The sequence below is a fragment of the Anabrus simplex genome, chromosome 11 (genome assembly GCF_040414725.1).
Source record: "Anabrus simplex isolate iqAnaSimp1 chromosome 11, ASM4041472v1, whole genome shotgun sequence".
NCBI lineage: Eukaryota > Metazoa > Arthropoda > Insecta > Orthoptera > Tettigoniidae > Anabrus > Anabrus simplex.
In genome coordinates, this window is record NC_090275.1 from 57,387,153 (window position 1) to 57,440,350 (window position 53,198).

The 53,198-nt window shown below is 40.0% G+C and overlaps 1 protein-coding gene across 1 annotated transcript; it reads right to left on the reverse strand.

Moving 5' to 3' along the window:
- Window positions 1-1,126: 1,126 nt before the first annotated feature.
- Window positions 1,127-24,541, reverse strand: LOC136883138 (cytochrome P450 4C1-like). Its single transcript, XM_068229739.1, has 2 exons — window positions 23,426-24,541; window positions 1,127-2,923 (listed from the first exon to the last, which is right to left on the reverse strand). Exons 1-2 carry the CDS (start codon window positions 24,533-24,535, stop codon window positions 2,513-2,515), a joined length of 1,521 nt encoding a protein of 506 aa, XP_068085840.1. The 5' UTR covers window positions 24,536-24,541; the 3' UTR covers window positions 1,127-2,512.
- Window positions 24,542-53,198: the final 28,657 nt, after the last annotated feature.

The following is a 53,198-nucleotide window of genomic DNA, read 5'->3' on the forward strand; positions in this document are numbered from 1 at the left end:
TAGATCTGAGGAATATATACGATCCAACACAAAACGCAGAGGCTGGAAGACGGGAAGGAAAACAGACAAAAAATCGATGTCTTTGGGCGGCCGAATATTAAAAATACGATAGGAGAGAAAGTCTTGGGTGATCACGGTAGGTCCGAAGACCAGAGGGAATTCTCCCAAACCGCGTGCTTCTTCTGAAAAAAAAATAAAATAAAATAAAACACATGTGCTCTCAGTATAAAAGAGTGCCTCAGTTAAGGAAATTGCAAAAGTTGATGTCATGATGTAACTGCAGCAGTCCATTCCTTCAGTATATCTCGACTTCTACAAGAATCTAATACCGAATAAGACCACATGTGTGTGAGAAAAGGACCAAGAGGACGTCCAAATACGAGGCGTAAGAATCGTGTAATGGCGAAATTGCAAAAGGCAAAAGGCCGATGAAGACGGGCCAATACCTGTGATCTTACTTGTGATTGTGACTGTCAATGCCTGTAAACGTTATCTTCTCCTACGTGCCTCATGGTTCTGTTTAGGATAATAAATGATGATGATGATGAAATGAAATGTCTTATGGCTTCTAGTGCCGGGATATCCCCAGGCAGGTTTCGGCTCGCCAGGTGCAGGTCTTTCTATTTGACGCTCGTAGGTGAACTGCGCGTCGTGATGAGGATGAAATGATGATGAAGACAACACATACACCCGGCTTCCGTGCCATTGGAATTAACCAGTTAAGGTTAAAATCCCCGACCCGGCCGGAAATCGAACCCGGAACCCTCTGAACCGAAGGCCAGTACGCTGACCGTTCAGCCAACGAGTCGGACATGATGATGATGGTGATGATGAACTTTGGAGTGACTATTTAGAGGTCGGTCGTAAATTGAAGATAACCACTGCCGCATTGAGGTAGTTTTATTTGTTGCCGGGCTGAGTGGCTCAGACGGTTAAGGCGCTGGCCTTCTAACCCCAACTTGGCAGGTTCGATCCTGGCTCAGTCCGGTGGTATTTGAAGGTGCTCAAATACGACAGCCCCGTGTCGGTAGATTTACTGGCACGTAAAAGAACTCCTGCGGGACTAAATTCCGGCACCTCGGCGTCTCCGAAGACCGTAAAAGTAGTTAGTGGGACGTAAAGCAAATAGCATTATTATTATTAGTTTTATTTCTTGAGATATAGTCATACTCACGTCAGTACATAGTAAATGATAGTTACTTCATAGATCCAAATGATTTTTAATGTAAATATCATAAGATCAAAAAACTACTCTACCGTGTTTCTTAGACGTTTCACCAATTCTCTTCAACCTGTAATACATCGGCATATTTTTGCTTCAATTACAGATATTTCACCTCAAATTTTTCATACTGAAGTACTTTTCCCCTCCTGGTCAGTTTATAACGTAAACGTTTCTCCCTGAAATCATCTCATGTGTTTCACCCAACGATTTATTAATTACGAGTTATATGTACATTTAATTCTTTGACCTTTGAAATTGTTCCTGCTGTCCACAAAAGAACTCCTGCGGGACTAAATTCCGGCACCTCGGCGTCTCCGAAGACCCTGAACCTTTTCTTACGTTAAAGTAAGAGTATTTTCTGCAGTGTTCCTCTTTGAATATCCTGCATCAGATTCAGCAAACGTGTCGTCATCGTCATGTTGCTTGATACGATATGGTAGAATGTGGAATGTTTCTTCCTTACTTTGCACTAGGATCTGTTACGCCAGCACACCACTACGTTGTACTTTCTCTGTATACCGTGCTGTGCAGGGTGGATAAGTGAGTACTGTAGAGAAGTTATGCTTCAATTTTACGTGTCCGCTCGTATGTGTGCCTAATAGTGCACGGTAGTGAAGTTATGGTTCAATTTTACGTGTCCGCTCTGCGCGTATGTGTGCCTAATAGTGCACGGTAGTGAAGTTATGCTTCAATTTTACGTGTCCGCTCTGCGCGTATGTGTGCCTAAATAGTGCACGGTAGAGAAGTTATGCTTCAATTTTACGTGTCCGCTCTGCGCGTATGTGTGCCTAAATAGTGCACGGTAGAGAAGTTATGCTTCAATTTTACGTGTCCGCTCTGCGCGTATGTGTGCCTAAATAGTGCACGGTAGAGAAGTTATGCTTCAATTTTACGTGTCCGCTCTGCGCGTATGTGTGCCTAAATAGTGCACGGTAGAGAAGTTATGCTTCAATATTACGTATCCACTCTGCGCGCATGTGTGCCAAAATAGTGCACGGTTTTATGTGCACTCAAAGTACTCTCCAAAGCCGTTCACGCCATCTGGTATCTCTTCGTGCTTATCGTCCAAAACACCTCCTGTCTTTCGGAGGGATGAACATGGTGAAAGGTTGAAATAAAAGAGTGTGAAAAGTCAGGTGTGAAGATCCCAGGGAGAAGGTGACTCCTTAAAAATTATTCCTAGGTTGGAAAGGATGGAATGAAACGTCCGGAAACCACTCCAATTTCCATAAAGTAAAATTACAGGCACTACATTTGTCCTGCTGTGTCAGTTGTTTGAAGTTGTGTCTATTCCCGTGGCAACATTTTAATCATAAATTCTGTTTCTGGCCTCAGAAATATTCCAAGCTCTAGTTTCTGAAGATCTTCGTAGGAGACAACAGGTAGCACCCGGTACTTCCTCAACACTGTTGCCAACACAATAGGCATGACCATCTCGGCGTACTTGAAACCAACACATATTCTAGGTCCAGCTCCAAACGGCATGTAGCTGTATGGATGTTGATCAATCGATCGTTCAGGCAGGAACCGATCTGGGTCAAATCGTTCAGGATCTGGAAAGTAGCGAGGATCTCGGTGGATGAAGTAGTTAATCACCGCGCATGAACAACCTGCAGGGAGCGTGCAGGTCTTGAGTTTGATTTCCTCGTCGACGTCTCGAGGCAATACCGGCACTGCAGGAAATAAACGCATGGTTTCCTGAAACAGTAACAAAAAGAGACATGAATATCCCAGTTATTTCTTCTGTGACTTAACGAGTTTTATTCTGATGGTACTTTGAAATACCGTCTCAAATATAGCTCTATATAAAACCATAGATTGTTAGAACAGAATGTTGAGTTCTGACGGTACTTTGAAGTAACCTAATGAAGATATTGGAAATATTTAGCTGGCGTGATTCATGTAGGCCCTATATGACACTCCTGACTCCTCATGTGCGACGCACACAAGGGTCTGCTTCACAGGCAAATAAGATTTATTTCATTTCGTCTAAAACTTCAGAAATCACTTAATCTGCTTACACATGTAGCCCACAACCTCCCTAGAAGATATCATAGAAGACTTTCAACTGCTTTCCAACGTTCCTCAGATGAAGGGAATGTTATAGTCGCAAGGTTATCAATTGATAATGAGCCAAATCGCAGTGAAATTAAGAGGACAAAATCGACACCGAGAACCTACGACATTAAAAGAAAATTGATGGAAGTCGACACAGAAAAAAGAGGATAAGATCGAAGTAGAGGAGCCAACATAGAGCTAGGCTAGAAGTATAAAAATTAAAAGAAGAAACAAGAAATGAACCTCTTCAAAATGCTAGAGAAGGAGAACACGAAAAGCAACGTAAATTCCGATTACAAAATGGGAGATATACTTCAGCATTTTACATAACGAAGAAAATAATCGACCTACGCCTGCAATGCGACCGCCATTGACACCGAAGGATGAATACCCTCGATGCAAACAACACAAGAGGAAATAAATAAATAATAAATAAATAAATAACACAATAAGAAAAGCGAAGAATAAGATAGCACCCGGACCACATCAAATACATGTGTTGTTGATTCATCAGGCCATTGACTGGTTTGATGTAGCTCTCCATACCACCCTATCTTCTCCTAAACATTTCATTTCTAATCGAAACAGACTTTCAACGTATTAGGTCGTGTTACTTACATGTAGTACGTGTTGAAGAGATGTTAAGTACAGAACAAAAATGGCCAGCCGGACACCAGTGGGGTCCGAACCCACAACCTCCCACTGGTGTCCGGCTAGCCATTTTTGTACTGTACTTAACATCTCTTCAACACGTACTACATGTAAGTAACACGACCTAATACGTTGAAAGTCTGTTTCGATTACAATGCGGTCGTGAAAATTCAATATTCATTTCATTTCTAGTTAACTACATTATTTTTGTGTTAGACTTTCTCCAAGTCTCTGTCCATCCTACATCTGCTCTAATCTGCTTTTCATACAATCTTGGTCTACCCCTGGCCTACACTTCCCTCAAACAACGACTGAAGAAGTCCTGGTTGTCTTAAAGTGTGTTCTATAATTCTACCTCTTCTTCTCGTCAAATTTAGCCAAATCGGTCTTCTCTCACCAATTAGATTCCGTATCTGTCCATTCGTGAATGGATACATCCATCTCACTTTCGGCATTCCTCTGTAACACCACGCTTCAAAAGTTTTATTCTCTTTCTTTCAGAGCTAGTTATCATCCATGTTTCACTTCCATACAACGCCACGCTCCGTGCCAAAGTCTTCATATATCAATGTTCAAAGTGAGCAAATATATTTCTTGAGAAAGACATTACAGACGAGTGCTAATCTGTATTTCACGTCTTACTTCTGCCATTGTTAGTTATTTCGCTACCCAAGTAACAATATTAATCTACTTCCTTTAAGAATTCACTTCCTAATATATTTCCGGCGTCACCTGGCTGCATTCGACTATACTCCATTATTTTTTTCCGGACATTTTTATTTTCATCTTGTACGCCTTCTCCAAGACCCAGTCCATACCACTCAGCAATTTCTCCAGATCTTCTGCATTCTCAGGTAAAATAATAATAATAATACAATTCTTCGGGCATCTCTCACAATCATTTGAAATCAAGACAGGCGTGAGGCAAGGGGATGGACTATCCCCACTCCTATTCAACTGTGTCCTAGAAAAGATAGTGAGAATATGGAACTCAGAACTTGAACATCAAGGGATAATCCCGATCTGTCTAGGAAGAAAATCAGGTGGGATTAAAGTCAACTGCTTGGGTTTTGCTGACGACTTTGCTATACTATCAGAAAGTCCAGAGGTCGCAACCATCCAGATTAACCTCTTGGAAAGAATCGCCAGCCAAACAGGACTGAGGATCTCAGCAGAAAAGACCAAATTCATGACGGACATCAAAGATGGACCAAAATTCCTGGAAACAGAGATAGGACGGATAGAAAGGGTCAAGAAATTAAAGTACCTTGGTGAGACGATACAGGAGAATGGACTAGAAAAAGCTGCAGTGGAAGATCGGATCTCAAAAATGGAGAGAGCATATGGCTTGACAAAAAACATCTACAATAAGAAGTGCTTATCTTAGAATTCCACATTAAAACATTACAACACCGTGGTCAAAACAGAATGCCTGTATGCCAGTGAATGCCTGTCCATGAACTACAAGCTGGAGAAGCTAGAGGTCCTGGAAAGAAGAATCCTCAGAAAAATTATGGGAGCTGTCCAAACTGAAAGCGGATGGAAACTTCGGAGTAACAAAGAAGTTTACCAGAAGGTGGAAAGAATCTCAGAGAGCATGAAGAAAAGGAGGCTGGCGTTTCTTGGACATCTATAACGAATGAACGCAAACAGACTTACCGAACAGATATTTGATTACTTCTGGAGAAAAAAGGCCACTGCAGCATAGATTAAGGAAACGAAGAAGGATATGGAAAGGTTAAGCATCATGGAAGACCAGCTGTTAGAAAGGAATACGTTTAGGAACACACTCAAGAATTTGGAAGGTGTTCAAGCCGCAGAAAGAACTAGGAAGCCCGGAGGAGCCTGGACAGATGAACAACGGAAGCAGGCCAGCGAACGCATGAAGGAGTATTGGACACAGGGAAAACTTCGCACGAAGAGAAAGAAATGAAGTTGTAGCATGATCCTTAGTGGTCCATTCGCTTGTAAAATAATAATAATAATAATAATAATAATCCCGTGTGGGGATTTACCAGTTACCTCCATCGGGCGCGTCCCATTGGAATTGGGGAAGCTCGCTGGCTCTGCCGCCAGCAGAGTCAGAGGGTAGTAGGGAAATATAATTTCACCGTAAAAAAAAACTGGTCCCTTGCCTGGGTTACGGCGAAGACTGGTAAATGACCGGAAGCCAGAAAACATCTTGAGGCAACCTCTAGGGCTAACAACCCTAGTTGTAAAAGGATGGGTACCCGTCCAAAGCAAAGTCAAGTCAAGAAGCATGATGGCACAATGTTTCAAGAAACATGCCCCAGGGGGTAAATCTTCGGATAAATCCCTCGTCGTGAACGCCACTGCGTACGAATCTTGTTCGGATTCTGGGGGAGACTCGACATCATGCAAGAGACGAGTCGGAGCGTCTCGGTGTACTCCGAAGAGTCAAAAACTCAGGCCAAAATCCAAAACCTTTCTAGCAACTTTCAATATAAATTCACTTACACAAACTGGCAAGCCGAAAACCCTCACCAAAGCTCTTCACGAAAATCAGATATCCATAATGGGCCTACAGGAAACAAGGTACCCAGATGAAGAGATTTTTGAATCCGAAGGCTACCGATTTTTCAAGAGCAAAGCGCAAAGAGGAATCCTCAATGGAGCTGTGATGCTCGGAACCGCATTTGCTGTTAGAACCAAGATCCTTAAATCGGTTGCAAATTTCGAACCTGTGAATGACAGATTGTCTATACTCACAATTAAATGCACGAACAAAACCTACGCCCTAGTTAACGCACATGCTCCTACAAACGATAAGAACAAGTCTGATCCGGACGAAGTTGATAATTTCTGGGACCTACTGGATGAAAAATTAAACAAAATCTCCAAACACCATGTCAGGCTTCTTTTGGGTGACTTCAATGCCCAACTAGGTCGTGAACAGAAGTACAAGAAAGTTATAGGAAATTACCCTGCTCACAAAAGAACCAATCCCAACGACAAAAGACTGGTGTCCATTTGCGAAAATCACAACCTGCAGGTCATGTCGACCCACTTTCGCCATCTACCCAGAAAGCAAATGACTTGGCGTTCTCCCGTCCAAGCTCTCGGAGAGTTCCAAATTGATCATGTTGCAATCTCCAGGAGAAACAGCCCTGAGATTATGAATGTCAAGGTAAAGAAAGGCATCAATGTGGCCTCAGATCATTATATGTCTCTTATCAAATTCAAACCAATTCCCGCAAACACAAGGAAGACAACCAAACAGATCACACGCTTCGACAATGATAAACTTCGGCAAAGGGTCGAGGAATTCCAGGAAAAGGCTAAACCAAATGACTGTGACTTTACCAACGCCAAATGTCTCCTTGTTGAGGCCGCCAAAGACGTTGCAGAAATCAAGAGAAGCAAAAAGCATGCCTGGTGGAATAGTACCTGCGAATCAGTCCTCCAAGAAAGACTTAATGCGTGGAAACAGTACTACTCTACGAAATCAGAAAATGATTGGGAAACCTACAAAACCCAACGTGCTCAAGCAGCTAGGATGTTCAGAACTGAGAAACGTAAATACGAAACACCTCTCATTGAAAGGATAGAACAAAACTTTAGGAAGAATAAAAGCAGAGACTACTACAGAGCCTTCAAACGCAAACTCACTGGCTATAAACCACCATCCCTATGCTTTGAGCGAAAGGACGGCACACTGGCGACGTCAAATGAAGAAAATCGCAGCATTTTGGCAGACTACTTCAAGAATTTACTTAATTGCTCTAAACCGCAAAGCCCCATTGAGACCAAGGAACCCTTACTCAGGTACCCAGATTCCAGATCACCCGACAGAGATGAAATCAAGTGGCACATTGCCCGTTTAAAAATAACAAAGCACCGGGGGAAGACTCAGTAATAGCAGAACTATGGAAATATGCCCCAGAGGAATCGCTTGATATCTTGCAAAAGCAAATAGAAGAAATTTGGAACAAGGAGACCCTACCCGAAGATTGGAAGATAGTTTTGATTCATCCGTTACACAAAAAAGGCAGCAGGAAGAACATCAACAACTACAGAGGAATATCTTTGCTACCCGTGACTTACAAAATTCTATCACTTGCCATCCTGGAGCGTTTGGAAGCACAAGTCGAACATCAAGTAAGTGAATACAAAGGAGGGTTCAGAAAAGGTCGCTCAACAGCTGAACAGATCCAAAATCTTAAAACGATCATCAGATATTGTACACTAAGGTCCAAGCAGTATGTGTCCGTCTTTGTGGACTTCAAGAAAGCATACGACTCCATTGACCGGGAAGTCCTGCTAAACATCTTAAATGAATTTGGAGTTGATTTGAAACTGCTGGCATTAATTAGAGCCACCCTGACCGATACAAAATCCAAGGTGAAGTTCCACGGATGTCTCTCGCATTCCTTTGACATCAAAACAGGAGTCTGACAAGGTGATGGGCTATCCCCGATACTCTTCGACTGTGTTCTTGAAAAGATCATCTGAACCTGCATCAGAACCTGGCGGGTGAGATTACAGGAAACCAACTACAGTCCGTTAAGAATAGGAACCAAATCCAAGGGGATCGCAACAGATTGCTTAGCATTTACCGATGATATTGCTGTTCTCTCAAACGACATAGAAACCGCTAGAGCTCAAGTTGAGATTTTAAAGGAAATTGCCGAACAAACTGGTCTGCAGATATCGTTTGAGAAAACAGAAGTAATGACTAACATCAAAGAGGCTCCACCAAAACTCCATACAAAATACAGGGACATCACCCGAGTAGACAAATTCAAATACCTGGGTGAGATCATCATGAAAAATGGACTGGACAAAGAAGCACTTCAGGAGCGAGTACGCAAACTGGAAATAACCTACCAAACATCCCGCACAATCTACAACAAAAATGCCTTTCCCAAAACACCAAGATACGTCACTATGAAATAATTCTGAAGCCAGTAGTTCTATATGTAGCCGAAACCCTGTCTCTAAATGCCAACAAAGGACTCTTTGAAGAACTGGAGAAAAGAGAACGCAAAATTGTGAGAGGAATCTTGGGATCAAAGTACAGAAATGGAATCCATCAAACGAGTTCCAACGAGGAAGTCTACAGCAAAATAGAGAAAATTACCGACACAATCAGAAAAAGACGGGCACGATTTTATGGTCATCTGAAAAGAATGGACGGAAGAAAGTTAACTAAAGAAATCTTTCACTTTTTTATACAAACCCCAAAACCACAATTCCCTGGTTTAGAAATACCAAAGAAGACCTGCAAATGCTACATATCTCAGCTGAAGACGCCCTTAACAGAGATATCTTCCGCAAGAAAATATTGACGAACGGGCTAAACCGAGACGAGCAACCGAAGAGAAGACTTGGTGCCCCTTGGACAGAGGAGCGGAAGCAGGCCCACTCACAAAGAATGAGAGAAGTTTGGGATCTAAAGAATGCCAAGTGCAGTGTCAAATGCAACAAGTCTTAACGTGGTCCTTGATGGCCCAGCGAATTGTATATATATAATAATAATAATAATATCAACTGCAAATCTCAGCATTTTCATTTCCTCTGCTTGGATTACGATTCTCTTTCCAAATTGCTCTTCGATTTTCTTTACCGCCTGTTTCATATGAAAGCATTTCTGGATTGCTGTTTCTTTTACAAAGACCTCTATTCTTATCATTGAAGATTGATTTTTATACACGTTGTAGATAATTCTTCGTTCTCTGTATCTGACCCCGTTCACCTTTAGAATCTCATATACAGTGGTGGAAATATTTATTGCATCACCATGCATTACTTTGTCCTTTTCTTTTACAGCTCTTTGCTTCAGCTTAGACCAGTCCCATTGTTGTTAATCATTGTTGACATATTCTTGCTTTTAAAGTTTGACTTCTTCTCATATTTATCCCAACAATACACAACTCTTTGTTCCTGTTGTTTGTTTTTACGGTGAAGCCAGTGTTTATACAGTCATTTTGAGTGCATGTTAGTAAGTGTGTTAGAATAATTAATTTTGTCAGATAAGGATTGCACGTTAGATCCATAACTCACAGATTGCGGGTTCGTTCCTGGCCGATATCGGTGATGTTAGCGTGGTAGCAAAATCATAACGCACCATGTTGTGCCAGGTAAAACAACAGTAGAGTGTTCGCGCGCCTCAAACTTTAAATCGGCTTTGCATTAACACCCACGCTGCAGTTCTCTATATTAAAAATGTCGTCTGGAAACCCGAACACGAGGAAGACCGTCTGAATATTTTCTTTGAGTTACTATGAGTTAAACACTTCCTATAACTGCCAATGCAAAACCGGAAATATGTCATTGAGAATTCTTATCTCAATAATCAGAGCTGTAGCCGACGTTACGCGTGAGAATACGCGATATACCCTCTGCTCATTAGAGTATGCCTTGTGATTTGTGGCGCATACTGTACCCTCTGTTTTGGTTTCTTTTTAATTTCGTCATTCTGTCAGTGCGTTTTATCTTTCCGGCTACGCTCGTAATCGTGAACATCGAAGGTTCCACTTGTAGAACAACATTCATATCAGGCACCGGTTACGTTGTTTATGTCTCCAGCCGTATGTCCATACATTCAAATACCTCACTTATTGATAGTTTTAAGTCTGAGAAATATATAAAAACGTGACTGCAAACCCACGGTACTGCAACATACACTAAAATGTCAAGAGTTTGTTCCACTATAAGGTGTGATCGCAAATCAAAAGAGACAGCTGGGATTGTTTATTAATAAATAACTGGAAGGAGGCCCAGTAGAAAACTACTGTGTAAGCAATTTTTTTCAATGTAATGCATTATAGGCCCCTAATATGTTATTAGCTTTACGTCCCACTATCTACTTTTACGGATTTTGGAGACGCCAAGGTGTCAGAATTTAGTCCCGTAGGAGTTCTTTCACGTGTCACTAAATATACCGACACAAGGCGGACGTATCTGAGCACCTTCAAATACCACCGACCTGACCCTGGTTCGAACCTGCCAACTTGAGGTCACAAGTGGCTGTCCTAAGTACTCATCCTGACATTATTATTATTATTATTATTATTATTATTATTATTATTATCATCAACATCATCCTCTGGATCGTTTAACTTTACAACAGTGTTATGACTACACAGAAAAGTGAATTGTAATACACAGAAGAGAGTACGTTGTATAGTAAATAATGAATGCTACAGTAAATTAAAGAGAGTAACATCATTCAAATTATCTCCATCCTTCCGAAGAAACGACTAAATTAATATAACGATTAGGCTGTTGTATTTATAAATGTTATACACCGCACTCGCACTTGCTTTCTCAAGTACAACACACTGACTAAAAAAGCAAGTTTGTAACCTTCGAACAGCCCTCCAATGTGAAAATATAGTACCGTCCGAAACATCCAATCCGCCGTTCTCACAGTGCCAGCAGTGAGCACCGAACCAAGATCATCTTCAATAATATCAGACTTTCATACAAAATCAACTTGGCCGATGCATCGGTTGAATGTAAATTAGCCTGTGATATATGAATGTAACCTTCTGATTATCATATTGAATTGCTAAGCTGCCAAAAGTAACGTACAAATTTAAATGTTTTATATTAAGTTAAAATAATAAAATAAGGAGATCCGTCTGAAAATATACATCATTTGCAACTAAATCGTTGCACTAGACACATGTAAGGTAGAGGTCTATTTGCAAGAAACATATTTGTGCATTAATGACATTGATGCGTCATCGGTATTAAACACTAATTGTATCACTAGAATCCTTTCAACCCTTGTTTAATGGATATGACATTGAAGAAATAAAAACTGACATCAACTGTATTTTCTGCCATACGCAATACATTTCATCCTCTGTACGTCATATCACACTACATTCCTATAAACTACTATTTTCATTGAAGAATACTTTACCTTGAGTAATAGCCTGTGTTTGTATGTATGTTCAGTCCGTCAGCGATAACGCTGGCGGGATCCTTAACAGCTCTGCCATCAGCTGTCATAGATGGCCTAGGCATCACTGAAGAGGCGTACTAGGGAAATGAGGAGTGAGGTAGTTTCCCGTTGCTTTCCTCAACGAGCCAGGAGTTGCTATTACATATCAGTCTGCCAAGCCCACTGAAATGCATGCACCAACTGACCCTATCAGCAACATTTTCACACTATTCATAGCAGGGACTGGCTGCATAAGGATTGGCATTACTAGCTCATACCTCAGTCACTTTCATATTGTCAAAGCCAAGGATAAGATCTCTGCACATGGTTATGAGGGTGTTTAGGGGTTGTAGCAAGTATGTAAAGGAGAGTGCATATAAGTCTCTGGTAAGACCCCAACTAGAGTATGGTTCCAGTGTATGGGACCCTCACCAGGATTACCTGATTCAAGAACTGGAAAAAATCCAAAGAAAAGCAGCTCGATTTGTTCTGGGTGACTTCCGACAAAAGAGTAGCGTTACAAAAATGTTGCAATGTTTGGGTTGGGAAGAATTGAGAGAAAGAAGAAGAGCTGCTCGACTAAGTGGTATGTTCCGAGCTGTCAGCGGAGAGATGGCGTGGAATGACATTAGTAGACGAATAAGTTTGAATAGCGTCTATAAAAGTAGAAAAGATCACAATATGAAGATAAAGTTGGAATTCAAGAGGACAAACTGGGGTAAATATTCATTTATAGGAAGGGGAGTTAGGGATTGGAATAACTTACCAAGGGAGATGTTCAATAAATTTCCAATTTCTTTGAAATCATTTCGGAAAAGTCTAGGAAAGCAACAGATAGGGAATCTGCCACCTGGGCGACTGCCCTAAATGCAGATCAGTAGTGATTGATATTGACAGAGGCAGATCAATGAAAGTAACAACATTGCTCTAGCCTATACCAGAAGACATAATGCACTGTAAACATTAGGTCCTGCCAGCAAAGGCATAGCCTATATTTAGGTAAGCAATATGTAGCAAGCTCATAATATGAGTAAAAGTCTTTTCTATGAACTAGTATGGTCCAGGAAATAGGTAAGATAGCATTGCATTTTAAACAACAGTCTTGAGGGAATATTTGATGCGTTTCAAAGAGTGGCAGTTTCAGTTCAATCAATCAATCAATCAATCAATCAATCAATCAATCAATCAATCAATCAATCAATCAATCAATCAATCAATCAATCAATCAATCAATCAATCAATCAATCAATCAATCAATCAAACAAACAAACAAACAAACAATGATCTGTATTTAGTGCTGTCGCCCAAGTGGCTTGTTACATATCAGTAGTTAATCTAATATTTCGTTATAGGATTTCAAAGAAGTTGAAAATTTATCGAATTGGTGTACCTGCTTATTGTATAAAGGGGCCTAACATCTAAGGTCTTCGGCTCACTCTGGTGTAAACATAGTAGAAGACAACCTTGGTAATTGTTCCAGTTTAAATTCTTCTTCATATAAACCAATACCTTTATAGAAATACATTTATTTGGATGACTTTTCTATTACCGTACTCTTTTTCAATATAATAACCTACCTTGTTCAAGAAATGAATTAGAAATATAACCCTGTCACGAAATTCACTTCTATCATAACAATGATTCTGACATTGAATCACCCGGCTCTGCCACGAATTTTAAAAGTGCTACGAGGGCTGGAACGGGGTCCACTCAGCCTCGGGAGGTCAACTGAGTAGAGGTGGGTTCGATTCCCACCTGAGCCATCCTGAAAGTGGTTTTCCGTGGTTTCCCACTTCTTCTCCAGGCAAATGCCGGGATGGTACCTAACATAAGGTCACGGCCGCTTCTTTCCCTCTTCCTTGTCTGCCCCTTCCAATCTTCCCATCCCCCCGCCAGGCCTCTCTTCAGCATAGCAGGTGAGGCCGCCTGGGCGAGGTACTGGGAATCCTCCCCAGTTGTATCCCCGACCCAGAGTCTGAAGCTCCAGGGCACTGCCCTTGAGGCGGTAGAGGTGGGATCCCTCTCTGCGTCCGAGGTGAAATCCGATCCTGGAGGGTAACCAGATCAAGAAAGAAGAAGAAAAAGAAGAGTACTGGGCCAAATCAATTGCTTTGTTACTCGGCCGAGTAACTTATTGAAGAGTAGATGTGATCACATGAGTCAGTGCATTGAAATGTTTAAAGGGTATGGTAACATGGTTCTGCGAAGGATTTTTTTTTTTTTTGCTTTACGTCGCACCGACACAGATAGGTCTTATGGCGACGATGGGGCAGGAAAGGGCAGGGAGTAGGAAGGAAGCGGCCGTGGCCTTAATTAAGGTACAGCCCCAGCATTTGCCTGGTGTGAAAATGGGAAACCACGGAAAACTATTTTCAGGGCTGCCGACAGTGGGGTTCGAACCTACTATCTCCCGAATACTGGATACTGGCCGCACTTAAGCGACTGCAGCTATCGAGCTCGGTGTTCTGCGAAGGAGGAAAAATGAAGAGTATTTTTAAACACTCCTGCAACTTGATCATACCCACACAGTAAGTAGAATATCCACTAGAGGTGGCCCTGGTACTGCAGTCGCGTGCACAGTTGAGCGAGAGCACTGTTATAATGAAGAGTGGGTCTCGGCCCATAAGTGGCCACGGCTGGTCCGTGGTCCAACTGCTCTACACTCTGACCGGCCAACCGAGCAGAGGCGCAGCCACGGTGACCACGGCTCTACCTGGCTCTACATTCGGCAGACGGGACAGGGCTGGACCTCACTGCTGGCCCCAACCATCGACTGTCCTTGGAATGCGTTTCCGTGGTTTTCCATTCTCCTGCACTAAGCGAATGCCGGGACAGTTCCTAGTATAGGCCATGGCCGCAAACACCCTCATCTTTTACGAGCATCTCCATCACTGTAAACCGGGCGAGTTGGGCGTGCGGTTAGAGGCGCGCGGCTGTGAGCTTGCATCCGGGAGATAGTGGATTCGAATCCTACTGTCGGCAGCCCTAAAGATGTTTTCCGTGGTTTCTCATTTTCACATCAGGCAAATGCTGGGGCTGTACCTTAATTAAAGCCACGGCCGCTTCATTCCAACTTCTAGGCATTCCTATCCCACCCTCGCCATAAGACCATCTGTGTCGGTGCGATGTAAAGCCACTAGCAAAAAAAAAAAAAAAAAAAAAAAAACAGAAAACCTTCAGCATAACAAATCTCCCAACCTGAGAGACGGCGTCACCGTCTAAGAGGCCCGCCTCCCCCTTCAGGGGAGGAATGAAAACATCTGGTAGTAGTTGCTTGACACTGCCACTACTGGAGCTTCCCGATGAAATGAATTATTATACTTCTCATAAGGAAAATTCTAGTCTCGTGTGCACGGAGAGGTTCATAAAGGGCACGCGCGTACCATTTCACAGGTAAGTGAATGGACATAAACCTATATGTGTCGGTACGACGTAAAGCAACTCGTAAAAGAAAAAAAAAAGGAAGGAGACTGAAAATAATGTTCTAGGAGATATTAGGGATGACAGTTTTCTTTCACTTAATGGCCATACCTTCGAAAGCGAATTTCCAGAATATGTAGTGTAAGAGTATACGAACATGGGCCTACGTATACATCGTGTTGGCAGGTCATACATGCCTGAAATACAATTCGGTTTCGTAACCAAAAGGTTACATCACTCTGTGGTGTAGTGATTACCTACCACCCCCGGAGGCACGGGCTCGGTTCCCGGCTTTGCCACCAAATTTGAAATGTGGTACGAGGGCTGGAACGGGGTCTACTCAGCCTCGTGAGATCAACTGAATAAAGGACGGTTCGATTTCCATTTCAGCCATCCTGGAAGTGGTTTTCCGTGGTTTCCTACTTCTTATCCAGGCAAATGCCGTGTTGGTACCTAACTTAAGGCCACGGCCGCTTCTTTCCCTCTTCCTTCTCTATCCCTTCCAATCTTCCCATGCCCCCATAAGGCCCTTGTTCAACATAGCAGGTGATGCTGCCTTATTGAGGTACTGGTCTTTCTCCCCACTTGTATCCCTGACCCAAAGTCTCACGCTCCAAGACACTGCCCTTGCGGAGGTAGAGGTGGGATCCCTCGCTAAGTCCGAGGGAAAATCACATGGCCCTGAGGTTCACTCAGCCTACACTAAAAATGAGTACCAGGTTAATTCCTGGGCCCATAGGTGGCAGGGTGTAGAGCTAACCACTCTACCCCGATAAGTGCCTGGTTACGGATAATTGAAGCCTTTACCTTCTACCCCTCCAAGGGCCTTCATGGCCTGTACGGAGATGACTTTGCTCCTTGCTTTGCTCTCTAGCCTTTTCTTATGCCATCGTCGTCGTATCTGTGTCAGTACGACGTAAAGGAAATTGTGAACAAACAAAAGCATATTGTAAAGATATTTTAGTTCTCTTCAATCATGTAATTTACTAACTCTATAATGAATTCTGCCATAATAGAGGAAATGGAAGATGAAATTAAACATTAATGGAAAACGCATATGGGCAAGACCCTGGTTATTAAGAAGAGATAGTAAATAAGGAAGTTCAACCGTGTTAAGGGAAACTGAAGATCTCAAAGAATATAGATTTTTTATAAGATGGTTGTTAGAGCAGTTTGATTTTTTGCTTGAAACGAAAATTCTTAAATTCAAAAAGCAGTTGTTAGTAACATGTACAGTATTTGAAACAGGGACACAAAGGTTCAACTTCTTCACCTGATTCAGAAGGCGGTGACTTGAGTGTTAAGAGACACTTCCCGATCTTGATATTTTGACATTTTGTTACGGTTAATATTCATTTTTACTATAGTTTTTCTGGTCTTGGTGATATTTTGAAATATGTTTTATAGTTTACATTGTGGCTTGTATCGTTTTCTGCGTTTATAGTTGTTTTGTCATATACTTATAGGTTAGTACACGTATTGTTTATTTACGTTCATCGAATGGTTGCTATGTTATTCTATATCACGAATATTTTGAAGATTAACTAATACAATCTCCGTTTAGGACAATTGGCAGTCTTTAGGCCCTTATGAGTAAGAATTTTATCATCTCGTGACCATATTGTTTGTGGCTAAACAATCTAATCTGTTTACATACGATACCAACAATCTAGGTTAGGTGCTGCATTTGGACATTTGATTGGATATATATTGAATTTATATAACAAATCTTACAATATAATTAACTGGATGAAAATACTGCGGTAGAACCTTTATGTTATAGTATAGATTATTTTAATGATCTGCACCTGATTTTCCTCCGTTACATTACCAATGTACACCCTCCGTGATAACATTGTGGGGTACCCTCTATGACGGCTTCGTTGGTTGATTTCTGTACCACTGTCGTTGAACATATGACGATATAAAAGCAGTATTATTATTCTGACACTTCACATCAGCTATTTACCTTTGTGTTAGCAGTGGAGAGAACCATCTGACTCGGTAAGATCTATCATTCAAAAACAGCATTATTACAGATGAGCCAAACACTCCAAAGCATGGTCGATTCTCGGGAAGCATCAAGCACTTCACGTGCTGTGCCTACATTTATTGAATGCAAGATATGTCACAGAAAGTTTACAAAGAGGGGCATTAACATACACATAGCAAGAGCTCACGAGCAACTATCTCAGGACTCATCATTGCTAGATAGTGAACAGTTGCACGTTAATTTAGGAATTCCTCAGGCATCTCAAACTCTTCATACAAATTTATCAGCTAGACACAGTGCGAATTCTTCAAACCAGGCATGTGATAACATAAATTGTCAGTGTCCACACTGCGGATGTCATTACTCCAGTTCCCGTGGGGTCAAAATACACATCAGCAGAGCTCATCCTGATATTCACCGTCAAATTTTAGTTTCTAGAAATCGACAGAGGGCTGATCCCTCTCAAAATGTCCAAACAATCGTTCAAGAAAGTGACCCTAATGCTAACACGGAAACTAAAGATGTCAACACACTACCGCATGAATTTAAGCAGAAAATGATGCAGTGGCGAAGTAGATTTTTAAACAATTTGACAGACGAGCAATTTGACAATGAGATTAACATTTGGTGTGAGTTCTTGGCCTCTGCGATTGATCTACTTCCTGGCCCCAAACATCCGTCACGGAAATACTACCAGTATAGGAAAAATAAACAAATCACAGACAACCAAAGGAAATATAAACAGACAACCAACCCTGAACGGGCAACAAAACGGGACCGAATAAAACGCCGCGAAAAATACAAATATCAGCTTACCCAGTACCACTTTTACAATCAGCGCAGAAAGGCTATTAGATCTGTTTTAAATTCCAATGCTGAAAACTGTAAAATTCCTTCTGATGAAATATTTCCTTATTTCTCTGAAATTCTCGGGCAACCTAATGACATGATTCGACCCGAATACCCATCTCATACAAGTGATATTGATAGGGAACAAATTGACATTTTATTTAATGACACTATAAGCCCAGATGAAATCAGATTTGCTATTAATCATATAGCCGTAGACACATCACCCGGCCCAGACCACGTCCTCGTCAGAGTTATCAAAGAAAGTATTGCAATCGACATAATATCTCACATTGCCACACGTATGTTGAAAACTGGGGTTGTACCTTCTATCTTCAAAAAGGCCAGGACTGTTCTAATTCATAAAGGTGGAGATTCACTCAATATTAAGAACTGGAGACCTATCACAATCTGTTCAGTAATAAGGAGAATAATTGAGCGGGTCCTTGACAGGCGTCTTCGTGAACATGTTGTCTTAAACCCCAATCAACGAGGATTTACCAACTCCTCTGGAACGCATGTCAACACTGCGATACTCGACTCTCTTCTCCGTGAAGCCAAAAATAAACAAGCTAATCTGACTGCTATATTCTTAGATATCCAGAAAGCCTTTGACAACGTTGGTCATGCCCATTTAAATGAGACACTAAAGTCGTTACCAATTCCATCCAAACTTACGAATTTAATCATGAATCTGCAATCAGGAAATGTCACACAAATTCAGACGCAGGGAAGCAAAACAAGACCTCTCTTGATAAGCAGGGGAGTTATGCATGGTTCTCCTCTGTCGCCAATCCTGTTCAATCTCGCCATCAATCATATTCTGGATGACCTTAGCGAAACGTCGATATCTACCCAATATGGCTTTCAGTTGAGTCCAGATCATGAAGCTCTAACAGTGTTAAGTTTTGCTGATGATGTAGTTATTGTTGGAAAAGATTCTGAGTCAGCTTTAGTACTTGCTCATGCGGCCATACATCAACTACAAGAAATTGGACTTAGCATCAATACTGGAAAATGTAAAGGAATATGCATCAAACATGGTCACCTGTCAGAAGAAAAACTATTCACGGCAGATGAAAAACAGATACCATGTCTGAAGAAAGGAGAATCTATCAAATATTTGGGTGTAAATTTTTCCAATGAAATTACCTTCCAGTCCGTCGAGGTCCTAAATAAGCTCAAAAACACCCTAGAGCTCCTCATTTCTTCACCCCTTTTGCATTCCGATCAAAAATTTGTAATCATAAACACTTCAATCTGTCCCAGTTTGGTATATAAATTTCAGACAGTACCACCACAAAAGATTCCAGTCAAATTTACAAATGACGCCGATATTATGGTTAGGGGGGCATTAAAGGAAATTTTGCAACTTCCCATGGATGTCCCGAATGATATGATATACGCTGAAATGAAATTTAAAGGTCTGGGTTTATTTTGTGTATCATGGGAAATATATCTACAACATATTAATGCATGCAAAATTTTGAAATCTTCCAATAGTAATTTTCTACATTCAACGAGAAACTTATGTCAAGAAATCAGCACAAGCCTTGCCGTATTAAATGTAGCAGAAACAGAATCTATTCGAGACAAAAGACATGGCTTTGTCGATACAAAGAAAGTCCGACTCGAACTGAGAAGAAGAGCCTTTGACAACTGGAGAAAAAAAGAGCATAAAGGCAAAGGTGTAGTCCTATTTAAACAGTATACTCCAGCGAATACATGGATTCATGATCATAAAGGATTGTCTTGCAGTGAATGGCGTGATGCAATAAAAATGAACGCCAATGTCTCTGCTGTGCGTACTGTACCTGGCAGATCCCAGGGCAACAGCCTCTGTCGGCGTTGCCACAGAGAGTTCGAAACTCTTTCACACGTCCTGGGAGCCTGTCCACATGGTGAATTACTGCGCACCTCACGCCATAATGTAGTCAGATCAATGATAGCTAACGCTCTTAGAGGACAAGGTTATAATGTCTATGAAGAAGTACACGGTCTCTCCAACAGAGGAAGCAACCGACGCATTGACATTATTGCTTTTAAGCCATCCTGTTCTGAAGGTTTCATCATTGATCCAACAATTAGATTTGAGACCAACGAAAACCAGCCGGAAGAGGTCGATGCAGAAAAAAGAAGAATTTATGAAGAAACGGCGGACTTCTACAAGCAAAAATATAAGCTCTCATCCATTTCTGTAATCGGCTTGATGTTAGGTGCTCGAGGAACAATACCTGCATTTTTTGTCAACTTCTGCAATACCTTTGGGCTAAATAGAGATTTTATCTATAACATCGCCATTACCACACTCAAGAAGTCCATCATGATCTTCAAGAACCATGCTTGCGGACCTCAAATAAATGTTTGACATGCCTCACTCGACTGCCTACATTTAACATCATACGAACACATTATCTATTGTATCCACATCCATTATTGTTGTGAAGGTACTCTTTGTCTTTGGGCAACCTGCAGCTGTTGCAGGAAGATTGTATAATAAATACAGTCTTTACAAAAAAGTAATTGTTACGATTTGTGTCGTTCGAACTGTCGTACGATACATTAAACAAGACACATTTTAGAGAAGTTGAAAACCTACAATATTAATTTTGAAATCAATTCTTGCTGTTGTACTTGATATTTATTTCTAGCCCCACAACTGCGATTTTTAGATGCTTAAAGGGAATTTAGGTGCCTACAGTAGGCTTTCATAATTGAACGAAATAGGTTCTAAAATTATATTTGAGGCAGATATAATTTTACGTATTTTCATAAGAATTTGCCAATACAATACAAATATTACTTCGCTAAATTGATAATAATTCTTTAGAGGAAATATAAAAAGAACTTCATTCATCTCTTTGCAACAAACGTCACAGAATATTAATTTACAATCCGATGTGACATGGGGAAACTCCTGTAACCACTGTTTAATTAAAGGAGACTTCGAAGCTGACACTTTGAGCATAATGCATACACTGAACAAATGGACAAGCGAAATGTTCTCAGAGAATGAAATCATGAGTTCTGTTTCCAGCCGTCTCCCACCTTGTGGCCATGTATACTGCGGGAGGTTCTTAAGGACTTTCCGGGAGTGTGGTTAACAGCTTCCCGCTTTTAAGGTATTGTTTAGAAAGTATTTCAAGAATATACTGAAAACGAGTCGGCAAATATTTTAGTTTCTCGGAATAAATTAGAAACACTTTTTTCGATTAAGGGACAAAATATAGGGTCTATAAGATTACAGGCAAACATAGGTTCTAATGTTATTTAGGCATGTTTAGGAACTGAAAGACCATCGTATTTAAACTTATAAATATATGAAACTTGCTATTACAACTTCATTTTAAGGAATCCCTTCATAAACAAAATAGTTTTTTTCCGCAAATCCCGTAGTCTGATTAGAATTTGTACTTTACTGGGACAGCCGTCAGTGATATGATGGTAACCGGGACGAAAAGTCAGGTTCTAAGATTCTCCAAGAGCTTTAATTACTGTGTTGATGACGTGAAGGTACTTTACGGGGATCAGTGTAAGTATAAAAGTGTCAATATATCTCATCACATTAACGAGGTTATAAATAAAATTTCCAGACCTCATCATCTGGTCGTGAGGATGTTTAGCATTTGTAGTAATGATGTAAAAGAGAGGGCATATAATTTACTACGAAGTCCACAATTAGAATATGATTTCGGTGTATCGACCCTCACCAGGTTTACTTGATTCCAGAAGTGGAACAAATCCAAAAGGAAACAGCTCGATTTGTTCTGCATGATTTCCAACAGAAAAAATAGAGTTACGAAAATGTTTCAAAGTTTGAACTGGCAAGAGAGCAGTGAGGGGAAGAGCTGCTCGACTAAGCGGTATGTTCCTAGCTGTTAGTGGAGAGATGGCGTGAAATGACATTAGCAGGCTAATAAATTTGAGTGGTATTTTCGAAAGAAGGAAAGATGAGAATACGAAGATAACGTTGCAATTCAAGAGGACAAAATGAGGAAAATAGCCCTATTAGTTTATAGGAAAAATAGTCAGGGTTTGGAGTAATTTACGAAGGGTAAAAGTCCCAAATTATTTGAAATTCTTTAATAAAAGGCTGGGAAACAACTAATAGGGAATTAGCCACCTGGGCTGCTGCCCCAACTGAAGATAACTGTTGATTGATTGATTGATTGATTGATTGATTGATTGATTGATTGATTGATTGATTGATTGATTGATTGATTTATTTATTTATTTATTTATTTATTTATTTATTTATTTATTTATTTATTTATTTATTCATTTATTTATTTATTTCTTGGCATAGGGCATTACAGAGGTACAGCTATTATAGAAATTCGTTGTTGTTAGTTGTTAGTAACATGTACAGTATTTGGAACATGGACATAAAGGTTCAACTTCTTCACCCAGTGTGATAAAAAAAATCAGGGTTAGGTGAGATTATTTTATCCTGATATTACAGTCTTTACAAAAAAAAGTAATTGTTACGATTTGTGTGGATTCATGTTGCCCAGTGATCCACCAAAAGTTTCCAAATCAACCCTAGGTGAGGTACAAGTGACAAAACGTGTTTTAAAAGTTCGGGAGTCGCCGCAGAATGTTCTGGCTCATATATTTCCCATCTCCGTCACTAAACTCCCCTTTTCACTCAGTCAATTTTTTTTTCTAACTCCATCCTCTATACAACGACACAGATGTACGGCTCGTCTCTGTTTTGGTAACGTTTAATACAGGCTGGAGGTGGACAGGCCGATGAATTGTTCTCAAACCGGAAATTGTTAAAGGGTACTTTCCTGTAGTGCAGATATCAATTTATCCGTAAAAAAAAATCAGTCGTATTGGAAATATTTTTATTGTTTGTTTACATCAGTAACAGCCTAAAGCGTGCGGTTTATTGTGTATGAGAAATATTGTTAATATTCTCCACAGAACCAGATCTTCTAGTCTTCCATTAATAAAAGAAAACTTGAAACTAAAGCTTAAGAAAGGCAAAAACACCATGAAGTGGTACTAAATTTAGGAACCTCGGCGTCTCCGAAATCGTAAAAGTAGTTAGTGGCACGTAAAGCAATAACATTATTATTATTGGACGGTTATTTCAGACTTATTATCTTATTTTATATTTATTTTATAGCATGCGAAAGAAGCTACATTGTTAATGCAATTTTTAAAATTAACTTACATCAAACCCATTACCAAACTTCACAAGCTGCCACTGTTTAGATATTAAGAGGTTAGTTGAAGGCAGGGTGACATTAAGAGCAGCACCAAACTATGCTATGGTATGAAGACACAAATAACCACAATCACTTACCTTGATGACTCGAGACAGGTACTTCATCTCCTTAACGTCCTCGGAGGTCACATCCCTCTCCCAGTCGTCAGCGAAGACCTCTTTCAGTTCTTCAAAGACAGCAGTTTGTATTGTTGGATGCAACGCTAATAACAGCAGAGTGAAGCACATGGTGGTGGCTGTTGTGTCCGCCCCTGCGAGCAGAAAGGTGTGTACCTCGTCTCTTAACTGCTGTTCATCTAATTCAGCACCTTCAGTTTCGGAATCACGGATATGATTATCTATAATAGAATTCCCTTTGTTCATCCACTCATCGGTTATACTCGCAGACGACTTCAATTCCTGATATTCTTCCAGCTTTCTGCTTAACATTCTGTCACCTATTTTGTGTAAAACTTCTTCCAGTTTTCTCTGTTCCTGTCCCATAGCAGTTAAATAGTAGACGGCGTCATACATCAACCAAGGTCTCATTACACGTTCAGTGATCATCTGGATCGCCCGTTTCACTAAGTCTGCGACGGTTTCAAATTCGAGATCTGTATTCAGAGGAGCGCCTATTGCAGTTTCGCTTATTGTATAACCAGTAAATGTCATTAGTGGGGGCATGAGGTTAAACTTGTTTCCATCAGAAAATTTCTTTAACTCATCGACCAAAATTCGGGATCTGTTGTTGAATACTGGTATATATGTATCTAGAATCTTGTATTGCATTGATTGAGCAACAATCCTTCTCTGCTTCTTCCATGTTTGAGACGTGCATGTGGCTAAACCATTTCCAATAAATCTACTGACTGGCCTCATCACATATTTATCTCTGTTTAACAATCGTGTTTTCACTAATATCTGCTCTGCGTCTTCAGGAGATGTTACAAATACGTATAATAATGGCCCAATCCAAACTTTGAAACAACGTCCCTCATTTTGACTCCACTGCTGGTGAAGGAGTGCGAACAGCTGACGGGGACTACCACTACATTGAATTGCATTTCCCAGAAGAGGTAATGTCGGCGGTCCGGGGATCCTGTTGCCCAGCTGACGGAGTCGACGTCGTGACCACCAAACCTTAAAGACGATCGCACAGCATAGTATTAAAATGGCGATGCCATACTCTGCCTTCCAAACGTGTCCCATGACGGAATGCACTGAACTGCAGCAGCAACTGCACTTCACCTTTTATATGAGTCAGTTAATACCAGCAAGGTCGCAGAATTTCCTCTCAGGCTATCTGTAACCTTCGAATGCAGAAGTTACCTGGAGTGAAGGTCAGAGTCAGGAGGCACTCATGTTGTGGCGCAGGTGATATCATAAACTTGAAGATGCCCTCAAACTTATGCAAGCTAATTATTCTGTTTTCCATCTTCAGAAGAATAAGTGGCAAGTGAAAAATATTTCCTTTTTTTCAGGTCTCGAATTAGTTTTCCTTGGACTTCGACACAGTCACATTTTCCAAAGCCTTCCTTCATTAGGGCGTACCTCTGACACTTACTTGCGTTCCTTCCAGGGTGAATTGTAGTGTAGTTATTTTATTACATAGCATCTTGCCTGCTATATTCGTAAGTTACCGCTATGTACGGTAACCCTTCCTAATTTCAACATTTAACTAAAGGATGGTTTTCATTTCTATTAGAGCATAGTAGGGAAAATTTGTGATGATAATTATTATAATCTGTGTACGAATTTACCTTTGTTGTGTAATCCTTGTATACTTATTCCGAAATTTAACATTTATGACAATTTTCATTTCTGTTTGGGCGTAGTAACTACCTCGTCTTATTTCGATACGCCTGAACGCAGTTTAGAATTATTGTAGTGTAGTTATTTTATAAGAAATTAGCGTGCATATTGTATTACAGCGATATATTTTTACAGTAGGGGAACTATCTCTCTAGACATTTAGCTCTTTCTAGAATTCTACACCGAGCTCAATAGCTGCAGTCGCTTAAGTGCGGCCAGTATCCAGTAATCGGGAGATAGTGGGTTCGAACCCAACTGTCGTTAGCCCTGAAGGTGGTTTTCCGTGGTTTCCAATTTTCACACCAGGCAAATGCTGGGGCTGTACCTTAATTAAGTCCACGGCCACTTCCTTCCCACTCCTAGCCCTTTCCTGTCCCATCGTCGCCATGAGACCTATCTGTGTCGGTGCGAGGTAAAGCAACTTGAAAGAAAGTCTCATATTCAGGAGGGTGACTCCTTGCTTAGGCCGAGTCAACCCATTATAATACCAGCACAAGCCGAGCCTCCCTAAAAGGATGTAATAATAATAATAATAATAATTATATTCCGCTGACATATATACATAATTCTATTCATAGAAATCCTTCTTTTTTGTCTGTAGGTATTTCCATATTTGAAGAGTTGAGGATGGCTAAGAGAGGCAGGTGTAAGGAATGTAGGTATGAATGGGTACTAAGGAAGATGTGGGAAGAGATATCGAGTTTGAGAGAGATAATTAGACTTGTAACTGGAGAGAGGAATGAAAATAGCTGTCCCTCAATCAATGCACCGGATACATGGGTAGGCAGGGGGCAGGGGAAGGAAGGGGGGCAGTTTTGCAAGACAGGTGGGCTAATGATTGTAGGTCAAGGAAAACGAGGGTTAAGTGTTTTCCTCAGACGGTGAGCCCAGGAAAGTTATCGGTGAGGAGTCTGTATGTAGATCCGCAGAGGAAAGATGGAGATAGTGGAAGAGCTACAGAGGAGGGATGGGGCGGGAGGAAAGGAGTATATAGAGTAGAGGATAGGAAGAGGCAGGTGGAACAGGGTAGTGAGAGGGTGAAAAGGGAAGAGGAAGTGTTTTCTAGACGTCAGGGAAGTTAAGGGAGATCAGGAGAGGAGAGGATTGGATGAGGAAGGTGGGGTTGATGCTCTGGTCATGAGTGACATAATTGTCAGGCATGTGGGAAAGTGTGTGGAGGAAGGAGAACCAGGCCAGTGATATCCAGGAATAAGGTTGAGGCAGATGTTTTGGAAAAAATAGAAGGGAAGGAAGAGGGAGAGGACAAGATGGCAACTTTCCACGTTGGTACCAATAACGTAAGGTAAAGAGGAATAATTACTAACATAGTTGGGGATGTGAGGGATCTGCTTACAGGAGCACAGAATAAGTTAAGGAAGCAGTGATTGTTATCAGTGGGAGACTGTGTAGGAGGGATACTGACTGGAGGGTACTTAGGATTTAGATGTTAATGGCTGGGTAGGAGATAGGTATCTACGCTCAGATGGCCTTCAATGGTACATATAAATGAGGGGGTTTGTTTAGAATTCATATTGCCAGACTGAGTGGCTCAGACGGTTGAGGCGCTGGCCTTCTGACAACAACTTGGCAGGATAGATCCAGGCTCAGCCCGGCGGTATTCGAAGGTGTTCAGATACGTCAGCCTCGTTTCGGTAGATTTACTAGCACGTAGATTCCTGTGGGATTAAATTCCGACACCTCGGTGTCTCCGAAAAATCTTAAATGTATTTAGAGGGACGTAAACCAAATAACATTCTTCTTCTTCTTCTTCTTCTTATTATTATTATTACCCGTGGAACGCAGAGGTGAAAGAAGGTGCCGGGATGAATGGGTATAACTACAAAGTCAAAGTTAATTTAAAACTTTAACAAATGTTATATTTTTTTTAGAATTTCAAAAAATCAACAAATAACAGTTACAATTAGCAAATTTGGAACAAGTCAAGGAAAATACAATACAGTGAGTTCCACAAGTCCTGGGCTTCAAGCCCCTCGCTTTACATTTCCTGAGCTCTCAGCTCAACTTTACAAAGAGCATAATTTTTATGCAAGGGCAGAATTCCCCTAATACATGGAGCACTTGCTCAGTCAATTTCAATATCAAGCCTCCCAGAGGCATTCATTAATTTTACAAAACATTGAAAAAGAGGTAACAGGCTCTCAGTTTTCCAAGCCTATTCAAGGCAACATTACATGACAATCTACTAATCACAGGCCTTACAAGGCACTATTTACAAATTTGAAACAGGGGTATCTTGTGCCCAACCTATTGGGCCGTTGCGGAAAGAAACAGGTTAAGTAAATGGCCCGAGACACAAATTGAATGGGGGCAAATACTTGCACTCCTAAATATGCATCCTTAAAACCTACAGGGCACTAGGCCGATGAAACAGGAGCTATTCCCAAACTATGGAGGTAACTCGTATAATAATAAATTAAGACATTACGGAAAGGAAAAAGACCAGTTTCAAAACGTAGTCACCTCAAACCAATATGAAGGGGAGCTCAAGAGGGTACATCACTCTCTATCCCCGATTTACAGTTAAAGATTTTATGAAGTTTTTACATAAGCCGGCAGAAATTACATTTTCAGAAAAGTAGGTTACATAGTTAAAGTTTCGGATCTCTCCCTCGGGTTAAACTGCAGAGCTAGCAAGAAATAAAGATGTTAATTGGCCATTACCTTGCTGAAGAACTGCTGCCTGATGAAAGAGGCGCCTCCCGCCTCCTGCTTGACACACACACACACTTAGTTAGATGATGATCAAATGGCCAAGAGACGAGAAAATCCGCACTTTATAAACCCTAGGGGAAGGTTTGAGAACTTTCACGAATAAACCAGCCACACCCTCTCAATTTTATTGGATAACATCAAAAGTGACGCTCAGAATCGAGGAAGAAGCCTGTGATAGGCAGAAAATTAATTACAGAAATTCATGATTGGCTAAATTCAAAACTTGCGGAAAGAAAAGATCAATATTGCCAACCCAAAAATAAATGAACATAATTTAGTAAAAAAATAACTTATGAATACAAAACTTCTTCAAATCAAAGTCCTTCCACTTCGTACCAGGGTGCATGATCATAGTTTTTTAGCAGTGACCTCTGTTGAAGAAGGTCCAAACTTCTTGATGACTGGTAAAAAAAACACGTAGAATTTCATACAGTTCATGAAACTTCACAATAAGAAAATTACGTCCAGTTACTGTACTGACATCTTCTGAGTAAATGTTTAAGTAGGTCTAGTTTCAAGTTCACGATTTCTCCAGTAGAGGAGTTCTTTTAGGCGCAACATTTTAAATGTGCGGCTTAGAGGTGTACCTCCCGGTACAATTATTATTATTATTATTATTATTATTATTATTATTATTATTATTATTATTATTATTATTATTATTATTATTATTATTATTATTATTATTATTATTATTATTATTATTGTTGTTGTTGTTATTATGACAGCATAGAAAGCATCACGTCAAGCACGGGTGATATCATAATGTTAGTGTTGAACTGTAACAGTATTGAAAAGGAAGGAATAGAATTCAATAATTTTACAGATATGTATATATTTACCAGATATTGTAAGAGGAAAGGAACCATGGCTGAGAATAGATAATTTTTATTATGGATATGGAAATGTTCTCCCGGAACTGGAGTGTTTATCGTAGAGCCAGTTCAGGATGGACAGGATGGGGCGAATTCATACTGGTGAATGAAGAATTTGTAAGATACGAAAAATGAAAGACGAGTAACATGAAATTATGGGTGTAATGCTTATCGGTAAACATAATAGATAACTTGATGTTTTGGGATGAACAGATCTGGCAAGGCTGGCGCTGACATGCGGAATTATTTGATTACATAATCGGTTATGTGGGAAACGACACAGAAAGGAACGTTATTGTAACGGGTGATCTGAACTTACGAATGGAAAGTGGGAAGGGAATGCGAACGACAGAAAGCATATCCAACAAATGGTGAATAATTAATATGCGAAGAACAGCTGAATCACTGTGAAAGAACAAGCTAGAGGGAAAAGTATATTAATTACAGTAATGGAATGGGTTTAAAGCAATTGTTGCGGTATGTGAGAACAAATATGTACCTAATTTTAAATGTGGTAAGGAATGGCAAGTATACTAAGTACTGTAATATAATTTTCCCTCTAGTTTGTTACATCACATTGAGTCAGCTGTTCTCCGCATATTATTTATTCGCCATTTGTTGGTTATGCTTTCTGTCATTCGCATCCCCTTCCCAATTTCCATCAAAGGGACCCCTTCGGACTTGAGTTGACGCTGACTATAGACGTGGTGCTGACAAATCCAGATGAGCTCCATACAGGAACTGAAGTGATGGATGGTATAAGTGACCATGAAAATGTCTCTGTCGTAGTAAATAAATGTGATAGAGAGGAATGTCGTTATATTAGGACTAAGAGGCAATATCATGATTAATAAGAGAGGCTCGGTAAACCGTAAAAGTAGTTAGTGGGACGTGAAAACCAATTACATTATTGATACGAAAAGCACCGGAAATTGAAGAAACGCCATTATGATCAATGGGAAATGTTAAATAAAATTGTAAATGGCATATGGGATTGGTTTAAAGCAATGGTTGCGGTGTGTGAGAACAGATTTTTGCCTTTAAATGTGGTAAGGTATGGCAAGGACCCATTACACTGCAACAGGGAAATAATAAGATTAAGGAGGTGCAGATGAGAAAGAAATAGTTAGGGATGGTTGCGGGAGTAAGGAGAGACTGAAGGAGCGTAATGGGAAATTGAATTTAGCGAAGAAACCAGATAATGATAAAATGATGACAAACATAATTGGCAGTCGTATGACTTTCGGGAAGCAATAGAAGTATATTTAGAGATACTTTAAAGCAGAAACTGGTTCCAGGAAGGACGTTCCAAGGATAATTAATGAAAAAGAGGCGTGTATATGTGGGGATTTACAGAAGGCAGAAGTGTTCAGTTCGCAGTATTATAGTTGGATATAAAGGTAATATCCACATAGAGGAGGCGATTAATACTGGCATATTGCTGATATTTACCTATGATATTCAAGACATTTATAAAAAGGTACAAGAGTTGGAAGCTAGAAAAGCAGCTGGGATCGATATGCTTTCTGGGGTTGGAATGTAATGCCATATCTGAACGAGCGATACCAAATGAATGGACAGTTGCAATAGTAGCCCCAGTGTACAAGCGAAGCGGTGACAAACATAGTGAGTAACGGGAGATTGAAGGAGCTTACAGCCGCGCGGTGTGGGTCACGGAGCTATCAGCTTGCATTAGGTCTTGTGGCAACGATGGGGGAGGGAAGGAAACTATTGTGGCCTTAATTAAGGTACATGCTCAGATTTTGCCTGGAGTGAAAAATGGATTCCACGGAAAACTATCCTCAGGGCTGCCGACAGTGTGGTTCGAACCCATTATGTCCCTAATGCAAACTGATAATTACGTGACCCAAAAACCGCAGCCGCTTGCTCGGTGATATACTTTTTTATAATAATAATAAGAAGAAGAAAAAGAAGAAGAAATTGAATAAGTTATGCATCGAGCTTGATAGCTGCAGTCGCTTAAGTGCTTAAGTGCAGCCAGTATCCAGTATTCGGGAGATAATGGGTTCGAACCCCACTGTCGACAGCCCTGAAGATGGTTTTCCATGGTTTCTTATTTTCACATCCGGCAAATGCTGGGGCTGTACTGCACCCATCAGATGAGTCTGATTGGCGAATTAAATTAATTATACAAAAAGAATGGATAATAATTCCCATATGCGCTATGATAATTATATTATTGGGACATTCAAGAGGCTGAGTGCGTGAGAACAAAGCTTCAGTAGAAGCCCACGCTTCTTTTCTTTCTAGAGCAAATCGTTATCTTGGGAACACCTGGTGTTGCATCAGCTTTGTAACTACGCAGTAACAGTGGAAAAGTACCGTGAAAGAGTGAGACAGAAAATGACGAGTGGAACTACCAGATTTCCCTTGGTTTGAAATGGACCCGTTCATACAATTGAACATCGTATGTATGCTCCAATCAGGTCACAGTATTTGAATATTTTTAAATGTAGCGGGACGATATTGCGTGCAACTTATCTGCAAGCCAGGCCAATAATTAAAGAAGATTTTGTCACAGCAAGATGTCAGTATTTGTGGAGGAAATTTGGGAACAAGCAAATAGCTTATTGAAAGTAAATTGGAATAGTTACGTATTCAATTGCTGGGTAGCAACGCGACTGTGAGGCCCCTGCCATCATGAAGTATGCTAGGCAGCGTATAACGAGATGTAATCCAGCTGACGCCACCGATCTTACAAGAGAAATTACGAACAATTTTATGAGCACGCTACTTTAATATGTTGGCAAGCAGTTATTGAAATTTTGTGTGGAAGCCACTCCATTTATTAAGCAATTTATTTGGGAGCTGTTCCTGTGCCGCCCAATGGGGATTTTTAGGTGTCAAAGTTTGTATCATTCCGCCAAGTAGTGCGCCAACTTCCCTGAAGCTGCAGTTCTGAACCCTCAGTCATCATCGAGAGTGTCGTTGTGTTAAGACGTGTCGAGGACGCTGCTCCTCAGTTTAAGATGTGTTCTAACGAACAAAGAGCCTTCACCAATATATTCAGGCAAAGTTAAGTTTTACAAACGCTAGTTGCCTATGAAAGTGTTTTATCCCTTTCAGACCTGAAAGAAAACTGGAGGCGTGAATTTTTGTTTGTATGTCAAAAACTGACCCACACAATTGTGCGTATCAAAATTCAAAACCCCGTTGTATCACATACGATGATGTATCTTCAAAATTTACGTTCACTAACCAATGTACACACTTCATTGAATATATTCCGGTATTCAGTAAAGCTTCTAGATTAATATAAACGCAATAAATAAATACTTACTTTTGGTACTACTGCTTCTCGCCATCTCGCCGATCAACTGTGCTTTTTAAACTCTTCTTCCTTCGCCCTGGCGGTCAAGCGCATACTAAAAATAAATGAAATAGACGCCACGTGTCCCGCACAATCACTGCAGTCCGGTCTAGCGCCGAAAAAACATCAAATACGGTCAGGGATAAACAAAATACGAACCCGCACAATTGTGCGTACTCGGTCTGAAAGGGATATAAGAATATCATAAAACTAAACAACAGTTTAATGTAATTTACAATGTTAGATTTACGTATTACTGAAGTAAGACTTGGAACTACGCAATGAGTCCTTTGTACGCGACTTTAGTAGGCTAGCCCGTACGAGAAGTACAATTTTAAAACAGTCAAGGAGACTACAGTATATTTGGGAACATTTTGTTTGCTACTGGCAGTAGTTATTCAGCTGCTAGAACGGTTCTCCCAGGGGGAATATACTTTCTCTTTCTACCAGTATTGAGGTCAAGGCATGAAACGAAACCCCACACACAGCCGTTTCTTTGTGAAGACACAAGGGGTGTTGAAACTACAAAGTACTTTCACTGCGCGTGAGATAAACGTGAAAGAATGTCTAGGATGGTGAATCACATTTCCAATCTTATGTATTTGAGCACTGTATAGGCTGTATATATATCAGAAGTGTTTCGTGTTATAATGTTTTTGTATCAGTGTTATTATAAAAAAAGGAAACCGTGTGTAAATGTGTAAGTGACAGTGAGAATTAGTAAGTAAGCGAATCTGGATATTGCAAGAAAGAAGATGAAGATAAATTATTCTGTCATGAGTCGTAAACTAACATGGCCGCTTTTTCTGACGGTGGAAGCAGGTTGCTGATAATGTGAGTACTGTCCCCATGTTATTTATAGAATCTAAAACTTTCCTTTAATATAATCTAGATGTAAGAATGCGCGAGTAGTTAGTGTAAGGGTCCCGGGAACACAGCCAAATATTTAGGGTATTTTACCACAATGATGTGCTTAGATGGTATCTTTATTATTATTATTATTATTATTATTATTATTATTATTATTATTATTATTATTATTATTATTATTATTATTATTATTATTATTATTATTATTATTATTATTATTATTTGTAACGTGTATACGAACCACAATTTTAACCTTTTACCTTGTCACAATCACATTTGTTTCTTGATATTTAAGGGATCGTCGTATGTGAATTTATTATTATTATTATGATTATTATTATTATTATTATTATTATTATTATTATTATTATTATTATTATTATTATTATTATTATTATTATTGGTAATTAAATATATATATTTTTTGAATGCAGATTAGCATATCGTGGTGCAATGATGATAATATAGTTAATACTGAAAATCATAATTTATGCAGTCACTATCAAAAATTCAGGATGGATGATGGTGATAGTTATTTCCTTTCATATAATAAAATAAAATTTTATTTTTTTGTGCGCGCAGCAAGTACCGTAATAAATAATTGGGTGAGCAATATTAATAAATAATTTCTGTTCGTGTAATCAAATTGTTGTCGAGTAAATATGCACGATGTTGGGTGATGATAAAATGTAAGCGATTTTTGTAAGGTCCGCATACAGGAGAATAATGTGATATATGACGTTATTTGTAGAGGAAAAATGAGATATATTTATAGTGTAGCAAGTTGACTGAAATGAAAGAGGTCAGCGTGACAGCTGAGAGATATTACTGAAATGAAAGTGGTCAGCGTGGCAGCTGAGAGATATTACTGAAATGAAAGTGGTCAGCGTGACAGCTGAGAGATATTACCGGCAGAATGGAGCCGAAGGGATTTAATATTGAATAGTAAATAGAAAGATGAGACAGTCAAGGTTATTATGTACTGTATGTGAAGGGACCTAATAATGTGCATACGAGGTAATTGGAACACAACATCGTTCACTGATATATATAAAATTTTCTAGGAACATTTGACTACTATTGTAATGCTATGTTGTTGCATAGAGAACACCCAATTAATTTAATATGAACGCTTGCTATAGCTCACTTTCTGGAACTATTTTTCTAGGACACCACGTAGTAATATTATTATTATTATTAATATTATTATTGTCTTTTTTGTTTACTACAATCCTTATTTGCGTAATGAGATGCATTTCATATTGTCAGGATATTTTTGTTATGTGTGAACCACAAGAACAATGGATCTGGGTTGTGTTCAATGGTTATTTCAGCGAATTAATGTTATTTTGGACGCTGAAGTAAACCAACAATTATTGAGACAAGTTGTATAAGTGTGTGACAATATGGTATTCTTTTGGAAGAATTTATGGAGGATGCTGAATTTTCATTGTATATTTTGTATATAACTAGTGTTAATTTACACGATAGGCTATTACTTTTGGCTGTGTTTTCCTGCTTGGTGTAAATATTAGAATAAGTTAGGAGCTATTTTTATTCACATGGGAGAGTACATTTCTCTGACATTATACAAATAGGATAGGGAAAATGCTCGCGCATAGTGCAAAGCAAAGTTTTAGATTCTAAAGCAACAACAACAACAAATGTAAAAGGAAATTATAAGGTTACTGAGCTCAAATATTTAATTTAACATTTATGCATTTATAAAAGAACATGTTATGAAACACGAATTGCATATGGGAAGTACAGTAACGATTTGATAAAAGAATTTATTATTATTATTATTATTATTATTATTATTATTATTATTATTATTATTATTATTATTATTATTATTATTATTAATTTGGGATACATGTTTCAGGCAGCTGATGTTTCTGTCTTTGCACAGTGAACAAAATGTATTTCTACGAATTGTAATAATGTTATGGTAAAAATTGTTGTAAGCAAAGAAATTTAATCACTTCTGTAAATGAAAGTGAAAGTATTAACCAGTGGAATGAATTATTGAAATGTGAAAGTTCTGAGTCTTAAGACTACACATACACAGTGGTATTGAGTTAGGGTGGATACTAGTGGCTACTTTTCTTTATTTTTATAAATCATCATCATTATTATTATTATTATTATTATTATTATTATTATTATTATTATTATTATTATTATTATTATTATTTTATTTGACTTTCACTAAGGCTTTCCAATAATAATATACATACTTGAGATAACGAGGAGGCATATTATCAATCCTTCAAAGCAATTAAGTATACATTTTATTAAAATAATTATTTTTTATTAATTAATCATTATTATTATACATTTGTTTATTTACATATTTTCTAAAATATTTTATTGTAGTCTAAATTCAATATTATAGATGACTACTGGTGTTTCAATGGTTGATTTGAGTTAGCCACTAGAATTTTCATTCAGATAAAATTATTATTATTATTATTATTATTATTATTATTATTATTATTATTATTATTATTATTATTATTATTATTATTATTATTGTGGTCCACCAATTATTTTATAGGAACACTATTACCCTGTGAGTATGTACAAATACATGGGTATTTATGAATTTCATGAGCTAATCTGGTAATTAATATTCCAAGCAAAATTTTATAATTAATTAATTATTTATTTTGAAATTAATTAACAAAGTGGTCAGGTATTTTATTTTGATAATTATAATTTTGGAACAATGTAATAATGTAACGACATGGTAATATTTAAAATTTACTTCACATTAATGGATATTTAGGGCGTTTATCTTCATTTTCTTTGAGTTTGGTCAATAAATTTTCTTTTTATACACAAAATGAAAAATCAGTCTGTGTCATGATTTATATAGTGTGTAGATTATCCATAATGAGATATCCCTATGCATCCTACTTGACGACGGGGACTGATCGCGCCTGGGATGGAGACCTCACATCTTCGGTGAGTATTTTTTTTTCTAGGGGCAGCCGTGGCAACGTTGGATATCAGGTAAACACCGAAGAAGCTCTGCAAGGGTGCAATACCTTAATTAAGGCCATGGCCGCTTCCTTCTCATTCCTAGCCCTTTCCTGTCCCATCGTCGCCGTAAGACCTACCTGTGTCAGTGCGACGTAAAGCCAATAGCATAAGCATAATAAGTTATGCAAATTTTCCTTATTATTTCTTTCTTTCTTTCTTTCTTAATCCGTTTGCGGTCCGGGGTTGGTTTTCCCCTCGGACTCAGTGAAGCATCCCACCTCTACTGCCTCAAATTTAGTATCCTCGAGCGTGAGACTTTGGGTCGGTGGATAAAACTGGGGAGGTGGACCAGTACCTCGCCCAGGAGGTTTCACCTGCTATGCTGAACAGGGGCCTTGTCGGGGGATGGAAAGAATGGAAGGGGTGGATAAGGAAACACAGTAGTTTTCCTAGCATATTTTAACAATTCACGACAGATCTCTGCTTAATATTTGCTCAATCAGCAGCTTGTTTTACACGGACTCCGTGGCGCAACGGTAGCGCGTCTGATTCCAGATAAGAAGCTTGCGTGAAAAAACACGTCGGTCGGTAGATGCAGAGTGGGCCTTGGCCCATTAGTGGCCACGGCTGGTGCGTGGTTCAACGGCTCTGCACTCTGACCGGCCAACAGAGCAGGGACCGGTGACCACGGCTCTACCATGGCTCTACGCATCTGCATTCGGCATTTCGTGTTTAAAACGCACAAAGAGATCAACAAAAAATGCAGTATTGTCCATAATCTGAAGTTCATGTTATCTACGATCACCGCGTGGTACACGCGTGCAGTATACCGGCTGTTGAAAACGCTGAGCAACGATAAAAGTGCAATCACTTCTCTGCGCGCCCGTGTATTGTCTGCGGCGGGCACTACGGCCACTCGTCGAAGCTGTGGCGTGTTGGTCGCTAGATGATTTAGTTGCTAATGCAGTACCTGGTATTGGGTTTGGAAGTTATTTAGTAACATGGATATGTCTTTTGATTGGAGATCTATTTGGAAGTAGTGTAGACAATTTTCCGTGTACAGAAATCCGACACAGTGGTTGCCATGTTCATCATCTTCTTCCTCACTTTATTACCGTGCTAGACAGACAGACAGACAGACAGACAGACAGACAGACAGACAGACAGACAGACAGACAGACAGACAGACAGACAGACAGACAGACAGACAGACAGACACGACGGTAAGTTAAAAATTGCACGATCGATACCGAAATACAACTTTTGTAAAATTCTGAGCAATGTACAGACAATCTTATTTCATATATATAGACTGATAGACAGATAGATAAGCAGATATTTATTTAGCGGATGGCTTTACGGGTACAATACATACAAGCTAACTGATATAGGGAAAACAAGACAAACTATTTCTTTATGTGTGTGTTGTTTATGTGACTAAGTGTCTCTGGTAACGCATAGCAAAATCAGTGATGTCACCACCACTTTCTTTTTGGACAGCCTGTGATACTGCTTGAGCAGGCAGATGTAGAAAATATTTTCCATTTTCAGTAGAAATCTGCTCCGTTAACATGACCCGGTCTTATCCTGTTGAGAGTAGACCATGTTTTCCGAGGAAAGATAAATCCAGGTGGCAGGGACGAACTTGTGTGGCAGAGTTGACTCAGGCCTAGTACCTTGTCTTCCCTGCCATTCTTTAGTTATATAGAAGTTGATATTCTCCAATATTCTATGGCATTTCTTATTGATGGTCTTCGAGACCGTAGATGATTCAGATGGACGTCAGGGATTTCGCCATATATATTGATTATTTTATTGAACTCCCCGAGGAGAGCATTGTTACATTGAAGATCTGTGGGGAGATACGGCTGAGTATAGGTGGACAATGTGTGGGTGTAGACCTTATTGTTCTTGGGAAGAGACGCATCGTGGTGTTGAGTTGCGGATCTGTGAAGATGGTGCGAGGACACAATACTCGGCAGTCGAAAACACAATTCTCAAAGCTGTGCGCTGAAGAGAACTTGCCATTCAACCACACGTTGTACCAGACCATTTTTGGATGAAATCATTAGAGTTCTAACTTTGGATTCCACGTGGCGAATGTATTGTCGAAGGGAGAGTATTCTATCTAAGCTGACTCCTAATTATTTAACGAAACTAGTATGTCTGAATAATTCATTTCCAATGTACGCCTGCAATATCTTATTACCCTTCTTCCTGTGTAGATAGACAGACATGACATAATTAAGAGTCAAGATAAATAACCGTCGAACATTAAGACTCCGTGGTAGCACATATTGGTCCATAATGTGAAAAATGGTGATGTGGTGATTGGTCCTCAAAAGGTGGAAGGTGGAATTACGGTTAGGAGAAGTGAAGGAAATAACACATGTCTGCAAGTGTCTCTAATTCTAGTGAAGAAACCTGGCACTGTAGTAGTTAGAGTGATTAACTACCACCCGCAGAGGCCCGGGTTCCATTCCCGGCTCTGCCACGAAATATGTTAAGTGGTACGAGGGCTGGAACGGGGTCTACTCACGCATGGCATCGTGTCCCAGAGATATATATCCGTTGGGTTCAGCACCTCTGCCACAACTCTATAAGCTTTGTCCGCTGCGCAGCTGGCGTCACAGCACCATTTCATATTCGAGTGGGAGTTCATCAAGGATCCGCCCTGTCACCACTCCTGTTGATCCTGTGCATGGACACACTAACCGCGGATCTGCAGACACCACATCCATGAACCCTTATCTATGCATATGACGCTATGCTGGTTAGCGACTCGGGAAAGGGGCTTAATAATTTAGTCACCCAGTTGAAAAAAAGTTGGAAACAATTGGATTGCGGCTAAACCTCACAAAAACAGAGTACATGGAGTGTAGCACCCAGATAAGTGGGACAATATTGGTCGACAACCTTCCACTACCTGAGACATCAGAGTTCTGTGATGTTAATTCCCGCATGACAGCTGACAGTGACACACTTGTAGACGCTCGAGCTTGAGTAAAAGCCGCCTGGTTGAAGTAATGCCAGGTCATGGGCGATGTCCTTGGTCAAAGCAAGTACCCCGGAGTCTCAAATCGAAGATCTACCGCACAGTCATTCCCCAGTGATACTCTCTGGAGTGGAACGTCAGGCGTTGACAAAGAGACACGAGTAGATCCTGCACTTAACGCCGATGTCCATGTTCAGAAGGACGCTGGGAGTCACGCCACTGGACCACACTAAGAAGTAAGCGGTCAGGAACACTCTTATTGTTGACATGATTCCCGACGAAATTCAGATGGTACAATCACGTGGCCAGAGCTGACCCGGAATATATCGTGAAGCGAGGTATTACGCTCAGCCCAGATGGACAATGGCCTCGAGGCCGACCTGTAAAGCGGTGGGAGGACTATCTATCAATACTGATCTGCATTTAGGGCAGTCGCCAAGGTGGCAGATTCCCTATTTGTTGTTTTCCTAGGTTTTTCTTAAATGATTTCAAAGAAATTGGAAATATATTGAATATCTCCCTTGGTAAGTTATTCCAAACCCCTACTCCCTTTCCTATAAATAAATATTTCCCCCAATTTGTCCTATTGAATTCCAACTTCATCTTCATATTGTGATCTTTCCTATTTTTAAAGACGCCACCAAAACTTTTTCGTCTACTAATGTAATCCCACGCCATCTCTCCGCTGACAGCTCGGAACATACCACTTAGTCGAACAGCTCGTCTTCTTTCTCCCAATTCTTCCCAGCCTTTTGTCGGAAATCGCCCAGAACAAATCGAGCTTCTTTTCTTTGGATTTTTCCAGTTCTTGAATCAGGTAATCCTGGTAAGGTTCCCATACAATGGAACCATACTCTAGTTGGGGTCTTGCCAGAGACTTATATGCCATCTCCTTTATATCCTTACTACAACCCCTAAACACCCTCATAACCATGTGCAGAGATCTGTACCCTTTATTTACAGTCCTATTTATGTGATTACCCTAATGAAGCTCTTTCCTTATATTAACACCTAGATACTTACAATGATCCCCAAAAGAAACTTTCACTCCATCAACGCAGTAAGTGGACTTTTCCTATTTCTGAAACTCACAACCTGCTTTTAACCCCATCTTGTAACATTTCTTACTCTTCAAGGAGAGAAAATCAAAACCTTGAGATTTGCCGATGATATTGTTATTTTATCTGAGACTGCAGAAGATCTCGAGAAGTTGCTGAATGGTATGGATGAAGTCTTGGGTAAGGAGTACCAGATGAAAATAAATAAGTTCAAAACAAAAGTAATGGAGTGCAGTCGAACGAAGGCAGGTGATGTAGGAAATATTAGATTAGGAAATGAAGTCTTAAAGGAAGTAGATGAATATTGTTACTTGGGTAGTAAAATAACTAACGATGGCAGAAGTAAGGAGGACATAAAATGCAGACTAGCACAAGCAAGGAAGAGCTTTCTTAAGAAAATAAATTTGGTCACTTCAAACATTGATATCGGAATTAGAAAGATGTTTTTGAAGACTTTCGTGTGGAGCCTGGCATTGTATGGAAGTGAAACATGGACGATAACTAGCTCAGAAAGAAAGAGAATAGAAGCTTTTGAAATGTGGTGTTACAGAAGAATGTTGAAGGTGGGATGGATAGATCGAATCACGAATGAAGAGATACTGAATCGAATTGGTGAGAGGAGATCAATTTGGCTAAATTTGACGAGAAGAAGAGATAGAATGATAGGACACATCTTAAGACACCCAGGACTTGTTCAGTTGGTTTTTGAAGGAAGTGTAGGTGGTAAGAACGGTAGGGGTAGACCAAGGTATGAATATGACAAGCAGATTAGAGCAGATGTAGGATGCAATACTTACGTAGAGATGAAAAGATTAGCACAAGATAGGGTGGCATGGAGAGCTGCATCAAACCAGTCTATGGACTGATGACTCAAATAACAAATAACATAACAGAATAACATCATCCGCAAAAGGTTTTACCTCTGATTCCACTTCTTTACTCATATCATTTATACGAGTATAGAAAACATAAAGGAACAAAGATACTGCCTTGAGGAATTCCCCTCTTAATTACTACAGGGTCATATAAAGCTTCGCCGACTCTAATTCTCTGAGATCTACTTTCTAGAAATATACCAATCCATTCAGTCACTCTCTTGTCTAGTCCAATTGCACTCATTTTTTTCCCAGTAGTCTCCCATGATCCATCCTATCAAATGCTTTAGACAGGTCAATCTGGTTACAGTCCATTTGACATCCTGAATTCTAGATATCTGCTATATCTTGCTGGAATCCTACAAGTTGAGCTTCAGTGGTATATCCTTTCCTGAAATCGCAGTGCCTTCTATCGAACCAGTTATTAATTTCGCAAACAATTCTAATACAATAAGCTTACATGCAACGCATGTCAAATTTACTAGTCTGTAATTTTCAGCTTTATGTCTATCACCCTTTCTTTTATACGCAGGGGCTACTATAGCAAATCTCCATTCATTTGGTATAAATCCTTCAACCAAACAACAATCAAATAAGTATTTTAGATATGGTACTATATCCCAACCCATTGTCTTTTTCATTAATTATTCCTGGAATATCCTTCTTGGAACCTGTTTCTGCCTTAAAATACCTATATTACCCTTCCATTTTTCATTAAAATTTGTATGACTGCCACCTATGCTTGCCATCATGTTATTCTTAGTTGACTTCTTTGCTAGATTCAATTTCCTAGTAAGTTCCTTCCATTTCTCCTTACTTCCACAGCCATTTCTAATTCTATTTCTTTCCGATCTGCACCTCCTTCTTAGTCTCTTTATTTCTCTATTATAATAAGGTGGGCCTTTACCATTCCTTACCACCTTCAAAGGTACAAACCTGTTTCAAATTCCTCGACAATTGCTTTAAACCCATCCCAGAGTCTGTTTACGTTTTTATTTACCGTTTTCCACGGATCACAGTTCTATCTATCTAAATCTGTGTACCCTCCAGGTTTGGTTTTTCCCTCGGACACAGCGAGGGGTCCCACCTCTGCCGCCTCAAGGGCAGTGTCCTGGAGTTTCAGGCTCTGGGTCGGGGGATACAACTGGGGAGGTTGACCTATACCTCGCCCAGGCAGCCTCACCTGCTCTGCTGAACAGGGGCCTTGCGGGAGGATGGGAAGATTGGAAGGGAGAGACAAGGAAGAGGGAAGGAAGCGGCCGTGGCCTTAAGTTAGGTACCATCCCGGCATTTGCCTGGATGAGAAGTGGGAAACAACGTAAAACCACTTCCAGGATTGTTGAGGTGGGAATCGAACATACTTCTACTCAGTTGACCTCCCGAGGCTGAGTTGACCCTATTCCAGCCCTCGTACCTTTTCAAATTTCGTGGCAGAACTGGAAATCGAACCCGGGCCTCCGGGGGTGGCAGCTAATCACACTAACCACTACACCACAGAGACGGACCCGATCATAGTTACTTTTTAAAAACTGCCTCATGCCTGCTTTATCAGCCATATGTTACTGCTTAATAGTCCTACTCTTAAGACTTGCCTTTCTATCATATTTATTTTTAACTACAAAAAAAACAACTTCATGATCACTAATACCATCTATTACTTCGGTTTGTCTATAGAGCTCGTCTGGTTTTACCAGCACCACATGCAGGATATTTTTCTCTCTAGTTGGTTCCATCATTTTCTGAGTCAGTTGCCCTTCCCATATTAACTTATTTGCCATTTGTTGGTCATGCTTAATGTCGTTCGCATTTCCTTCCCAATTGGCATCTGGTAAATTCAGATCTCCTGCTAGAATCACATTCCTTTCCGTGCCGTTTCCCACATAGCTGATTATCTTATCAAATAACTCTGAATCCGTGTCAGCGCTACCCTTTCCCGGTCTGTACACTCCAAAGATATCAAGTTGCCTATTATCTTTAGAAATGAGCCTTACACCTAGAATTTCATGTTTGTCATCTCTAACTTTTTCGTAGCTTATAAATCCTCCTTTCACCAGAATGAATACTCCCGCTCCCACCATTCCTATCCTATCTCTACGATACACACTCCAGTTCCGTGAGAACATTTCTGCATCCATTATATAATTTCTCAGCCGTGATTTAACTCCTTTTACAATATCTGGTAAATATAAAGGGTGAACAAAAATGCCACACGTGGAGTTTGGCATGCGGTTCCTCGTCGAAATTCACGACAAAAGTTTATCTTGCAAAACCTAGTCCCACCAATAGGTTTAATAGAAATGCGAGTTAAGAAACGAGGCTCTGGCAACGCTGTAACGGCGTGCAGCGTTGCCAAGCACAGATCGCATGAACTCGGCGCTCTGCCGAAACTGTCTCATTAGCTAAGTGAGACGTGGTAATGCCATAAATGCCGGATGTTCGGACGCACCGATGTTCCAGTCACGTTCGCGCTTTTTTTTTCAGTTATTGTATCAAATTGTATCCAGTGTACACCTCCACTATGCAATACACTATGTTCTGTCTTACCGTTACATTCAAACATAACATGAACTTCTTACAGACGTAAACGACCACTTTGTTTCTTCCATGGCACAAATGAAGCCGATATGTAGAACATAATATTGGATACAGTAACATCGTATCTATCCAATGCGGTACAATAAAACACAATACAGTACTGTACGTAGGCTACACCGGATTGCCCATTATGCTACGCACAATAATCCCATAGTGTGCGTGTGACGTCCAGTCTTATCTTCACAGAGCCGGTATGTACACTTACGAGCAACGTTCACTTAACAGCAGATGTTCAAAGCGACCACCTTGCATTTGCAAACACTTCGCCCTTCGCTGGAGCATACTTTGCCGGACCCTACGCAACACACCTGCGTTCACCATTGCCGATGCAGCATGCACGCGAGCTATTACGTCTTGTACATCTATGGGTGGAGTACTATAAACATGTTCCTTTAAGTTTTCCCACAAACAGAACACTAGTGGATTAAGGTTCGGGGAACGTGGAGGCCAGAACATTGGACCTCCACGACCAATCCATTTCCCTGGAAACGCTTCATTTAACCAGTTACGAACAGTCATTCCAAAGTGTGGCGGTGCACCATCATGCTGAAACCATAGCTGTCGCCGAACACCAAGTGGAAAGTTTTCTAAAGCGTCAGGCAAAGTATTGCCCAGAAACTACGACAACGTGGCGCATTCAACATGTCCGGCAATAGATAAGGGCCCAAAAGCACTCCTTCCACGATTCCAGCCCACAGGTTTATGCCTAAGCGTGCCTGAAAGCCACATTTACGGGTGACATGTGGGTTGTGGTCAGACCAATAATGGCTGATGTGATGGTTGAAAATATCTTCCCGAGTGAAGCTACATTCGTCACTCCATATAACATTCTTTATAAAATGTTTGTTATCTTCAACTTGTTGCAAAACTGTACTCGTTCAATGCGGTCTTCTGGCCGCTGGTGTTGAGTTAACGTATAATGATATAGATGCGGCAACACGTCAACAACCAGTGTTTGAGATACCCAGCAGTCTAAGTGAGCTGCGACGGCGGGTACGGTAGAGCGGGATGATGCACGTTTCTCTACCACATTCCGATGCGCTGCAGGATGTGACAGTGTTGCCACCTTCTTGTTTTCGACTTGTTTTCCAACAGCACCAGACGCGATTTGGCTATAGAAACATTTGTCCTGCAATGGGATGAGGAATCGCAGGCCGACTTCCAAGTACGGCATTTTTCGTTCACCCTGTATATCTATTAATTACATAATTCTATTCCTTTCTTTACAATACTTCTACAGTTCAATACTAACATTTTTATGTCATCCCTGCTTGATTTCCAGTTCCCTTTTCCCTCATCACCGCTCCCTAGGCCACCCCGTTTCCATGAGGGAGGGCATGAGAGCTGCAGCTCTTGTGGACTTTGAAGCCTGCGCAAAATGGAGGACGAAAAGCAAAAAGGCAGACCTCAGTTAAGATGGAAAGAATGTCTGGAATTAGATGAAGAAGAGAAATTGACTACTTCTCCCGGTTTTTAACTTACGATCTTTTGATCCAGTGGCGAACTGTCTACCACTAATCTAGTGCAGTACCGCGTTATGCGAGGGAATCAAAGATGATGATGAACGTGCCAGCAGTAGAGGCTTGTCATGCACCTTAATGAATGCTTAATGAATAAATGGAGCATCACTACTGTACCGGAAGGTACACCTCAACCCCGTGCATTTAAATGAAGCGCCTGGAAGAACGCTATCTATCTAACACTTAATGATTACAACAGCTACTTCAACAAGTTGGGACTTTTCTCCATAGATGTCTCTATTAAAAAACCTGATGTCATGCACTCTGGTGCAAAGTGGAGCAACTGGAAATTTAAAGAAATTTTGTGTTTATAGGTTTCCTGAACTGAATTAACTTTCTTTGTTTTTGATACCTACCTCAAGGTTTGCAGCACTTTTTACTTATTCCGCCAACTTTGGATTCTGGCCAATCAAAAATTTTGTGTCTTTATTTTTCTGCCAATCATAGGCTTCTTGTAACTTTTCAACTGTCCAATAAAAATTGAGGGGTTGTGTCTGGTTTTAGTCCAGAGCCTTCTTGAACCTTCGTCCCGGGTATAAAAGCTGAGGTTATTTCGAGTTAACTTATCTTATTGATAATCGTGCTATTGAGTGTGTGTGCTAAGAGAGGAGGCAGGGGCCTGATCCTTCGGTCGGCAGAACATCAACTAAGGTAATGGCCACCATTTTTCTATCTCAGTAGTTATCCTCATAAGCTGATTCGTGGGGAAGCTTCCAACCTTTAACTATGTAACAGGCTATTTCCTAAAATGTAAACTTCTCTTTCTTCTCATGTAAAACTTCGAGTAAATCAAGTGTACTTAACTGAAATTCGGGAATAGAGAGTGCGATACCCTCTCGAGTTCCCTATCAACTTGTATTTGAGGTGACTATGTTCTTGTAACCGTTTTCTATCTGTAGAATTGTAACTTAAATCTCCCCCATCTAGTCACCTCACTAGTTTAGGATTAGCCTCTGTATTGTCGGGCCACCACCCAGGTAGGCTTTTGGAGCGCAAGTGGCCACCGCCATACATTTTGATTTTTGGGCCAGTAATTGAACATGTTATTTTCCACGAAGGTCGGGTATAATGGGTATTCGATACCCCCGTGTAAACTTAAAAAGTAATTGATAAGTGCTTGTAAATTTTAGGTTGTGCCTAGAGAGGCCTGAAAGTGTAATTGTATTGAACAAAGGCGCTCTAATCTGAATTGTAAAAGTTAATGGTTGCCTTGAGTAAGCTGTAAGGGTTTAGGAGCGAAGTCTCCTTGGTAGAATTGTCGAGCATTAAGGCTCTTTAAGACGCTTTAATCCGAAATGTAAAAGTTAATGGTTGCCTTGAGTAGGCTGTAAGGGTTTAGGAGCGAAGTCTCCTTGGTAGAATTGTAGAGCATTAAGGCTCTTTAAGACGCTTTAATCCGAATTGTAAAAGTTAATGGTTGCCTTGAGTAGGCTGTAAGGGTTTAGGAGCGAAGTCTCCTTGGTAGAATTGTAGAGCATTAAGGCTCTCTAAGACGCTTTAATCCGAATTGTAAAAGTTAATGGTTGCCTTGAGTAAGCTGTAAGGGTTTAGTACCATAGGAACCCCATCTACCAAATTAACGTTCACATACCAGATGTTACAAAACATGTTCCCTTAACTTTTTGAACTTTGTACCACAGGGCCGTCGCAGGGGAAGGATGATCAAGGATATGTTACGAGCTGGGGCTCGTTATATTATGAGAAGGGCGGCGTTTTGGAAATATGTTTAACGATTAAGTGAACCTAACAACAGATATTTTCGAAAACTCAAGTCTATTCGTGGTCAAAAAATTAAATCGACACCAGGGGTTGCGTTCTCTCTCTCTCTCTCTCTCTCTCTCTCTCTCTCTCTCTCTCTCTCTCTCTCCCTCTTCTCGTGTTTAAGGTCAAGTTGTTGATGCTGTTAACAGAAGTGGGTAGCTGTTGCCATTTATGCTGAACCGGCGACAGGCCTGCTTATTGTCATTTTATTTTGTAACGCCACAACGTGTGTCCTGTCACTAAGTAAATTGTTCATTCAATACATTTTCAAGTGATTATTTTTATACTGTATTCTCATATCACCCTAAAGACTGGTGCGCTCTTTTATTTTTTAAATGACTATAATAAAAAAATAATCCCTTTTTATCTGACCGTTGTTTTGGGTGGGGGACTTTCCCCCATTCCTCCCCATGTGGATCCGCGCCTGATCAGTACCTAGGTCACTCTCCTGAAATAACTCCTCCACCACACATTTAATTAAACGCTCTATATTCTGTCGTAACATCATCTACGTACACACATAATCATGAAAATATATATCAATCGGACCTACTTCAATTTACAAAAATACTGGGAATTTTCCCCCTAGTACCGATAATATTGTTTTACCAATCATGGAGGTTTATTAACTACAATAATTCTTGAAATGTATGTGCATTCGCGTATTAAGGAAGCCTGAGTTTGGAAGAAAATGCATACAAGGCTGGTGCACTCAGGGTTTCACAAACAGACCCAAAAAAGTTTTTACAATATAACTCGCTTTCGCCCGGTTGGGGCTCCGCCCCCAAACCCCCGATTCCTCTACATTATAAGTGGTCATTTGGAAATTACTGTGACGAATCGGTACGTCGTTACGTTATATATATATATAAGATAAGATAGAGCCAGGCAATATGCACGCTACATACTGCAGACTGTCATTTGGAAATTTATTGCGGCCAAACGGTACGTCGTATCGAGGTACGAATTGCGCCATCAGGCGACCCTTTTAGCGGCCAACATTACTTTCTTAAGGCATCTTGTCGTATCTCGCCTATTTATACCCTAGAAAGAGGTGAAGGTTTCAATCCATGTCAAATTTCGTCCGTTTTTCACAAGTTGAAAAATTATTTTGTTAACTTATCAGACGGCTACAGCCTTGAAACTTGGCAGGCGGATCGAAAATGTAACGACCTACAATTAGGTTCTTTGAGGATTTGCCGTATCTCCATTGGCTTCACCATAGATTGCTTAAGAGACATCAATTAGGCTGATTTCTAAATATTCCTTCCGTCTTCCCATACATTCAAGGTAGCTAGAGTAGAACGCAGCCCGGAAGGCGGTTTGAAGAGGGTTGCGCAGTAACATTCTGGCTCTTTGTAGTATGACGTGTTTTCCGCTGAGGCAATAGAATCATTTCAGTAAGAGGTGCCTATTTGTGCGGGTCACAAGTGTATGTTTCGAGTTTTTATTTGTGAATATCATAATCAACGAATTTAGGGAACTATTTGCGTGTGAACGATAGATCCAGGAAGAGCAAAAAGACAAGTATTCCGTCGACAGGCGAGGAAATAGTATTTAAAGTGTATTTGTATTTTGTAAGCATGCAGCAGCAGGCGTTCATAGGCGGAGAAGGTGAGGAACGCCATGTTGCCACGCTTCAAAAGAAGACAGCACTCGCGTGTGGTATCGGCCTGCGAACAGTACAGAAAATAAAACAAGCTTCGGAAATAAAAATAATGCGGTGTTCAGGTCGCCAGAAAAGAACCCTTAGAGGAAGAAGCCAGTGACGGTCCTCCATGATTTCAATAAAAATGTTCTGCGTACAACAATATTTGATATGTATAAATACGGTGAACATCCTACGGCATTGAAACTGGACCGTCCATTTACCTTCCTTAATATCTCGAAAATTTTCCTCAACACTTTCGCGAGTTTGATGTTAAAAATTAATTTGGACTTTTAGGAAACTTTTAAGCCCACGAAAAACATAGGTCATTGCTTTGAAATTCAAGATATAACTGGAAGAAAAAATGTTTACACATTCATGCTCTTATGCTCTCTGCACTTTGCCTTCATTTCTCTCGACTTCCATTTAACTTCTTTAATATCTCGAAAATTTCCCTCAACACATTCTCGGGGTTTGATGTTAAAAATTACTTTATACTTTCACGAAACTTTTAAGCCCACAAAAAATATAGGTCATCGCTTTGGAATTAAAGATATAACTGGATGAAAAAATGTTTACACATACATGCTGCTATGAGTAAACAAATTGGCAACACCGCACCTCATACTTCTGTCTCTCTCTGCGCAACGAAACCCCCTTCCGGGCTGCGTTCTACTTTAGAATAATGAAATTCGGTCTACATATGACCAATGATCGTGCATCTATCTGCCCTATGAGTGTGTGAATCAGTAAAATAAATGATGGAAATTGAACAAAATTGACCAAAACTGGGAAAATGAAGCTCAATCTAAGGTAGAAGAGGTCAAAAAGGGATAGGAACAAAGTTGTATATCTCTACACTTTAGGACTTTAGGATCCCTTTCTTGATAGCAATTACCGTTCAGCCACAAGATATCTCGAAACGAGAGTCTGCACCGTCATCAAATTTGGCCTAATATTTCGATATTTTTAGTGGGTAAAATATTAAATATTTGAACTTCTTGCAATTTCTACCTCAGTTACAGGCTAGGAGCCAGAACTTTATCAAGTTTTAATTTTGTACGGCACTGCATCATGGCATCCGCCATTTTGTTTGCGGGGAGGGGTGCAAAAATTAAACATTTGAAGTTTTTGGAATTTTTCCCTAGGTTACATGCTAATAGCAATCACATTGCCAAATTTCCATTTCGAGCTCACCGGCCGAGTTGGCCGTGCTGTTAGGGTCGCACAGCTGTGACCTTGCATCCGGGAGATAGTGGGTTCGAACCCAACTGTCAGCGACCCTGAAGATGGTTTCTGTGGTTTCACATTTTCACACCAGGCAAATGCCGGAGCTGTACCTTAATTAAGGCAACAGCCGCTTCCTTCCCACTCCTAGATACTTCTTATTCCATCGTCGCCATAAGACCTATCTGTGTCGTGACGTAAAGTCAATTGTAAAGTTCTAGCTCATGCCGAAGTGGGTAAACATTTATGTCAGTCAGTGAGCCATATGGTTTTATATATATACAGGTAAGGTATGGTAGAGCCAGGCAATGTGCACGCTAAATAGTGCAGACATTCATTTGGAAATTTATTGCGGCCAAACGGTACGTGAAATCAAGGTATGGATTACGCCATCATACGACCCTTTTATTCGTCTACTTTATTGTCATAATGTATTTTGTCGCATCTCGCCTATTTATACCATAGACGAAGGTGAACGTTTCGATCCAAGTCAAACTTCGTCCGCATTTCACATGTTGAAAAATTATTTTGCCAAGTTAGCAGAAACTGGGCAGACGGATCGACGATAAAACGACCTACAATCTTGCTTATTTGATGTTTTGCTGTATCGCCATGGGCTTCACCATAGATTGCTTAAGGACCATAAATTAAGCTGAAATTTGATTAGTTTTTCCACATATTCCTTCCGTTTTCCCATACATTCAAGTCAGCTAGAATAATGAAAATTGGTCTACAAATGACCGATTATCGTGCCAAGGAGCGTGCTGAATTTCGTGCACCAATCTGTCCTACGAGAATGTGAATCAGTAAAATAAATTATGGGAATTGAACATAATTGACCAATACCAGGAAAATGAAGCTCAATCTAAGATAGAATGGGTCGAGATACGACAAAATGTCATAGGAAAAAGTTGTAGATCTCTTCATTTTAGTGTGGAAAATGCAATTTGTTTTATTAATAGCAATCACCGTTCAGCCACAAGATTGCTCGAAATGAAAGGCTGCACCGTCATTAAATTTGGCGTAATATTTCGATATTTTTAGTAGGTAAAATATTAAAATTTTATACTTCTTGGATTTCTACGTAGGTTACATACTAGAAGCTAGAACTTTATCAAATTTAAATTTTGTAGGGCACTGCATCATGGCATCCGCAATTTTATTTGCGGGAAGTGGGAAAAATGAATTTGAATTTTTGGAAATTTTCCGCATGTTACATTGCCAAATTTCAAGTTCTAGCTCCTGCCGAAGTAGGTAATAATTTATGTCAGTCAGTGAGCTTTAGGGTTCTATATAATAGCCAGGCAACATGCACGCTAAATAGTGCAGACTTTCATTTGGAAATTTATTCCGAGAAAACGGCACGTCGTATACAGGTAAGGATTGCGCCATCAGACGACTATTTTAGACGCCTACATTAATGCCTTGAGGCATTTTGTCGTATCTTGAGTATTTATACGACAGAAAGAGGTGAACCTATCGATCCATGTCAAATTTCGTCCACTTTTCACAAGTTGAAATTTTTTTATGCCAACTTATCAGACAGCTTCAGTTTCAAACTTGGCACACATATCATCGACGAAACGACCTACAATTGAAGTTATTTGCGGTTTTGACGTATCTCCATCGGATTCGCCATAGATTGCTTAAGAAACATAAATTGGGCTGAAATTTAAGCAGTGTTTCCACATATTCCTTCCGTTTTCCAGTACATGCAAGGCAGAAGGAATGATGAAAGTCGGGCTACATATGGCCACTGATCGTGCCAAGGAACGTGCTGAATTTCGTGCATATATCTGTCCAATAAGTGTGTGAAATAGTAAAATTTCGGAAATTGAAAAAAAATTGACCAAAACCGGGAAAATGAAGCTCAATCTCAGGTAGAAGGGGAAGATATACGACACAAAATCATAGGACCAAAGTTATAGATCTCTTAATTTTAGGAGCCGAAAGTGCAATCCCTTTATTGCTAGCAATTACCGTTCATCCGCAAGACAGCTCGAAACGAATGCTTGCACCGCCATAAAATTTGGCTTATATTTCGATATTTTTAGTGGAAAAGTATTAAATATTTGAACTTCTTGCAATTTTTACGTCGGTTACAGGCTAGGAGCTAGATCTTTGCCAATTTTAATTTTTGAGGGCATTGCATTATGGCGCCCGCAATTTTGTTGGGGGGAGGGGGTAAAATAAATAATTTGATTTTTTTGAATTTCTCCGTAGGTTGCAGGCTAATAAGTATCACATTGCCAAATTCAAAGTTTCTAGATCATGCCGAAGTGGGTAAACATTTATGTCAGTCAGTGATCCATAGGGTTTTATATACGTATGTACAGAACATAAGATAGAGCCAGGCAATGTGCACGCTAAATAGTGCAGACATTCATTTGGAAATTTATTGCGGCCAAACGGTACGTCGTATATAGGTACGGATTGCACCATCAGACGACCCTTTTAGTCGCCTACATTAATGTCTTAAGAAATATTGTCGTATCTCACGTATTTATACCACAGAAAAAGGTGAACCTATCGATCCATGTCAAATTTCGTCCGCTTTTCACGAGTGGAAATTTTTTTTTGCCAATTTAGCAGAGAGCTACAGTCTTGAAACATGGCAGGCATGTCGAAGTTGAAACAACGTACAGTTTAGGTTACTTGCGGTTTTGCCGTATCTCCGTTGGCTTCGCTATAGATTGCTTAAGAATCATACATTAGGCTGAAATTGGAGTAGTGTTTCCACAATGCGTTTTCCAATACATTCAAGGCAGCAGGAATGATGAAAGTCGGGCTCCATATGGCCACTGATCGTGCCAAGGAGCGTGCTCAATTTCGTGCATCTATCTGTCGTATGAGTGTGTGAATCAGTAAAATAAGTAATGGAAATTGAACAAAATTGACCAAATCCAGGAAAATGAAGCTCAACCTTAGGTAGAAGGAGTCGAAATACGACAAACAATCACTGGAGCAAAGTTGTAGATCTCATAATGTTAGGACGGGAAAGTACAATCCCTTTATTGATAGCAATTACCGTTCATCCACAAGATTGCTCGAAACGAAATTCTGCACCTTCATTAAATTTGACTTATATTTCGATACTTTTAGTGGGAAAATATTAAATATTTGAACTTCTTGCAATTTGTACGTCAGTTACATTTGTTTTCAATTTCTATATGGTTTTGTTTGCTTAGGCTATCATGGATTTGAACTCTATTGGGCGAAGGCCTGTAAGGTTAAATAAAGCCTATCTTATCACAATTGCTTTTGACACCCTACGTCGGTTACAGGCCAGGAGCTAGAAATTTACCAAATTTTAATTTTGTAGGGCACTGCATCATGGCGTCCGCCACATTGAGGGGGTGGGAAAAAATAAAAATGTGATTTTCTTATATGTTTCATTAGGTTAATGCCTAATAGCTAACACATTGCCAAATTTAAAGTTTCTAACTCATTCCGAAGTGGGTAAACATTTATGACTAGTCAGTGAACCATCGGGTTTTATATATATAAGGTAGGATAAAGCCAGGCAATGTGCACGCTAAATAGTGCAGACTTTCATTTGAACATTTATTGCGGCCAAACGGTGC

Coding starts and splice junctions, on each gene's coding strand:
- LOC136883138 (XM_068229739.1), bottom strand. CDS start 24,535: ATGGGACACGTTTGGAAGGCAGAGTATGGCATCGCCATTTTAATACTA. Junction 2,924..23,425: donor ACCTGTCTCGAGTCATCAAG/GTAAGTGATTGT, acceptor TTACTGTTTCAG/GAAACCATGCGTTTATTTCC.